We start from the raw sequence: 72,089 nt of genomic DNA on the forward strand, positions 1-72,089 counted from the left end.
GATGTAAAGTGCCTTGTATAGTTACTGTTGTGAGCCTCTTGTTGAATCACTTGTGATACAAAAGATTACTGATGTGTGTATTTGTGTGGGTGATTAAATATGCATGTGTATGTATATATGTATATGTACATGTATGCATAAGTATGTGTACATTAATAATTTTGTAACTAGCGTCAAAAGATAGTTATTTGCTTCGCTGAACGAACTAGAGGGTTCAGTTCCTGAACCGATTATGTGCCTCTGTAAACCTTTACACCACCGCCCACGGGATGGGTATTATGGGGTGCATAATAAAGAAAGAAAATGAATGGACCGAACCCCATATGCAAGGCCCAATTTGCCTAATAAGCCAAGTTTTCATGAATTAATTGTTTTTCGGCTTCCTAACCTACCTAACCTAACTTTTTTGGCAACCTAACCTAACCTAACCTATAAAGATAGGTTAAGTTAGGTTAGGTAGGGTTGGTTAGCTTCGGTCATATATCTACGTTAATTTTAACTCCAATAAAAAAAAATTGACCTCATACATAATGAAATGGGTAGCTTTATCATTTCAAAAGAAAAAAAATTGAGAAAATATATTAATTCATGAAAACTTGGCTTATTAGGCAAATCGGGCCTTGCATAGTAGGCTGAGAAGTGCGATCTGGCTTCTAGGTACGACATATATATATATATATATATATATATATATATATATATATATATATATATATATATATATATATATATATATATATATATATATATATATATATATGTCGTACCTAGTAGCCAGAACTCACTTCTCAGCCTACTATTCAAGGCCCGATTTGCCTAATAAGCCAAGTTTTCCTGAATTAATATATTTACTATAATTTTTTTCTTATGAAATGATAAAGCTACCCTTTTCACTATGTATGAGGTCAATTTTTTTTTATTGGAGTTAAAATTAACGTAGATATATGACCGAACCTAACCAACCCTACCTAACCTAACCTGACCTATATATATAGGTAAGGTTAGGTTAGGTAGCCAAAAAAAGCTAGGTTAGGTTAGGTTATGGACCGTCGTGATGGTCAAGTGGATTAAGGCGTCTTGTACATACCAGATGCGTTGCTTCTGGGAGTATGGGTTCGAGTCACTTCTGGGGTGTGAGTTTTCAGTTGCATATGTCCTGGGGACCATTCAGGCTTGTTCGCATTTGTGTTCCTCACGTGTTGCCCCAAAGAATGAGGTGATTTGGTAAAATGCTATGCCCAAGATAACTATCCGAGTGCCGGCGGTGGGGTGGTTCAAATAGCCTCGGCTATCACCTCATTTTGTCCTGTCGTGATGGTCAAGTGGATTAAGGCGTCTTGTACATACCAGATGCGTTGCTTCTGGGAGTATGGGTTCGAGTCACTTCTGGGGTGTGAGTTTTCAGTTATATATATATATATATATATATATATATATATATATATATATATATATATATATATATATATATATATATATATATATATATATATATATAGATAGATAGATAAATAAAAGTAAATATGAAACTCCTGTTGGTCAACTCTGCGCATGTAGTGCATCCAGTATGGGAGAGCTATTTCCTTCAAAAAGTACAATCGTGTGGCTTTATATTTTAAAAAATAATTTCAAGTACATTCTTTGATTGAAAAACTTGAATATAAATACAAGTGTTAATTGTAAATGATCAGTTATAAACAAAAATAAGAAGTAGGAAAAATGATATGTGGAACTAGACAAAAACATTGGAACGCTCAGGTGATGAGAGGGTAAACAAACGCCACCATTTTAGCAGCGCCACAGCCGGTGATGTTCAGCACGAGCATTAAGGGAAAACCTTGACACAAACTGCACTTATCATAAATAAAAAGCACCACCATTGACCGCCAAGTGCTCACATCAAGTCTAACTCGAAGAAACAACACTCAAGCCTTGACGCTTCTCCCAACATCCGGGGGAGAAAACCTTCACACAAACTGCACCTGTCATAAACAAGATGAAGACTCACCAGTGTCCACAGTGTCCGAAGGTATTCACCAGTCCTTCACATGTGAAGACTCACATGTTAGTGCATTCAGGTGAGAAACTTCATGAATGTCCAGAGTGTGGGAAGAGATTCAGTCAGCTTGGAAGTATGAAGACTCACATGATGGTGCATGTGGATGAGAGACCTTTTCAATGTGCCGAGTGTGGCAAAAAATTTAGAGAACGTAGAACTATAATACAGCACATGGTGGTGCATTCAGGTGACAAACCTCATGAGTGTCCAGAGTGTGGAAAGAGATTCGGTCGTCTTGGAAATATGAAGACTCACAGGATGGTGCATGCGGATCAGAGACCTTTTCAATGTGCCGAGTGTGGCAAAAAATTTAGAGAACGTGGAACTATAATAAGGCACATGTTAGTGCATTCAGGTGACAAACCTCATGAATGTCCAGAGTGTGGGAAGAGATTCAGTCATCTTGGAAGTATGAAGACTCACATGTTAGTGCATTCAGGTGACAAGCCTCACGAGTGTCCAGAGTGTGGGAAGAGATTCAATCATCTTGGTAAAATGAAGAAGCACAAAATGATACATGCAGATAATAGGCTAAACACTTAGAGTGTGGAAGGTAATTAAGAGAATGTTGAAGGATAATGAGGCACATACAGGTATATTAACTTAACTTTAATCTAACAGTGTGTGTGCTATCACAATGTCAGTTGGATGTTCTTCAAAGGTAATTCTATTTTGTTTGAGAAATACACTTCACCATGAAAGGTAAAGATCAAGATATTTTATTATATTGTTCTTTTATGAAAGTTAGATGACCAAGCAAGAACTAGAGAAGCTGTCACTATAGGAAAATTCAAAATTACTTATAAGTATAGAAATATATCTTAGTTATATATATAGTTTAGCAAAGATATATAGTTTAGCAAAGATAAATCAAAACTTTAAATGTTTTTCTTATGTAAATAATAATGTGCTTTCTGTTTTTGTTCTCTGTGAAAATTTATTTAAAATGTAATATACTCTATAGCTAAGTTATGGACATTATTGTTGTAATATTATTTAGCATTGGTGCTGGTGAAGAAGACAGTCTGAGACGTACTTCAGATGAGACCATTTGATTGATAGGGAAATGTAGGTTAATCAAGGAATTTTCTCATCAGATTCATATGCAAACTGATGTCTATTTTATATTTTTTGTTTAGGCATATTTATGAATAATACTCTTGATTATAAATATTTCACCAAAGAGTTTATTGAAGGCTGACTGGCATTTATAACTTTCAGTCAAGTTAATATGAAATTTAAATTTATATTACTCTAGAAATTTACATCACTCTAAATTTACCAGAAATTTATATTACTCTAGCCTAACTTTATCAGTTATGCTGTAATTGTCTTGGAATAATATTTTACCCGATTTACCTGAGGGCCACTAACCCTAGTGGCCTCGATAAAAACGGGGAGCTGGCAGCTTGTTGAAGGTTCCCTTCCCACCCCCCCCCCCCCCCCCCCCATTTTGCTTGATTTTTTTCCAGGTATATTTTGAAATTCAGCACATTTTGGCAGTTATGGCGTTGGTGGGTAGTCAGTTCCATCGATCAATAACCCTGTGGGTGAAAAAGCCTGATTTAAAGTTATATTAGCTTGATTAGCAATAAGGGAGCCGGTCAGTCGAGCGGACAGCACGCGGGACTTGTGATCCTGTGGTCCTGGGTTCGATCCCAGGGCCGGCGAGAAACAATGGGCAGAGTTTCTTTCACCCTATGCCCCTGTTACCTAGCAGTAAATTAGGTACCTGGGTGTTAGTCAGCTGTCACAGGCTGCTTCCTGGGGGTGGAGGCCTGGTCGAGGACCGGGCCACGTGGACACTAAAAAAGCCCAGAAATCATCTCAAGAATAATATTATCCTGATTTGTATAATCCTCTGTCAATTATATTATCCAAACTGGCAATTATATTAAGATGATTGTGAATTACATAAACCTTACTGGCAATTATATTAGCATGACTGTCAATTTATATCAAACAGATATTTATTTATGTTATGGTGCTCGTGGGTTCTATTACATCTATCAATGGAGAGTTTCAGATCAGGATTAGCATTTAGGAACAAGGTTTTGTACATGTAAATAGCACAAGAGAATGTGTAGAGCGAGTGTATATTTAGCATGGTCAGGGATTTAAACAGAGAGGTTGTGTGTTGTTTGAGGACAATTTTATTGTTCTGATAGCAGATTTTTATTGGGTGGTGATGAGCATCAGGTAATTTGCAGTGGATGAATGAACCCCATGCACAGATACCATATGTTCACATACCAACCCTAATTTTCAAAGAAACCTCTAGATTTTTAGCTCCAGCCATTTCATTGCTCTACAACAAATCATTTGAACTCCAAACCTTTCCTAATATTCTAAGGGAAAAAAAAGCAAGAGTAACCTTAGTCCATTAAAGTGTCAATCCCACTGAAGTCAACAATTATAGACCAATATCAACTCTGCAGATTTTGTCTAAATCATTTTAAAGAGTTAATCTACAAGCAGCCTTAATCCTATTTAGCAAAACAAAATTTACTTGGTTCTTGCCATAATGGTTTCAGGCCCAAAAAAGGACCAGTCATGCACCGATTAGTATGATTAACTTTATATATGCAGCTCTTGGAAGAAATGAGTACCCTTGTTCATTTATTTGTTGACCTACATTAAGACTTTTTTACACTGTTAACACATTAACTTTCTTAAATTACAACATTATGGAGTAAGAGGTTAATCCCTCCAATACCTACAATCTTACCTTAGTGACAGGCTCCAGTATGTCTCTGTGAATGATTCCATTTCACCCACTCTACCTATTAACACTGGTGTTACACTGGGCAGTATTCTTCACCCTCTCGTCTTTCTCATCTCCCCCTCCCTCTCCAGCCCGTTGCCATCATGAGGGGGTTTGGTTGGCGGATGCTAGAGTGTGATGCTCCATGGGACAGTGTCCTCTGTTCTTTTGAAGCCTAATGCTCTTGCTGCCATCTTCACTAATTGTGCTGAATAATTTTTCCTATTAAGTTTAGTTTTTCCTTCCAAATTCTCCTGTTTAATTGCTATTTCCTTGTGACGTTTTGCAATTCTTGATTATTCTTTCAGATGTTTTCTTCTATTTAGACACCGGGTTTTTGGGGAGGCACACTCTCTCACCCGTAAAACTGTGGTACTTGGCATTGTCGAGCAAGAGGACACCTTTATTGTCAATCTTTTCCTTCATTGCTGAGCCCAATTATATCGTGCTGAGCTTCCATTATATCTTGACGGACTGATGATTCCTATCGTTGCGATTGTAGGGTGTATATTTACAGTGCACCCCTGGGGGGGGGGGGAGCCTTTGTCTTGTTGGTTGTCCTATCCTCTAATTGTGGCTCCATGGTGGGTATGGGGCCTTGTTTGTCGATGAAATGTTTACTCGTTCATTTACATGCTGATATCTGACCCTCTTTTTAACTTCTAAGACGAGAGGTGTGGGAGACCAGGCCCCCAAGTCAGACTGTGATGGAAAGCTGGGCTCTGTAGCCCATACTACATTGGTCCCAGATCAGGCAGCTCCTGACTCTCCCTGCTTGATGGGGTTCTGGGAGCTCTTCTACTACCTGACTTGTGAGTGCTTGGTCCACCAGGTCCCAACTACCCCTATCTGCTCCACCTCCCACCTCTGTGGCTGGGTTGAGCCCCAAGCTCCCAATGATGACCACCTCATCACATGGAGTGGCTCCATCTCTCATTGTAACAACTGGGCCTCTTTGGCCCCCCCCCTCCCTCTTACTGGGGGTGCTCGGTGCTGTTCCCTCCGCAGTCACACTCACACGATTCCTTCCAGTTCTAATACGTTCCAAGCTTTATTTGGTTCTGCTACATGGACTAAGTATTTTAATCTTAGACATGTTGATTCTACTGGTCCTGATGATTTATTCATCCATAAACACCTAGTTGATTTGGTGGATACCTTTGTCATTTTTATCCCCACACCTACTGGTACATGTTTCTTTGCAGCTCCTTCTCGGGAAGCTGCTGTCTGCTTATCCTCGTTGTCCTGCATTGGGAAACCCCGGTTCGGATCAACAAAAATGCCTTGTTAAATGCTAGGATTTACACAGTTATTCTCCCGCACCATGTAGCGACTGTTGATAGCTGTCAATGCAATCAATCAGAGCTATCGATGTGCTTTAATATACCTAGTAATCTCATTTTTTTTTTGTACAAAGTATCTATCAACTTTTTATAAATTTTGCTACAATTTACCTACTTAAAATTATCTATTAGATTAAGGACCTTCTGGAAACGCTGCATGTACTGGTAGCTTTACAAGAATGTAAACACCATGCTATGTACCCCTAACAAACCCAATGTTCCTTGTGTGTGTTTTTTATACTTTATATTTAAAGTTATACCCATTGTTTCATGTTTTGTCTTGTGCTTGTCCCAAGTTTGTTCACCTCACCTAAAACTGTTGTACCATATCACGTCACCCAAATGCGAGTATAAGTATGGATGTATATTGAGTGTTTACAGGTTACAGTTGTGTGTGTAAACTAAAGTCTTTGAAAATGTAATAAGTTATTACGAAATGTGTTCAGGCGTCGCGTCAGACTAGAAATAAAAATAAATTTTGGAGAAATGATTTTTCAATTACCATTGACAGTGAAAAGAAACATAAGAAATATTGAGAAAATTCATGTTAGAATTATTAATCTTATATTTTCGGTCATATTTAACAACATATGTTTTCAAGAAAGACTGCTACCAAAATATACAAATATATATATATATATATATATATATATATATATATATATATATATATATATATATATATATATATATATATATATATATATATATGACAATGTCAGACCACGTAGGAAAATTGAAACAGGAAATTTCCTTAAGTACTTTCGTATATTAAATACATCTTCAGAAGGTCATTTTACAGATCGAGTGATGGGTATAAATAGGCAGGAGAGAGTGGTGAAGTAAGGTGAGGTACAATACTTGGACAACGCAGAAGGCCCATTGGCCCATCAGATGCACCCAATTAGCCCATCCGATGTAGCCCAATGGCCCATCTGATACAGCAGACATACAAGCATAATACATAGGTAATTATAACATAAAGAGGTAAATATATACAATAAATTAGTGAGACAAATGTTTTTCAATGATTCTACTTAAATCGCCCTTTAGCTGATCTATTAGAAATGGATCTAAGTTATATAGACCACTGCTAATATTCAAATTACTTTCTTTGGTGATCTGTATCAAAGCGGATTCAATTATGTTTCTGTTATAGGTGCTTTTACAATATGTTATTGAAGACGCACTCTCCCAATCAATTTGGTGAGCGTTTTCTGACAAATGCACAAACAAAGCATTAGATAATTGGCCATGTCTTACAGAGTATTTATGTTGCGATATTCTACATTTTAAATCTTTAGATGTTTGCCCGACATAGAACTTATTACATTCCTTACAAGGTATTTTTACTTACACTGTTGGTAAGCTATTAGTATACTAGGGAAATTAATTCGGAGGAGGACTCACTATCACTTCAAGTTGATCTAGATAGGGTTTTGAAATGGTCAAAGGATTGGCAGATGCAGTTTAATGCTGATAAATGTAAAGTTCTGAGGTTAGGTAATGATGATAGAGTTACAAGATACGAGCTAGATGGTGTTGTGATTGCGAAGTCGGATTGCGAAAGGGATCTGGGAGTTATGATTAGTAAGAATTTAAAACAAAAGGATCAATGCATAAATGTTCGTAATAAGGCAAATCGGACACTTGGATTTATTAATCGCAGCGTTAGTAACAAGACACCTGGTGTGGTTCTCAAGCTATATCTTGCTCTAGTTAGGCCCCATTTAGATTATGCAGTTCAGTTTTGGTCGCCATATTATAGAATGGATATAAATTCACTTGAACGTGTCCAGCGTAGGATGACTAAGTTAATTCCCCAAATTAGAAATCTTTCATATGAAGAAAGATTAACAAAGCTTAAGTTGCATTCACTGGAAAGGCGAAGAGTTAGGGGTGACATGATAGAGGTTTACAAGTGGATGAATGGACATAACCGGGGGGATATTAATAGGGTATTAAAAGTATCAACACAGGACAGAACACGAAACAATGGATATAAATTGGATAAGTTTAGATTTAGGAAAGACTTGGGTAAATACTGGTTCAGTAACAGGGTTGTTGATTTGTGGAACCAATTGCCGCGTAACATTGTGGAGGTGGGGTCCCTCGATTGTTTCAAGCACGGGTTGGACAAGTATATGAGTGGGATTGGGTGGTTATAAATAGGAGCTGCCTCGTATGGGCCAATAGGCCTTCTGCAGTTACCTTTGTTCTTATGTTCTTATGTAGTAAGGAACAGCCCTCGTAGTGATAATTGCGTCATTTATAAAATACCTTGTAAGGAATGTAATAAGTTCTATGTCGGGCAAACATCTAAAGATTTAAAATGTAGAATATCGCAACATAAATACTCTGTAAGACATGGCCAATTATCTAATGCTTTGTTTGTGCATTTGTCAGAAAACGCTCACCAAATTGATTGGGAGAGTGCGTCTTCAATAACAAATTGTAAAAGCACCTATAACAGAAACATAATTGAATCCGCTTTGATACAGATCACCAAAGAAAGTAATTTGAATATTAGCAGTGGTCTATATAACTTAGATCCATTTCTAATAGATCAGCTAAAGGGCGATTTAAGTAGAATCATTGAAAAACATTTGTCTCACTAATTTATTGTATATATTTACCTCTTTATGTTATAATTACCTATGTATTATGCTTGTATGTCTGCTGTATCAGATGGGCCATTGGGCTACATCGGATGGGCTAATTGGGTGCATCTGATGGGCCAATGGGCCTTCTGCGTTGTCCAAGTATTGTACCTCACCTTACTTCACCACTCTCTCCTGCCTATTTATACCCATCACTCGATCTGTAAAATGACCTTCTGAAGATGTATTTAATATACGAAAGTACTTAAGGAAATTTCCTGTTTCAATTTTCCTACGTGGTCTGACATTGTCACATTCTTAATCACGTGTTTATTTTCGTGATATACACACACACACACATATATATATATATATATATATATATATATATATATATATATATATATATATATATATATATATATATATATATATATATATATATATTAGTATACCCAACTCAATTATTCTACCCACCTCAAGACTCCGCTCCAATATAGAAGCATCAAGAAATATGGACCAATAGGCTTTCTACAATCACTTCCATTTCAATACCTATTGTTTCGTGTTCTGTCTTGTGTTGATGAAATTAATACCCTATTAATGCCACCGCTTGTTCTGTCTTGTGTTGATGAAATTAATACCTTATTAATGCCACCTCACCCCATCCACCTCATTCAAATGTAGATATAAATAATAATAATAATAATTTTATTTAGGTAAGGTACATACATAAAGAGATTTTACAAAGTTTGTTGGCTTTATAGATAGAGCTAGTACATACAATGCCTAAAGCCACTATTACGCAAAGCGTTTCGGGCAGGAAAAACATTAATGACTAAAGCTTAAAACTAATGGGTAAAAAGAATAAGATGTGATGAGTACAAATAAAAATAGAGGTAAAAGAGGGGGGAACATTGTTGAAAAAGCAGCACAAATACAATTACAAATTATTACAGAAAATTACATTCAAACAGCGTTGATTTGAAAAACAAAAAAAACAAAAAACATACATGGGTTGACAACAGAGGGGTAAGGTGAGTTACAGGGAATTTATTAGGTATAGCTTCGTTTTTAACTTAAACTGGTTGAGAGAGGTACAGTCTTTAACATGGTTGGGAAGGTCATTCCACATTCTGGGCCCCTTGATTTGTAGAGCATTTCTGGTTTGATTAAGTCGTACTCTAGGAATATCAAAACTGTATTTATTTCTGGTGTGGTGCTCATGGGTTCTGTTACAACCTTCTATGAAGCTTTTGAGATCAGGATTGGCATTATAGTTTAGCGTTTTATATATGTATAATACACATGAGAGAATGTGCAGTGACTTAATGTCTAACATATTCAGAGATTTGAGTAGGGGTACCGAGTGATGTCTGGGGCCAGAATTGGATATTGTCCTAATAGCAGCTTTGTGTTGAGTAATTAGAGGACGTAAGTGATTTTGGGTAGTAGAGCCCCAAGCACAAATACCATAGTTGAGATATGGATAGATAAGGGAGTAATAGAGAGTCACCAGGGCAGGGCGGGGTACATAATATCTGATCTTAGAAAGAATGCCAAGAAAGAATAAACAAAATCGAAGATGTGTAAGTTCTATTCAGTTGTGTATTTGTAAACTAAAGTCTTTGAAAATGTAATAAGTTTTACGAAACGCGCTCGTGTCGCGTCAGACTAGAAATAAAAAGGAATTTTGGAGAATTGATTTTTGAATTACATCCAACAGTGAAAAGAAATGTACGAAAGATTGAGAAAATTCGTGTTAGAATTATTAATCTTAGTTTTTCGGTCATATTTAATAATATATATGTCGTACCTAGTAGCCAGAACGCACTTCTCAGCCTACTATGCAAGGCCCGATTTGCCTAATAAGCCAAGTTTTCCTGAATTAATATTTCTATATTTTTTTCTTATGAAATGATAAAGCTACCCATTTCATTATGTATGAGGTCAATTTTTATTTATTGGAGTTAAAATTAACGTAGATATATGACCGAACCTAACCAACCCTACCTAACCTAACCTATCTTTATAGGTTATTCAGAGATTTGAGTAGGGGTACCGAGTGATGTCTGGGGCCAGAATTGGATATTGTCCTAATAGCAGCTTTGTGTTGAGTAATTAGAGGACGTAAGTGATTTTGGGTAGTAGAGCCCCAAGCACAAATACCATAGTTGAGATATGGATAGATAAGGGAGTAATAGAGAGTCACCAGGGCAGGGCGGGGTACATAATATCTGATCTTAGAAAGAATGCCAAGAAAGAATAAACAAAATCGAAGATGTGTAAGTTCTATTCAGTTGTGTATTTGTAAACTAAAGTCTTTGAAAATGTAATAAGTTTTACGAAACGCGCTCGTGTCGCGTCAGACTAGAAATAAAAAGGAATTTTGGAGAATTGATTTTTGAATTACCTCCAACAGTGAAAAGAAATGTACGAAAGATTGAGAAAATTCGTGTTAGAATTATTAATCTTAGTTTTTCGGTCATATTTAATAATATATATGTCGTACCTAGTAGCCAGAACGCACTTCTCAGCCTACTATGCAAGGCCCGATTTGCCTAATAAGCCAAGTTTTCCTGAATTAATATTTCTATATTTTTTTCTTATGAAATGATAAAGCTACCCATTTCATTATGTAACCTAACCTATCCTATCTTTACCTAACTGTCTAAATAACCTAACCTATCTTTATAGGTTAGGTGAGGTTAGGTTAGGTAGCCGAAAAAGTTAGGTTAGGTCAGGTTTGTTACGGCCCTCTCGGGTCGCAACTGGGTTCTTACTCTGATGTTGTTAGAGGAAGGGTATCCGGCCCCAAGCCAGTAGTGGCTTTCAAGGGATGTGATCCGTAATGCAAGTGAAATAAAAGGGAAAGGGAAATAAAGTCAAAACTTAATATAATATAATAACCGCCACCGATAAATAATATATAAAAGGTTACACAGGGGGAGGGGTATTAACACTATTATTAACAAAATAGTCTTCTTCTGAAGACCCTGGATCTTCTCGGTGCTCTCGTGGCCTCACGACGAATCCTTCAAAAAGCTGAGTCTACCCCGGCCACAGGCCAGCCAAAACACAGTTCCACTGGGGACACCGCCGTGGAGGCCATCAACCACAAGTCCAGCAGACTGCTGGCAGGTTCCGGATCAGCAACGCTGGTCAGGCCACTCCACGAGCGATACTAGGGTAGCGCCCTAGTCAGGAGCCTCGTGTGATACCACAGATCACTCTCCTGTCCACAATACCCCAGTGGTTACTCGTCTCCACCAGTCAGTCCCGGGTATGACAATCCTCAACTGCCGCTTCACAGGCAGGGTAACACCACAGTGTTCATCCGGGAGGCGACTCACAGCTGCTGCAGCAAAACACTTGGTGTCGAGACGGTTGCCTTGGGTAGACTGACTCAACTTCCATCACAGCAGTCCCAGGTCGACTCTGTAATCAGACACGTCATCAGTAACAGGGACTCACAAAAGCACCTCACTTACAGGCTCAGACCCAAACGCCCACCTATCCACTTCATAGATGGCGTTGTTGTCTGAGCCCCACCTCACCAGAGGTCAGCGGCGGCTGTGTTGTGAGCTGAACAGGACTGGAAACTGGCCCTCGTGGCCAGTACACCTCGTCCTCACCAGGTGTCGTCATCCATTTGGAGGGGGTTTCGGGAGCTGACCCACAGATGGCGCGGTCGTCACTGCTCCGTGTTCGGACGCTGGATTCGGGTCTGTAACACCTCCCCACCAAAAAGAATTTGGTTTGGGTTTCTATAAAGAAAAACACAAACCAAATTAGTATGTGGATACAACTCCACACAGACTTACGTACACTATGAACTGGAGTGATGAGACTGTCTTGTCCACAGAACTGTTCTACTGGGCCACTCTGGCACAGCAGGAACTTGCAGATAGAAGGCAATGACCTGCCTAACGTAATTTTCCACTTCTCCACTGCGAGGGGGGGCATCATCTCACATCTCTCAAGTAAGGATCGATATCGACCCGATCTAGGGCGACTCGACACTTCCCTATGTCGTGGCACCGATGATGGCTGGTCACAGACGGCGTTTCTGGTGCCGGTCCGGTAGTCCTTCAGGGAGACGGGAACCTGGAATACAGGGTCGGATCATTTAGAGTCACAGCGACAGTTAAATCAGTACTCACAGCATACGCCTCTACTAGGCTCACACCTAGTTCCAACGGGGCTGTTCGTACATCGAAGATGGCATTCGCTCTGCCACCGTCAGGTCGACCAACGTTCCGCATAACGCTCTTCTCTTTCTCGTTTCTCTTCTCTTTCTCTTTCTTCTTTTCTTTCTTCTCTTTCTAATTCTAAACACCTCATCGCCAATCCCTTTTCTTTCATCTCCATTTCTTCATCTTTTAATTCTCGTTCTATTTCTAACTTCTTCCATTCTATCTCACGATTTATCTCTAAGGCACGCATTTTGACTGTAAGTAAACTTATATTTAGCTCACCTGCATCACTGTCAATGTCACTGCCTTTATCTTCCTTTTCAGTGGAAGCAACTTCTTCACTTTCCTTGGTACCTAGTGCCTCACTTTATTGTTTTTCTTCGGCCTTCAAATGCCGGTGAACCTTGGATAAGATCTCCACACGGGAATCACTGGCACGGATCTTTATCTCCAGGTAGGCACTAATTAGTACAAGTTCCGGTTTGCTCAGATATTTCAATATGGCAAGACAGTCCTCTCTGTTCAGAAAAGCCTGAACATCGTCCAGATCATCGATGGTAGCTTTTTCTGCCATTGTCACAGATGGAACACTTAGCACTTAACACACCGCTTTCACGTTAGCACTTAACGCACCGAGCACTGTTCTACATCAATATTGCACTTTATCGCACCTGGCGCCTCACTTGCCAATATTGCACGTAATTACTTCGGGCACCACACTACACAATATTGCACTTAATCGCTTAATCACAGCGAGCACCGCACTGCACAATATCGCACTTAGTCACTCTGAGCACCGCACAGGACGTATAACGTCCCAATCGTCACACACAGGGGAAATTATTTACAGGGATTACGCCACTTCACCACCCCTGTCAAACATACTTAACAAGGGGACGGATCCCGCTGGGGATGCCAATTATGTTACGGCCCTCTCGGGTCGCAACTGGGTTCTTACTCTGATGTTGTTAGAGGAAGGGTATCCGGCCCCAAGCCAGTAGAGGCTTTCAAGGGATGTGATCCGTAACGCAAGTGAAATAAAAGGGGAAGGGAAATAAAGTCAAAACTTAATATAATATAATAACCATCACCGATAAATAATATATAAAAGGTTACACAGGGGGAGGGGTATTAACACTATTATTAACAAAATAGTCTTCTTCTGAAGACCCTGGATCTTCTCGGTGCCAAGTTCTCGGTGCTCTCGTGGCCTCACGACGAATCCTTCAAAAAGCTGAGTCTACCCCGGCCACATTCCAGCCAAAACACAGTTCCACTGGGGGCACCGCCGTGGAGGCCGTCAACCACAAGTCCAGCAGACTGCTGGCAGATTCCGGATCAGCAACGCTGGTCAGGCCACTCCACGAGCGATACTAGGGTAGCGCCCTAGTCAGGAGCCTCGTGTGATACCCCAGATCACTCTCCTGTCCACAATACCCCAGTGGTTACTCGTCTCCACCAGTCAGTTTTGCTGCAGCAAAACACTTGGTGTCGAGACGGCTGCTTTGGGTAGACTGACTCAACTTCCATCACAGCAGTCCCAGGTCGACTCTGTAATCAGACACGTCATCAGTAACAGGGACTCACAAAAGCACCTCACTTACAGGCTCAGACCCAAACGCCCACCTATCCACTTCATAGATGGCGTTGTTGTCTGAGCCCCACCTCACCAGAGGTCAGCGGCGGCTGTGTTGTGAGCTGAACAGGACTGGAAACTGGCCCTCGTGGCCAGTACACCTCGTTCTCACCAGGTGGTGTCGTTCATCTGGAGGGGGTTTCGGGAGCTGACCCAAAGATGGCGCGGTCGTCACTGCTCCGTGCTCGGACGCTGGATTCGGGTCCGTAACAAGGTTAGGTAGGTTAGGTAGTCGAAAAAAAATTAATTAATGAAAACTTGGCTTATTAGGCAAATCAGGCCTTGCATAGTAGGCTGAGAAGTGCGTTCTGGCTACTAGGTACGACATATATATATATATATATATATATATATATATATATATATATATATATATATATATATATATATATATATATATATGTCGTACCTAGTAGCCAGAATGTCCTTCTCAGCCTACTATGCAAGGCCCAATTTGCCTAATAAGCCAAGTTTTCATGAATTAATTGTTTTTCGGCAACCTAACCTACCTAACCTAACCTAACCTAACTTTTTCGGCTACCTAACCTAACCTAACCTATAAAGATAGGTTAGGTTAGGTTCAGTCATATATCTACATTAGTTTTAACTCCAATAAAATAAAATTGACCTCATACATAATGAAATGGGTAGCTTTATCATTTCATAAGAAAAAAATTAGAGAAAATATATTAGTTCATGAAAACTTGACTTATTAGGCAAATCGGGCCTTGCATAGTACCCCAAAAAGTGCGTTCTGGCTACTAGGTACGACATATATATATATGTCGTACCTAGTAGCCAGAATGCACTTCTCAGCCTACTATGCAAGGCCTGATTTGCCTAATAAGCCAAGTTTTCATTAATTAATTTTTTTTCGACTACCTAACCTGACCTAACCTAACTTTTTCGGCTACCTAACCTAACCTAACTTATAAAGATAGGTTAGGTTAGGTTAGGTAGGGTTGGTTAGGTTCGGTCATATATCTACGTTAATTTTAACTCCAATAAAAACAAATTGACCTCATACATAATGAAATGGGTAGCTTTATCGTTTCATAAGAAAAAAATTAGAGAAAATATATTAATTCAGGAAAACTTGGCCTATTAGGCAAATCGGGCCTTGCATCGTAGGCTGAGAAGTGCGTTCTGGCTACTAGTTACGACATATATAATATATATATATATATATATATATATATATATATATATATATATATATATATATGTCGTACCTAATAGCCAGAACGCACTTCTCAGCCTACTATTCAAGGCCCGATTTGCCTAATATGCCAAGTTTTCATGAATTAATGTTTTTTCGTCTACCTAACCTAACCTAGCTTTTTTTGGCTACCTAACCTAACCTTACCTATAAATATAGGTTAGGTTAGGTTAGGTAGGGTTGGTTAGGTTCGGTCATATATCTACGTTAATTTTAACTCCAATAAAAAAAGTTGACCTCATACATAGAGAAAAGGGTTGCTTTATCATTTCATAAGAAAAAAATTATAGTAAATATATTAATTCAGGAAAACTTGGCTTATTAGGCAAATCGGGCCTTGAATAGTAGGCTGAGAAGTGAGTTCTGGCTACTAGGTACGACATATATATATATATATATATATATATATATATATATATATATATATATATATATATATATATATATATATATATATATATATATATATATATATATATGTCGTACCTTGTAGCCAGAACGCACTTGTCAGCCTACTATTCAAGGCCCGATTTGCCTAATAAGCCAAGTTTTCATGAATTAATTGTTTTTCGACTACCTAACCTACCTAACCTAACCTAACCTAACATTTTCGGCAACCTAACCTAACCTAACCTATAAAGATAGGTTAGGTTAGGTTAGGTAGGGTTGGTTAGGTTCGGTCATATATCTGCGTTAATTTTAACTCCAATAAAAAAAAATTGACCTCATACGTAATGAAATGGGTAGCTTTATCATTTCATAAGAAAAAAATTAGAGAAAATATATTAATTCAGGAAAACTTGGCTTATTAGGCAAATCGGGCCTTGAATAGTAGGCCGAGAAATGCATTCTGGCTACTAGGTACGACATATATATATATATATATATATATATATATATATATATATATATATATGCGAACAAGCCTGAATGGTCCCCAGGACTATATGCGAATGAAAACTCACACCCCTTTTTCGAGTCACTTCTGGGGTGTGAGTTTTCATTCATATATATATATATATATATATATATATATATATGTCGTACCTAGTAGCCAGAACGTACTTCCCAGCCTATTATGCAAGGCCCGATTTGCCTAATAAGCCAGGTTTCATGAATTAATTGTTTTTCGACTACCTAACCTACCTAACCTAACCTAACCTAACTTTTTCTGCTACCTAACCTAACCTAACCTATAAAGATAGGTTAGGTTAGGTTAGGTAGGGTTGGTTAGGTTCGGTCATATATCTACGTTAATTTTAACTCAAATAAAAAAAAATTGACCTCATACATAATGAAATAAGTAGCTTTATCATTTCATAAGAAAAAAATTAGAGAAAATATATTACTTCAAGAAAACTTGGCTTATTAGGCAAATCGGGCCATGCATAGTAGGCTGAGTAGTGCGTTCTGGCTACTAGGTACGACATATATATATATATATATATATATATATATATATATATATATATATATATATATATATATATATGTCGTACCTAGTAGCCAGAACGCACTTCTCAGCCTATTATGCAAGGCCTGATTTGCCTAATAGGCCAAGTTTTCCTGAAATAATATATTTTCTCTAATTCTTTTCTTATGAAATGATAAAAGCTACCCATTTCATTATGTATGAGGTCAATTTTTATTTATTGGAGTTAAAATTAACGTAGATATATGACCGAACCTAACCAACCATACCTAACCTAACCTAACTTATCTTTATAGGTTAGGTTAGGTTAGGTAGCCGAAAAAGTTAGGTTAGGTTAGGTAGGTTAGGTAGTCGAAAAAAAATTAATTCATGAAAACTTGGCTTATAAGGCAAGTCAGGTCTTGCATAGCAGGCTGAGAAGTGCGTTCTGGCTACTAGGTACGACATATATATATATATATATATATATATATATATATATATATATATATATATATATGTCGTACCTAGTAGCCAGAACTCACTTCTCAGCCTACTATTCAAGGCCCAATTTGCCTAATAAGCCAAGTTTTCCTGAATTAATATATTTACTATAATTTTTTTCTTATGAAATGATAAAGCAACCCTTTTCTCTATGTATGAGGTCAATTTTTTTTTATTGGAGTTAAAATTAACGTAGATATATGACCGAACCTAACCAACCCTACCTAACCTAACCTAACCTATATATATAGGTAAGGTTAGGTTAGGTAGCCAAAAAAAGCTAGGTTAGGTTAGGTTAGGTAGGTTAGGTAGACGAAAAAACATTAATTCATGAAAACTTGGCTTATTAGGCAAATCGGGCCTTGAATAGTAGGCTGAGAAGTGCGTTCTGGCTATTAGGTACGACATATATATATATATATATATATATGTCGTACCTAGTAGCCATAACGCACTTCTCAGCCTACTATGCAAGGCCCGATTTGCCTAATAAGCCAAGTTTTCATGAATTAATGTTTTTTTGACTACCTAACCTACCTAACCTAACCTAGCCTAACTTTTTCGGCTACCTAACCTAACCTAATCTATAAAGATAGGTTAGGTTAGGTTAGGTAGGGTTGGTTAGGTTTGGTCATATATCTACGTTAATTTTAACTCCAATAAAAAAAAATTGGCCTCATACATAATGAAATGGGGAGCTTTATCATTTCATAAGAAAAAAATTTGAGAAAATATATTAATTCAGGAAAACTTGGCTTATTAGGCAAATCGGGCCTTACATAGTAGGCTGAGAAGTGCGTTCTGGCTACTAGGTACGACATATATATATATATATATATATATATATATATATATATATATATATATATATATATATACATATAAAATAAATGTTTATTTAGGTAAGGTACATACATAAAGAGATTATACAAAGTTTGTTGGATTAATAGATAGAACTAGTACATACAATGCCTAAAGCCACTATTACGCAAAGCGTTTCGGGCAGGAAAAACATTATTGACTAAAGCTTAATACTAATGGGTAAAAAGAATAAAATGTGTTGAGAACAAATAAAAATAGAGGTAAAAGAGGTGGGAACATGGCTGAAAAAGCAGCACAAATACAATTACAAATTATTACAGACAATTTCATTCAAACGGCGTTCTTTTGAAAAAAAAAACAACAAAAAACATACATGGGTTGACAACAGAGGGGTAAGGTAGGTTACAGGGAATTTATTAGGTAGTGCTTCGTTTTTATCTTAAATTGCTTGAGAGAGGTACTGTCTTTAACATGGTTGGGAAGATCATTCCACATTCTGTGTCCCTTGATTTGAAGAGCATTTTTAGTTTGATTAAGTCGTACTCTAGGAATATCAAAACTGTATTTATTTCTGGTGTGGTGCTCATAGGTTCTGTTACAACCTTCAATGAATCTTTTGAGGTCAGGATTGGCATTACAGTTCAGCATTATATTTATGTATAATACACATGAGAGAATGTGCAGTGACTTAATATCTAACATATTCAGAGATTTGAGTAGGGGTACCGAGTGATGTCTGGGGCTAGAGTTGGATATTGTCCTAATAGCAGCTTTGTGTTGAGTAATTAGAGGACGTAAATGATTTTGGGTAGTAGAACCCCAAGCAAAAATACCATAGTTGAGATATGGATAGATGAGGGAGTAATAGAGAGTCACCAGGGCAGGGCGGGGTACATAATATCTGATCTTAGAAAGAATGCCAACAGTTTTTGAACCTTTTTTTTTTTGTATATTTAGAATGTGTCCCTGGAAATTCAGCTTGTGGTCGATGGAATTTGAACTTGATCGACAAATTTGAATTTGATCGATGAACGCCAAGGAATTTGCCATCTAATTTGTTACAAATTTGGGTATTGTTTATTTTGAGATTTATTTGATTGGAGGATTTATTGCCAAACAGAATATAGAACGTTTTGTCAATGTTAAGGGTGAGTTTGTTGGCAGTTTGCCAAAGATGGACTTTCTCTAGTTCAGTATTTACTGTGGCATTTAGAGCAAGGGGGTCAGGACTGGAGTAAATGAAGGTTGTGTCGTCAGCAAATAGAATTGGTTTGAGGTGTTGGGAGGCATTTGGAAGGTCATTAATGTAGATGAGAAAGAGGAGAGGGCCAAGTATGCTGCCCTGAGGAACACCAATGTTGAAGGGTAGGGTGGGAGAAATTGTATTATTCACAGAAACATACTGGAGCCTGTCAGTAAGATAAGATTTGAGGTATTGCAGGGAGTGTCCTCTGACTCCATAATGATGTAATTTAAGAAGAAGGTTTTGGTGGTTGACAGTGTCAAAAGCCTTACGCAGGTCCACAAATAACCCAACAGGGAACTCCTTTTTATCAAGAGCTTTGTGAATCAAGTTAATCTTACTAATAAGTGCACGTTAGTGCTTTTTTTTGGGTCTGAAGCCATATTGACAAGAGCTAAGTATATTGTGTTTGGCTAGAAAAGAGTAAAGCTGCTTGTAGATTAGTTTTTCGAATATTTTTGACAAGTTAGGAAGGATTGATATAGGTCTGTAGTTGTTAACATCTGTGAGATCACCACATTTGTGGACAGGGGTTACTCTTGCTTTTTTTAGAATGTCTGGAAAGGTTTGGAGTTCAAGTGACTTGTTGAAGAGCAATGCAATAGCAGGGGCTAAAGATCTGGAGGCTTTTTTGTAAATTAAAGTTGGTATCTCGTCGAGGGCACTAGATTTGGTTTTAAGGGAAAGGATTATCTCATTGACATCAGTGGAATTAGTAGGCTTTAGGTACAGAGACTGTGGATAGTTACCTCTAAGATAGTCCTTAACATCAGTACTGGAAGATGGAATATCATTTGCAAGGGATGACCCTATGGAAGAGAAGAACCTATTGAACTCAGTAGCAGAATCAGAGGCTAAAAGCTGACCAACGTTATTGGACAGGAGTGTTGGTTTGTTATTTAAAATCTTCTTTGATCCCAATATTTGTGAAATTGTGCTCCAAGTTTTTTTAATGTTGCTCTTTATTTGGGTAAAATTATCTTCGTAGTATTTAGTTTTGGCTCGTCTATTTATTTTAGATAGCAATAACGAGTAATTCATTGAGAATTCTTTGGAGACGGTTCCTAACCTATACTTCTTCTCAAGGTCGTGTTTTTTGTTAATGGATTTAAGTATTCCCTTTGTAAGCCAAGGATTGTTAAGACTTTTGTTTGTGACTTGTTTTGTAAGCATAGGACAGTGGGTGTTATAAAGGCTAAGAGTTGTTTGTAGAAAAGATTGCACTGCTAGGTTGATGTCCCCTATGTTACCTAACTCGGATTCCCAGTTGACATTATCAGCAGCAGTTATAAAATTGTTTATAGCAGTTTCATTGTGCAGCCTAAAGCTTAGCTCCCTTGACTCAAGAGGTGGTTTGATAATGTTAGTTAAGAGAAATGTGGGGTAATGGTCTGTAGTGCTATTGGTGATTATACCTGAAGTAAGCGGAGAGGTTATGTTGGTCCAAATGTGATCTAGAGTCGTAGCAGTACTATCAGTGATTCTAGTTGGTCTAGTGATTAAGGGTATGAGGAAGCAGGAATTCATATAGTTGAGGAAGCTAACAGCAGTAGGGTGTTCAAGCTCGCAGAGGTCAATATTAAAGTCCCCTGTGATAATTAGATGGTTTTTGTTCAGTCTGTTATCTAGTATTAGGTTTCTAAGGTTTGAATTGAATTCGGACACATCAGTGTTAGGAATTCTATAGACTGCACCCACAGACAGGACAGATTCGGCACCCTTGACTCTGAAACTGGCAAAGATATACTCCCCACAGCAATCTCTAGTTCTAATTATTTTTGAACATGTTAGTTCTTGGCGGTAGTAAAGAGCAGTACCACCACCTCTCTGCATTTGACGACAGTTGTGAATTGCTGAGTAGTTAGGCATGTTAAAGAGTTGAGTAGTATCCTCTTTCAACCACGTTTCAGTAAGTATAATAAAAGAGAATTTGTTGTCAATAGTTTCAACCAAGGCACTAACATCATTGAAGTGTTTAGCTAGGGATCTAATGTTCAAGTTGATTACAGAGATATTTATTGTGATTATCTGTTAATACATTGTTTACATCATGTGCTGTAATAAATATATATATATATATATATATATATATATATATATATATATATATATATATATATATATATATATATATATATATATATATATATATATATTTGCCTAATATATATATATATATATATATGTCGTACCTAGTAGCCAGAACTCACTTCTCAGCCTACTATTCAAGGCCCGATTTGCCTAATAAGCCAAGTTTTCCTGAATTAATATATTTACTATAATTTTTTTCTTATGAAATGATAAAGCAACCCTTTTCTCTATGTATGAGGTCAATTTTTTTTTATTGGAGTTAAAATTAACGTAGATATATGACCGAACCTAACCAACCCTACCTAACCTAACCTAACCTATATTTATAGGTAAGGTTAGGTTAGGTAGCCCAAAAAAGCTAGGTTAGGTTAGGTTAGGTAGGTTAGGTAGACGAAAAAACATTAATTCATGAAAACTTGGCTTATTAGGCAAATCGGGCCTTGAATAGTAGGCTGAGAAGTGCGTTCTGGCTATTAGGTACGACATATATATATATATATATATATATATATATATATATATATATATATATATATATATATATATATATATATATATATATATATATATATATATATATATGTCGTACCTAGTAGCCAGAACGCACTATTCAGCCTACTATGCAAGGCCCAATTTGCCTAATAAGCCAAGTTTTCATGAATTGTTTTTTGACTACCTAACCTAACCTAACCTAACTTTTTCGGCTACCTTACCTAACCTATATATATATATATATATATATATATATATATATATATATATATATATATATATAAATATATATATATATATATATATATATATATATACTAATTTATATATATATATATATGCATATGGAAATGTCAAGACACATATGCCTGGAAACCCACTTCGGCCAATCATCTTCCAGATACCTACACCCACTTACAGACTGGTGAAGCGACTCAACGGCTTGGTGACTCCTTATGTTCCTTGCGCCTTCAACCTGAAGTCTCCAAAGGAATTTGTTGACTTACTGCGGGGAACACGGGCCACAGGGATAAGAGCCTCTTTGGACGTAGAATCACTGTTTAGCAACGTACCTGTGGATTAAACAATCGGGATGATAGCAGACAGAGTGTATCGTGATCGGCCTGTACTCCTCTTGACATACCAGAAAACATTCTAAGGAAACTACTCCAAACTTGTACTAAAGAGGCACCCTTCTTGAGCCTGGATGGGCACATGTATAAGCAAGTAAATGGGGTCGCCATGGGTTCTCCTCTAGGTGTCCTGTTTGCGAACTTCTACATGGGTACCATGGAGCAAAAGGTCTTAGTCGACATGAACTTGAAACCGGCCATATACTGCAGGTATGTTGACGACATTTTTACACAGGTACCTGATGTTAGACTTCTGCAGGAGCTGAAGGAGGCATTTGAGCAGAATTCTGTGTTGCGTTTCACTTACGAGATGGAGAAGGATGGGAAGCTGCCCTTTCTAGATGTAACAGTCATGGAAAGGAGCGGAGGTTTCCACACTGCAGTCTACACTAAATATACAAACATAGGAATGTGCCTGAATGCCAACAGTGACTGCCCAGACAGGTACAAGAGGAGTGTTGTTAATGCTTATGTCGACCGTGCTCTCAGCCACAGCTCAGTATGAAAGAAAGTCGATGAAGAACACTGAAGTGTAAGGCAGGTCCTAGTCAACAACGGCTTCTCTAATGGTTTCGTTGAAGACATCATAAGAAAGAAGGTGAAACGACATGCAACCTCTGAAGAGACAACTAACACAACACCTATACCCCCTATTAGACTATTTCACTGAAACTTCTTTTCCTCAGCTCATAAGAGGCTTGATTAAGTACGACTTAATCAAACTAGAAATGCTCAACAAATCAAGGGACCCAGAATGTGGAATGACCTTCCCAACCATGTTAAAAACTGTACCTCTCTCAACCAGTTTAAGATAAAAACGAAGCATTACCTAATAAATTCCCTGTAACCTACCTTACCCCTCTGTTGTCAACCCATGTCTGTTTTTTTTTTAAATCAACGCTGTTTGAATGTAATTGTCTGTAATAATTTTTAATTGTATTTGTGCTGCTTTTTCAGCCATGTTCCCCCTCTCTTTTACCTCTATTTTTGTTTGTTCTCAACACATTTTATTCTTTATACCCATTAGTATTAAGCTTTAGTCATTAATATTTTTCCTGCCCAAAACGCTTTGTGTAATAGTGGCTATAGGCATTGTATGTACCAGTACTAGCTCTATCTATTAATCCAACAAACTTTGTAAAATCTCTTGTATGTATGTACCTTACCTAAATAAACATTTATGTATTTATTTGTTTATAAAACGGAGGAAATGGTCCAGAAAGATATTGTTAATAGAAACGTTATCCCTACAGACAAAAATCAGAAGATACAACTGACGATTTACTATAAAACAAAAAAAACGGCCAACCTACTCATGAGAAACTCTCCTGACACAAAGCAGAATGCTTTAAAAGAGACCAATGTCGTCTATGCCTTCAAATGCCCACTTGGGGACTGTAAGCCTCAAAGAACTCAGTATATAGGCAAGACAACAGCATCTCTTTCCAGGCAATTAACGATGCATAAGCAACTGGGCTCCATTAAGGAACATATAATCTCTTCCCACAACCAGACCATCACCAGAGAAATCTTAGCAAACAACACAGAAATCATCGATAGATTCAGCGATAGCAGGCAGCTTGACATCTGCAAGGCACTACACATCAAGAAGTCAACACCAGCAATCAACAGCCAATTAATACACAACTATATTTTACCCACTTCAAGACTCCACTCCAATATAGAAGCATCAGGAAATATGGGCCAATAGGCCCTTTGCACTTACTTCCATCCTTACCTTCAATTTACCCAATTAATACCCAATGTTTCGTGTTCTGTCCTGTGTTGAAAGTTTTGTTCACCTCATCTAAAACTGATTGTAACATATCACCTCACCCAAAGTGCGGGTATGAAATGAAAGATGCTTAAATCATAGCGTAGTAAGAACTCTGTTTAGTGTTTGCAGGTTATAGTTGTGTGTATGTAAACTAAAAGTCTTTGAAAATGTAATAAGTTATAACGAAACGCGTTCAAGTGTCGCATCAGACTAGAAATAAAAGTGAATTTTGGAGAATTGATTTTTCAATTACTATCAACAGTGAAAAGAAACATAACAAATATTGAGAAAATTCGTGTTAGAATTATTAATCTTACTTTTTCGGTCATATTTAATAATATATATATATATATATATATATATATATATATATATATATATATATATATATATATATATATATATATATATATATATATATATTTATATATATATATATATACACACACAACCTTAGAACACTTTCCCTCCAGGAAATTCGAACCCTAGCCAGCACAGAAGCCTTACAGCAACTGGCATAACTGGTACGCCTTTAACCCACTGCACCACAGCTCAGACCCTTAAAAGAGATGGTAATTTCGGAGTATTTACTCCAGAGTATTTATTTAATTTATTTATTTATTGTATTTAATTTATTTATTTTTGTATTTATTTATTTATGTATTTATTTATTTATTTACTTTGGAGAATTTATTTATTTAAATACTCCGAAATTACCATCTCTTTTAAGGGTCTGAGCTGTGGTGCAGTATGTTAAAGGCGTACCAGTTATGCCAGTTGCTGTAAGGCTTCTGTGCTGGCTAGGGTTCGAATCTCCTGGTGGGAAAGTGTTCTAAGGTTGTATAATCTCTCTTGCATGTTTAGGCAAGTTGTGCATTTTTATATTTATATATACATATATATATATATTGGTGTATACTGGCAGCAGGTTTTCTTTCAAACATGTTTCATTGAATATGACCGCATATTCTGTATTTATTATTTTCTGGTTTAGGGCTTCTATCCCTCTAACTATTTTCTTAGCATCAGGGCTTAATTGAAATAGGAGTTCTCCAAAACTCATTTTCGTACTTTTAAGGTGAAGAAAAGAAGTGATTTACTATAGAGTGTATTACACTTATTTGTATAATTTGCACGACGTTTCGAACCTCCATGGTTCATTCTCAAGTGAACAGATCTTACAATACTAGTTGATTTTATACCCGCATTAGGTCAGGTGATAATACAATGAAGGTGAAAACATGGGGGAATACATAAGGGATAAACATAGGGGCTGCAGAAGGCTTATTGGCCCATACGAGGCATCTCCTATCTAAACACAAAGATTAATCCAGTGTAATTGGCCTGTTATGTTGGACATTGTCTTCTGTGTTGGCATCGATATGTTCTTGTCTTGTCCTTACTCTCATGGTGGGTAGAGTAAATAGTTCCGTGATTTGGGTGTTCATGGTAGGTCGCTCTATTCTTATGTGAATTGCCTCAAGAATTTGTAATCTTCTTGAATCTTGGGTTTTGTCTATTATGCAAGTATTCTTGTTCAACATTTCTCTTGTTAGAGTAATGTCATGGGCTTGTCTCATGTGATTCCTAGGGGCACCAGATTGAAGATGGCATGTCAAACGCCTCGTCAGCTTGGTCGACGTCATACCTATGGTATGACGTTTTGGTTTTCAAAATTCCTCATTTTTTTTATTATTTACGTTTTTTGTATGTAAGAAACATGGAACAGCTTACCTGCCGACCACCGAACAAACCTTTTGCTATAAGACAAATGAAAAATAAATATTGAACACATTTGAAGAAAGGAAAATGTCATAATGGTTTATTCAGTGTATGTAAGGTAGGCTTCTCCATTATTGAGACGTAAATGACAAATACAAAACAAATGGAACACATTTGAAACAAAGTAAGATTGTTATAATAGAGCAGCCTACCTGCCGAATACCGAACGAACCTTTTTGACATTTGTTGTATATCAGTCATTTCATTTCTTTTTTTCTACAAAAATGTCAATGCTTTTCAACATCTCAGCAGTCACCCTTTTATATCCCAGCATCATTAGCATCTTTAAACAAGAACAATATAATTTATGTGCATCGTCGGAGGCGTCTAAGAATGTGCAAGAAGCAGCGCGACCCCACCGTGTGGTGTTGACCTTACTCAAACCAGCGTTCGTCATACGGGACGATTTGACACCGATCGGGCCGTTCGTTACCCAAAATGTTCGTCTTTTGGGGCGATCGTTATGCAAGGTACCACTGTATATATATATATATATATATATATATATATATATATTATATATATATATATATATATATATATATATATATATATATATATATATATATATATAAATATATATATATGTCGTACCTAGTAGCCAGAACTCACTTCTCAGCCTACTATGCAAGGCCCGATTTGCCTAATAAGCCAAGTTTTCATGAATTGTTTTTCGACTACCTAACCTACCCAACCTAACCTAACCTAACTTTTTTGGCTACCTAACCTAACCTAACGTATAAAGATAGGTTAGGTTAGGTTAGGTAGGGTTGGTTAGGTTCGGTCATATATCTACGTTAATTTTAACTCCAATAAAAAAAATTTGACCTCATTCAAAATGAAATGGGTATTTTTATCATTTCCTAAGACAAAAATTAGAGAAAATATATTTATTCAGGAAAACTTGGCTTATTTGGCAAATCGGGCATTGCATAGTAGGCCGAGAAGTGCGTTCTGGCTACTAGGTACGACATATATATATATATATATATATATATATATATATATATATATATATATATATATATATATATATATATATATATATATATATATATATATATGTCGTACCTAATAGCCAGAACGCCCTTCTCAGCCTACTTTGCAAGGCCCAATTTGCCTAATAAGCAAAGTTTTCCTGAATTAATATATTTTCTCCAATTTTTTTCTTATGAAATGATAAAGCTTCCCATTTCATTATGTATGAGGTCAATTATTTTTAATTAAAGTTAAAATTAACGTAGATATATGACCGAACCTAACCAACCCTACCTAACCTAACCTAACCTATATTTATAGGTTAGGTTAGGTTCGGTAGCCAAAAAAGTTAGGTTAGGTTAGGTAGGTTAGGTAGTCGAAAAGCAATTAATTCATGAAAACTTGGCTTATTAGGCAAATCGGGCCTTGCAAAGTAGGCTGAGAGGTGCGTTCTGGCTACTAGGTACGACATATATATATATATATATATATATATATATATATATATATATATATATATATATATATATATATATATATATATATATATATATATATATATATATGTCGTACCTAGTAGCCAGAACGCACTTCTCAGCCTACTATGCAAGGCCCGATTTACCTAATAAGCCAAGTTTTCCTGAAATAATATATTTTCTCTATTTTTTTTCTTATGAAATGATAAAGCTACCCATTTAATTATGTATGAGGCAAATTTTTTTTTATTGGAGTTAAAATTAACGTTGATATATGACCGAACCTAACCAACCCTACCTAACCTAACCTATCTTTATAGGTTAGGTTAGGTTAGATAGCCGAAAAAGTTCGGTTAGGTTAGGTAGGTTAGGTAGTCGAAAATACATTAATTCATGAAAACTTGGCTTATTAGGCAAATTGGGCCTTGCATAGTAGGCTGAGAAGTGCGTTCTGGCTACTAGGTACGACATATATATATATATTTAAATATATATATAATGTAGGTATATAGGGATTGCCCCAATAGATTGCCAGAAAGATAGTAAACATATCCTTGAAACCCAAGGCCATTCAATGCTCCAGATTGATATGTTACTCGACCTTCCTCGTGGTCCTCCTGGCCTGTCTCTTTGCATAATGAAGATCACTTCTGATAGTAGGTCCCTTCCGTCTTCAGTAATTCTTGCTGGTGCCAGATGCTCCTGAAGGAGCATCTGTTCTCCTCCCCTCTGCAATAGGTGCTGGAAATTTGGGCATGATCGCTTCAAATGCACAAGTGCCGTGTCTCTATGCCCCTTGTGTGGATACTCAGGTCATTATAAGACAGTGCTTTTCTTCCCAAGCTCACTGCATCAATTGCAGTGATGCCCACCCTACCTTCTCTCGCACATGTGTGCAATACAAATTTGAGGAAGCCATCCTCAATTTGAAACATCAGAATCATTTATCTTTTCTTGAGGTGAGACGCCAAGTACGCCATCTTTTATCTTCCTCTGGCATGTCTAATACTCGTATATTGCGTTCCACTTGTCGCCCTCTCCCTCTCTCAGTTTTGCAACCGTTTCCAGGCCTTGGACCTGGACACCACCACCACCACCACCTCACCTGCTCTACTGAATTCTGGGCCAGAGGGTCTTCCTAATAGTTCTCTGTCTGGTGTCTCCCTTCCCTTCCTTCCTTCCCAGTGTTCCCTCCACACCGCGTGTCCATCCAGGTCGTTGTCCCTCCTCTCAGCAATCTTCATAATAAGAACATAAGAACAAAGGCAACTGCAGAAGGCCTATTGGCCCAAACGAGGCAGCTCCTATCTATAACCACCCAATCCCACTCATATACTTGTCCAACCCGTGCTTGAAACAATCGAGGGACCCCACATCCACCACATTACGCGGCAATTGGTTCCACAAATCAACAACCCTGTTACTGAACCAGTATTTACCCAAGTCTGTCCTAAATCTAAACTTAATCAAATTTATACCCATTGTTTCGTGTTCTGTCTTGTGTTGATATTTTTAATACCCTATTAATATTCCCCCCTGTTATGTCCATTCATCTACTTGATAACCTCTATCATGTCACCCCTCACTCTTTGCCTTTCCAGTGAATGCAACTTAAGCTTTGTTAATCTTTCTTCATATGAAAGATTTTTAATTTGTGGAATTAACTTAGTCATCCTACGTTGGACACATTCAAGTGAATTTATATCCATTCTATAATACGGCGACCAAAACTGATTTGCATTATCTAAATGGGGCCTAACTAGAGCAAGATATAGCTTAAGAACCACACCAGGTATCTTGTTACTAACGCTTCGATTAATAAATCCCAGTGTCCTATTCACCTTATTACGAACATTCATGCATTGATCCTTTTGTTTTAAATTCTTACTGATCATAACTCCCAGATCCCTTTCGCAATCCGACTTCGCAATCTCAACACCATCTAGCTTGTAACTCTATTATCATTACCTAGCCTCAGAACTTTACATTTATCAGCATTAAACTGCATTTGCCAATCCTTTGACCATTTCAGAACCCTATCTAGATCAACTTGAAGTGATAGTGAGTCCTCGATCCTCCGAATTAATTTCCCTACCGATTTTCGTATCATCGGCAAATTTGCAAATGTTGCTACTCAAACCTGAATCAAAATCATTTATATATATTATAAACAACAGAGGTCCCAGGACAGAGCCCTGAGGTAATCCACTAACAACATTATCCCACTCTGACTTAACCCCATTTATACTAACTCTCTGTTTCCTATGGAATAGCCATGACCTAATCCAACTTAATATAGCACCCCCAATACCATGAGCTTCTATTTTTTAATTAGTCTTTCATGTGGCACTGTATCAAAAGCTTTGCTAAAGTCAAGGTACACAACATCACAATCCTTACCACTATCAACTGCCTCAACTATGCTGGAATAGAAAGTTAGCAAATTTGTTAAACATGAACGGCCATTTGTAAAACCATGTTGCGACTCATTTATTAATTTATGTTTTTCAAGATGGAGATGAATTGTATTTGCAATTATTGATTCAAGTAACTTTCCCACAATAGACGTTAGGCTAATTGGCCGATAGTTTGACGCAAGTGATCTATCTCCTTTCTTAAAAATTAGTACCACATTAGCTACCTTCCATGACTCTGGCACTCTGCCTGACTATTGATTTATTAAATATGGTAGACAGTGGCTCAGAAAGCTCCTCTTTGCATTCTTTAAGCACCCTGGCGAGCACTTCATCCGGCCCTGGGGATTTGTTTGGTTTTAGTTTTTCTAATTGTTTAATTACATCCTCCCTGGTAACTGCTAAACTAGTCAACCTGTCCTCATCCCCACCCACATAGACTTGTTCGGCTGAAGGCATATTGTTAAATTCTTCTTTAGTAAATACAGATATAAAATATTTGTTAAAAATACTACTCATCTTGTCATTATCCGTTATTTGACCTGTCTCAGATTTTAATGGACCTATCCTTTCCCTAGTCTTAGTTCGATATAACTGAAAAAACCCTTTAGGATTTGACTTTGCTTGCTCTGCTATGCGAACTTCATAGTTTCTTTTTGCTTTCCTAATCTCTTTTTTAACATTTCTAACCAGTTGTATGAATTCCTGTTCTAAACTGACTTCCCCATTCTTAATCCTTTTGTACCAAGTTCTCTTTTTCCCTATAAGGTTCTTTAAATTATTTGTTATCCACTTTGGGTCATTGGTATTCGATCTATTCAATTTGTATGGTATACTAAGTTCCTGTGCTTTGTTTAGAATATTCTTAAATAAGTTATATATTAAATCCACATCGAAATCCCCTTTTACGTCACCTATCGCTGGGTTCATGTCTCGCTCCAAGACCGGCCCACACCCCATACCCAATACTTTCCAATCTATTTGACCCAAAAAAAATTCTTAGGCTATTAAAATCAGCTTTTCGCAAATCTGGCACTTTAACAGAATTTTTTCCTACAGGTCTATTCCATTCTATGCTAAATCTGATTACTTTGTGATCACTGTTCCCTAGCTCACTCCCTATTTCGATGTCATTAATTTGTGTTTCCCTGTTAGTTAACACTAAATCTAAAATATTATTTTCCCGCGTTGGTTCCTTAATGTTTTGCGTAAGAAAGTAATTGTCAATTAATTCTAGAAAATCTTCTGCTTCACTATTCCCTGTTTTGTTCACCCAGTTTATTCCACTAAAATTAAAGTCACCCATGACATAAATACTGTTAGATCTAGATGCTCTAGATATTTCATCCCATAGATGCTTTGCTTCCATTCTGTCTAAATTTGGTGGCCTATATATAACTCCTTTTATAATATTATTTGCTTTTTCGTTTAATTCTATCCAAATAGTTTCTGTGTGTGGCTCAGTTTTGATTCCCTCTTTGAGACTACATTTCAAATTGTCCCTAACATATATGGCTACTCCCCCTCCTCGTCTAATATATCTATCTGTGTGAAATAGTTTAAATCCATTTATTTGATATTCAGCTAATAGTTCTATATTTTCTACATTCATCCACGTTTCGGTAAGTGCAATAATATCTATTTTTTCTGTGCAGACAAGAGCATTTAATTTGTTAATTTTATTTCTTACACTTATGCTGTTAGTGTAATATACCCTAAGTGAATTGTTATTTTGAGGCCCTTTTCTTTCCCTGATCATTTTGCCAATTCTTTTCTCCCATGAACACATACTTTTATTACCTCCTTCCTCCAAATCAATTCCCATACCACTATCTACTAACAGTTTAAACCCAAACAAACACCTCTAACCACTGGTTCCAACGAGTTCGCAACAGCAACAACCCCAGCCCTCGATAGATGCACCCCATCACGAGCATACATTTCATTTCTTCCATAGAAGTGTTCCCAGTTGTCTATGAAAGATATTGCATTTGATTTGCAATATCTTTCCAGCCGGCAGTTGACACCAAGTGCCCTTGACATTCATTCATTTCCCACTCCCTTTCTTAGAAGAATGCCACATATGATCGGGATTCCTCCCTTGCTCCTAACTAATTCTATGGCTGTCCTGAATCTCTGTATTAGTTCCTCACTCCTAATTCGCCCAACATCATTACCCCCTGCACTAATACAAATAATGGGTTTGTTCCCATTTCCCGTCATAATATCATTCATGTTTCCAACAATATCGGCAATTCCTGCTCCCGGATAGCCAACCCTTAATCTGTTCCCCCTATCTCTGGCACAAAACGTTCTGTCTAAATACCTCACCTGGGAATCTCCCACAACCAAAATTCGCTTCGGTACCTCCTTAACTTTCTGAGCAGCCTGAGAGGCCTGCGCTCCGCCGCTCCTCGCTGGTTTCCATTCCGAGTGAACTGCAGGCTCACCACAGCACTCGTCCTCCAACACGACAAATGAGTTTGCTGTCCTTAGGGCGTCTGTAGGTGGCCTTGTCAAGGTCTTCTTAAGACCCCTGTCCTTTACGACTCCCCACGATGAGGTCCCGTCAACACTGGTCTCCTCCTTCATTTCCTCCCGAAGTCTCAGCCGTCGTACCTCCTCCCGCAGGGAATCTATCTCTGCTCTCAGAGCTCCAACCAGACTCACCAAAGCCTTCACTAATCCTTCCATTATTGCATTAATAATGTTACAATAATCGGAGCTCCAGCTAACACAACCTCTCACTGTGACTGCACCTGACTGACTTGTGACTGCACCTGACTGACTTTATTGACTGCTCCTTTTCTCCTTCTCCTGTTGAGACTGCAATGGCTGTCGCCCAGTACGATGCTGCTGGCACACCTGTCTATATCAGAAATATAAGCCTTGCTCCTCTACTTCCTCCCCAGCAGGTAAGAAGGCATCAATCTCTTCCTCACCTTCCGACTCCGACTCTATCCCTGAATCCCCCTCCCATTTCGGTGATTAAGTCCTCTGTCCCAAATATAGCAATTCCCTTGGCCCTCAATTCTCTCTTGGATGCTGCCCTTGATGAGGTGCGCTCCCCTGTCTCTGCCCCTCCTCTCCCTGATTGCCTTGACCGCACCTCTCCAATGCTGCTCTGGACCCAGTCAGTCCACCTCTGGTTCATCCTGCCACTACCATGACTCCATTGTTCTTGCTAGATTTACCTGTTCTTGCTAGATTTACTTGTTCTTGCTAGATTTATCTATGCCCCATAACCCCAATTTCACTGATCCTGATCCTGATCTTAGTATACTGTTTTAATTTGTCTTTGTCCCATGTTCTCTATTTCTATTCTCTCTATTTTTGACAATGTTTATTCTTCATTTGAATATTCGTGTATTTTATGCCAACTTATATGAATTCCAGCTTCGGATATCACAGTTTTCACTGCTTTGTGTCTGTCTCCAGGAGCCAGACACAACTGGTAAGCCATGAGCACTACCTTCTTCACCTTATCGTAATCACTGGAGTCATCAAGGGACAACGTGGAGTAGGTAATTTGGGCCATCCCAGTCAAGACGGACTGTATCATGATGGCCCAATTCTCCTCTGGCCAATCCAAAGAGGCAGCAACTTTCTCGAAGGGTCGAAGAACTTCGAAACTTCCTTTACGTTGAATTTAGGGACCATCTTTATATTCCTTGCCAGATCAAAACTACTTGTTAACGTTGTTTTCCTCTGACCACCTAATCGCAATACTTCTAACTCGTGTAGTCTTTCCTTCTCCCTTTCTTGCCTTTCTTTTTCCTTTTCTTCTAATTCCAACCGTTTCATTTCCATTTCCTTTTCTTTCATTTCTCGTTCTTTCTCTATTTCCTTTTCTTTCATTGCCATTTCCTTCTCTTTAATTTCCTGTTCTATTTCTAATTTCTTCCACTCTATCTCACGATTTATTTCTAAGGCTCGCATTTTGACAGAAAACTTATATTCAGTTTATCCTTGTTCAGAAAGTCCTAAACATAGTCCAGATCCTCAATGGTCACTTTCTCCGCCATTGTCACTTAAGTGGTGCACGAACACTTAACACACTGCTTCACTTGAGCACTTAACACACCGAGCACTGTACTTCGCCAATACTGCACTTAATCACACAGAGAACCGCACTTGCCAATATTGCACTTAATCACACTGCACTGAACAGGACGTATAACATCCTTATAATTACAAACAGGGGAATTATTCACAGGAGATTGCACTACGTCACCATCCCTGTCAAACATGCTTGACAAGGGGTCGGATCCCGCAGGGGATGCAAATTATGTTACGGCCCTACTGGGACGCAACCGGGTTCTTTTCTGATGGTATTAGTTTTTTGGGCATCCAGCCCCAAGTTAGTAGAGGCTTTCAAGGGGTGAGCTCCATAACGCAAGTAAAATCAATGGGGAGGTACATTAAATACACAAGTATACTTAATTATATATATATTCCTTTCCCACCAATATATGTAAATTAAAGTCACAAAAGGGAATTATTACAACACAGTATTTACATCTTAGTCTTCCTCTGAAGACACTGGATACTTGGCGATGCTCACTCTGGGTAGCCTTTCCTGGTTTTCTCTTCCATGGACCAGAACCCACCATGAATCTACCCTGGCCACAGGCCAGCCAAATTACAATCCCACTGGGTGCCTCGTCGTGATGGCCTACAACCACAGTCCAGCCTGTAGCTGGCAGGTACTAGTCATCCTCGCTGTTAGGCCACTCCATGACTAATACTAAGGTTGCGAGCCCTAGGCAGGAGCCTCGTGTGACTCGCTGGTCACTCTCCTCGGTCGGCACCGCAGTGGGTGGTCTCTTCCACCAGCCAGCCCCGGAGACGGCGAATCCTGTCACTGCCACTCCTGAGGCAGGTTATCACGCACTCAGCAGAGTTCGTCCTGGGATGGCTCACAGCTTCTACAAAGCAGACTGGTGAAGAGACCTTGGCTGCCTTGGGTAGACTGATTCAATGTACCTCACAGCCGTCCTAGGTTGACTCTGAAAGCAGACACATCATCAGTACTGGGGACACTACATGGGATCACTAGGAAACATCACTTACTAGCTTAGACACAAACGTCCACTTATTCGCTCCATAGATGGCGATCACTGCCTAAGCGCCACCTCACCAGAGGTCAGCAGCGGCTACGTCACGAGCCGACTAGGACAGGCATCCAGCACTTATTGCCGGTATCTCTCGTCATCACTAGATGGCATTGTCCATGTGGGATTTTCGGGAGCGGACTCACAGATGGCGTGGACTTTACAGCTTCTGGCTCGGGCGAGGAATTTTGGTTCGTAACACACGCGCCCAAAGTCCATGCTTTGGGCACACTATACAGTAATGTAAGTTTGCCTCGGGTAATAAATAACAGTGATCATCATTACCCAGTTTCAGGGGATGGACGGTGTTTCAGGCCATCCTCCAAAGGTTTCACAATGTCAACAAGAAAACGGTCAATTTAAAGTAGTCTCTCCTACCCTACCAGAGGCTCCAAAACAGAAAATGGGACAATACATCACTTTTTTGAGTTGCTTTCATTTTCTTGTAAATTTTTTGGCCTTGTGTGATGCATATGAGCAAAAAGTGATGCTCTTTATCGGAGGACAGGTTAGGTATTTACTCGGAGCAGAGAGAATATTATAGAGAATCTTTTTTTTCTCTCTTTGGCAGGAAAACCACTTGAATATGGCGTCGCTTGTATGGGTGTGGTGGCGAAGTGATCTGGCCGCAGTGGTGCGACCGATCGTGGCTGTACTGATTTATGTGCTGGATGATTCCGGAAGCGCCTTAGTCGGACCTTAGCGCGCATCTTAGCCTGGACACAAGTTCGAACCCTCATTACGGCTTTTGTGGATTTGTTCATTAAATGTATCATGATATTGTGATTTCTGTATCACAAGTGATGTTCTTTTTCTTAAGAATGTTTTCCATGATTTGTATACAGATAAAGGTTTGATTGATTACAGTTGTGTACCTCAACTTGTCTTGATAATAAACAATAAAATTATATTTGAGTTTAAAAACTTATTATTGCTGTCAAGTTTCATAATTTCTGGAGTACACGACGACTGGTATTGCACCTTTTAACCCCTCCGTGGTGCCTCCTTGCCATGGTGAGGGGCTCACGTACACCTCCCTGCGACCGGTGTAGGTTGCCTTTGCCCCCTCTCCTGCCCCTTTTTGGGTGGTGGACGTGCTGAAGGGCACCACGTAGGGGCCTTATGAGCCATCGGACCACCCGCTGGAGGGGTCGCCTGTGAGGGGCTGCCCTGAGTGGATGGTTGGGTGTCCAGGCTGGTGCGATAGGGGGAATGGGGTCTTAGCACCAGTGTGGGAGAATGGACGATGTAGTAGGACTCCCCTGTTGAAAAGGGGGAGCACCGCTGGGGTCAACGCACCCTTCCTGCACTGGCCCGCGCTCAGTCTCCCTGGCTGCCCTGGTAGGTGGTATCTCTTGGTTCCAGGTCCCAAACTTTTGATATTGTTTGCTGCATGGATGACGACACGACTTCTCTTACCCAGGCTCATGGGGTGGGTGACCAGGCCCCTGAGTTGGACCGTCCTGGAAGACCGGGATCTGTAGCCCCCGCTACAGAGCCCGGTTTAAGCCCAGACCAGACTCTTCCTTCCTGCTCCCCTCCCTCCTCTGTGGTTGGGTCGAGCCCCAAGCCTGCTGTGGTGACCGCCTCGTCCCCTTGCATGGCTCCATCTGTTTGTGACTACTGCGCCTTTTGACCCATCTCTCTCTAAAGGTTCTCATCGCTGTCCCCGCCATGGCTACTCTCCCTTATGCTTCCTTCCCATACTAATTCGTACCATGCTTTGTTTGGTGCTCCTACGTGGACTAATTACTTTTACCTCCATCCTTTACATTCAACTCCTGACAATTTTTCCCTTCATAGGCATCTTGTAGATTCCGTAGATGCCTCAGTTACCTTCAACCCCACCCGTCTTGGTACCCGTGTCGTTGCTGCTCCTCAGGATGCAGCCACCCGCTTAGCCGCCTTATCCTGCCTTGGCGAGACCCCTGTTTGGGTCTCAAAGAACGCTCGGGTAAATGCCAGAGTTGGCACTGTTCTCCTCCCACACCATGTTGCGACTGGTGTTAGGAATCTAAAAGACTGAAAAGACCACGAGGATATCAAGCATATCCTCAAGGCCCAGGGTCATTCTGTCCTCCAGGTGGACATGTTTACTCATCCCCCTCATGGTTATCGCCTTCTGCCCCTTCGGGTTGTGAAGATTAACTTTGATGGTAGGATCCTTCCGCCCTCTGTCATTCTTGCTGGTGCCAGATGCTCTGTTCAGGAGTATATTCCATCTCCTCGGCTCTGCAGTAAGTGCTGGAGGTTTGGGCATGGTGCCCTCAAATGCTCTAGTCCTGTCTCTCTCTGTCCCATGTGTGGGGGCGAGGGTCACTCTAAGCTGGAGTGCTCTTCTCCCTAGGTCCGCTGCCTCAATTGCGGTGAGGCCAACGCTACCTTCTCCTGCACGTGTTTACGTTACAAACTTGAGGCAGCTGTCCTCAACTTGAAGCTCCGGGACCATTTGTCTTTTCCTGAGGTTCGGCGCTAAGTTCATTGTCTCCCCTCTTTCGCTGGCGTATCCTATGGTCGCGTGGTGTGCTCTTCCCCTCCTCGTCCTTCCCACCTTACTCAGTCTCACAACCTTTTCCAAGCCTTAGACCCGGACACACCCACCACCACCTCCCCTGTTTCCCTCCGTTCTGTCCCAGAGGGTCCCGCCTTTTGGTTCTCTGTCTAGGGTATCCCTTCTTTCTACCCAGTCTGTCATGTCTCCTGTGTCTTCTTTCTCCTCTCCTTCTGGTCTTCCTTCCCGTCATTCTCCTCCGTCTCTTGGCTCACCACGCCACCTGACAGTGCGGGCCGATGTCCATCGTTCTCCTGGTGGTCATGTTGTTCGCTCGCGCTCTTCTTCTCCTTTCGAGGTGCTGGAGTCTGTTGCCCAGTACATTGCTGCTGGGAAACCAGTCTCTTTGAGTCAGAAGCGGAATCCTGGCTCCTCTCCTTCCTCCTTCCCGGTAGGTAAGAAGGCTTCACTTTCTTCTCAACTCCCTATCTCTGATTCTTTCGTTCCTTCTCCTCCTGCTAATCACCGCCTCTCCTCATCCTTCCCACCTTTGGGAAGGACGAGGACTTTGGCATTGAAGATTGCGCAGCAATTAGGGTGCGCAATCTCTGCAGCATTTTTCCCTTTGATCTTGTTCATATCCTTCCATGCTCGACTTAGTGGCGTGTGAGAATTGAGACCACTGACAAAAGTTTCCCAGTCTGTCTGCCTCAGCTCTACCATACGTTCCCTGGCCTCTGCCAGAGCCGTTTGAAAGAGCTTAAGCATTTCAGCAGTGCGGGTCCTTCTATAAGCTAGTCCAATTCTTCTGGCAGTGCGTTTTAGTGCATGCAATTTAGAATCATTATAATATGCATAGGTGCTATGACCAGTGTAATTTGGGTTACGGGCACAGCCAGCCTCTTCCGTTTGAACACTCCGCCGGGGAGGATAGAGCTGCCAATGTTTACAGCGGCCAATATGGGCAGATGATCAGACGCCATATCTGGCACTATTGACGAGGCACAGATGGTGTGGGAGATGTTGAAACCGAGACATAGATCAAGAATACCTCCGTAGATATGCGTCGGTTCAAGGTCACCTACAATCTGTGCATCATCGTGGCTACCTCATATGGTAACACCAGTTGGTTGCCGTTACGATTACTGAACTGCGAATTATCAATATTTCTATGCCTAGCGTTAAAATCACCTATAATGATGCTAGGCTCAGTCTGAATACAGATAGGAAGGTCAGTATAATTAAACTTATCACTAGGAGCATACAGGTTAAAGATATTTAGGGCAGAGTTCCCCACGTAGATCCTCACACCATGATACTGAAGCCCTTCGGTTGACTTGGCTGGGAGTAGCTGGTGAGGAAGGGACTTCTTAACATACAAAATACAAGAGTGACTGGATTTAAGGTTATAGACAACAAAGGAGGGCAACTTAGGGGGTGGAGACCTGGTTGGAAACTCTGCACTCCTGAAGGCAGACGACATCAATGGGCTCGGTCGTCACTTTGTGGTGGAGATCAGGAAGTCTTTTCCTGAGTGATGCTCTGTTCCAACTGAGGATACGAAGCACCGTTGTATTGGGGGAGTTTGTGGAGGGATCCATAGTTTATACTTAAGTATTAGTCCCCAAAAGCTTTTATGTGTGTTTGTGTAATTTACTGTCCTTTTGCTCTGCTTTGTATCACTCCTGGTATTCCTCTAAGTTCTGTGATGCAGCTGGCTGCAAGACAATACACCTGCAATAAACTGTCTCTCGTTTCTTTTTCAATGACACTGTTACTTATGAACTCTCTAACATTTGTTTTTCAGGATTTGGGGAACACTGTTTTTAATAGGTCATCAATTTCCGCGGGTTCTAGCTGCGATATATCAAGCACACTAGCAAGACGAGTGGTGGTATTTAAGTCACCAGGTGTGTGAGCCTCGCCCACTACACTGCTCTCAGTCCTGGCTGGTGCGAGTATAGTGACCTGGACAGTATCCCACAGGTGTCTTTGGTGGTGACCTTCTTTTGTGTCTCGAGGTCGAATATGTCGTCCAACAGGATCTCCAACTCCACTTTACTTTTTCGGTCATATTTAATAACATATATATATATATATATATATATATATATATATATATATATATATATATTGTGACGATAATCTCCTTCAAGAGATTGAGCCTGCTCTTCCCTCCAAAAATACGTCGTTACATCTATATAAAACTACTATGGAAGAAATGTCCAACAACGACAACAACACCAGCAAGGTTTGCCAGAGCGCAAAACGTATGCAGCCAGGAACACCTGCTTCTCCTCAAACCACCAAACTACCTGTCTTGTTGCCGGCTCCTCGCTGATTGGCCGCCGGTCTGGCTGCAACTGCACTCCGCCCACCATACTACTTGATGTCTGGGGCCGCCACGACCTCAGTCCTCAGAATATTCAGTGCTTTCATACGGTTAACACTTCTTCCTGGTAGACGTAAGCTTTGGCGTACGTGTACTGAGAGAGGTGATAGCTTAAAGCCAATATTCCCGCACCTCTCATTTTTTGTATATTGCACTTCTTGTTATTTTGCTCACTTGTCTTAACGTAACTTTTCATTGTGTCATTTAATTATTCTTATTATTTTGATTGATTGATTTTATTATACTAATTTGTATGTCCATTTTATTCATGTTTTGTTTATCTAACGTAATTAAAATTTCATTGTTAAAGTTTACTTGTGTTTTGTGTGTCTTCTCCTTACCTTACCACAGAGGAAGTTCCAGATTTTCTATTTTTTTTTTAATACTATGTGACGAGGCCATACCCCTAGCTTTGAACAGCCGAACACCAACGCGTTACCGTCACATATTATATGGGGGCCTGTCCTAGGAGCTTCACTCAGGTACTGGTGCCAAGTGGTAATTAATGGTAAGCGTGTTTAACTTTGTTAACGTAGCTTTTACTATTTTTCATATCCAATTTCATTTTTTATATGGTGCGGTGTATTGTGCATTACGAGAGTAACATATGGTGAAGGTGAGACAACTTTGGATTACGTGGTGACTGTAGGCCTCAGTCATACTCTTAATTGGTTATCTCTCCCTCCGTGTTATTACTCGTGTTCACCATCTTTGTCCCTTGGATATTTCTCATTCTGACAGATCATCATATTGGTACCCTGGTACTGTGGTCTGCCCCGGGTCAAGAGTACCCAATCTTCTGCAATCTGACTGTAGGAGGACAAAGAGGGCCATAGTTCCTCTAGCTCGAACTTTAGTTGCTGAATTGGGACCTCAGCAGCAGTTCTCGTCACCAGTTGACACCTCGCACCCCTACACGTCAGTCAGAGATGATGATACATACAACGGTAGGGAATTAGCTTACTTTTTCAGAGCACAAAAGTTCGCTAATTCTGTAAGTATCATATTAAATTCAGTAGGAAAAACTTGCTTTATGTCCTATAGAGACTTGGCAAGGTATGCCTACATCCTTGGACTACCAATTTTACTTTTGAGGCAATTAACTGTTTCATTTGTTTTCGAAACTCTGTTTCATTTGTTAGTAGGATTTTCTTGCCCTTATCCTCTTACATGAGTACTGGGTACAAGATTTCCTGCGCCCTTGATTTAAATTAATCATTTAACATCTTGTACTTAACTTTAATTGTTAAAGATCCCACAGGATAGGTACCAGTTGCCACGTTGTCCTGTTTCTGACATTCACTATTGAATATTCATGTATATTTATTTGCTACTTTCACCATGTTTCGTCTCCAAGCTTTCCGTGCAAATCCAGCAGGTAAAATAGGGACTTTAAGTCGTGCCAAGAGGACTGAATTACAAACTCTTGCACATGAGTATCAACTAGAAGTTCCCTACCAAGCCAACAAAAATGACCTATACAACCTGTTGCTGGATCACTATTTAGAGCAAGGTACGATAGACTCTGAAACTCATGAAACTTACTATATTGCAGATAAAACTGATTTGGCGACGATGAAACTCAAACTAGAGCTGGCCAAGATTGAAGAACGAACAGCTGCCATACGGAGGGAAGAACAAGAACGAGAAATCACCCTCAGAGAACGCGAAGCTGCTTTGAGGAGAGAAGAACAAGAACGTGAGATTGCCTTACTCCAGGAGCGGGAACGCGTACAGCTTGAAACACTCTAGGAGCGGGAACGCGTACGGCTTGAAACCAAACAACGCGAGTTGGAGATGCAACGCGAACATGACAAGCAACAAGCGACTCTGGCTCTAGAGTGTCGTCAACGCGAAATCGCCTTGGAAACTTCACACTTCACTCAACGCCAGCAAGCTACTGCCAATCTTCCCGTCAGTTTTAATATATCACATGCAAGTAAGTTAATGCCATCCTTTGTAGAAGCAGAAGTCGATGTGTTTTTTACCACCTTTGAAACCCTTGCTAATCAACTCAGTTGGCCTGTCGACCAATGGGCCACACTTCTCAGAGTCCATCTTACAGGTAGAGCTGCAGTCACACTCAGTACTTTGGTGTCTGAGAATGACTACCACACTCTGAAACAAGCAGTGTTGGACGCCTACCTCCTCTCTACTGAAAGTTATAGAAGGAAATTCCGTGACCACCTGAAGGCAAGTACCACTACCTTCCTTGAGTTTGCCAACACAAAACGGAGATATTTCATGAAATGGCTGGAAGCAGCACATGTCTCTACTTTTACAAAACTCGTCAACCTGATGCTTGTTGAAGAATTCTTGAGACGTGTGCCGCCTCCTGTCCGTCTCTACTTAGCAGATAAAGAAGAAACCGACTACCTGAAGTGTGCTAAGTCGGCTGATACTTACAGCCTCATCCACCGGCTGACACCCGAACCATCCTCCAGTAAGAAGTCGTGGTACAGTTACGAGAAAGTGAGCCCCGATCAAGCTGGTTCGCAACTGTACTGCAAGTATTGTAGACTCTATGGACATACCATAGACAAGTGTGGTAAGTCTCAATACAAGGGAACCACTGACTCACAGAAACCCAAACCAACTCCTCCTAAGTCCGGTAAGCCTGTGATGAATGTTGGTGTTGATGTTAATGATCTTTCTCTTTTCAGTAACCACCTGTATACTGGAACTGTCTCTGCCAACGGTTCAAATCCGGAGGGATGTTTCAAATTGAAGATCTTGAGGGACACAGCGGCTCTTCAATCGATCATCTTGAAGTCGGCTGTGCCCAACATCGTCTACACCGGAGAAACTGTCTTCATCACTGACCTCACTGCTACCACTCCATACCCTCTCGCCAGAGTCCACCTGGATTGTCCCTACGTGAACGGAGAAGTCCAAGTCGCCGTCAGGGAAAAGCCTTTTCCCATGCCTGGAGTGCAACTTCTCCTAGGCAACGACTTGGCAGAAGACCTGCAACCGACCAACCTGATCGTCATGGACAAACCCCAGGTGTGTAACTCTGTGCCAAGTAACCCTATTCTAGCGTATGTTCCAGCAGAGGTTCAAGAGAGTGATGAAGTTTCTCCTCCAGTTCTCGTGACCACCCGTGCACAAGCCGCACGTCCACAGCCAGCTGACTCTACTGCTACCGCTGTCCCTCAAGACCCTCAGAAACTAACCCCGCATCTGACCAAGTTGGAGTTCCGTAAGTTGCAGAGGGAAGATCTTACTTTAACACCATTGTTTTTTCAGGCTGAGACTCAACCCGACAGTATTCCTGGGTTCTTCCTAGAGAACGACTTGCTCTACTGCAGATATAGACCCAGTAAACTGAAGGAGGGGGACGATTGGGCCAACATCGAACAACTTGTGATTCCTACCAGCCTGCGGCCCACTATTCTACACCTGGCCCACGGAGCGCTCTCCCACTACGGCTTCAACAAGACTTACCATGGAATTCGTCAGGACTACTACTGGCCAGGTATGGTAAATAACGTCAAACAGTACGTAAAACAGTGTCATACATGTCAGATGGAAGGCAAACCGAACATCTCCATTCCCAGAGCGCCACTTATTCCCATACAGGTGCCTGCAGAACCTTTCCACAGACTCATAATAGACTGTGTTGGTCCTTTACCTCGGACCAGTTCAGGTAACGCCTACATCCTAACCATCCTGTGTCCTACCACCAGATTTCCCATAGCAGTTCCAGTGAAGAACATCACGGCTGCTACGGTAGTAAAACATCTATTGAAGATCTTCACTCAATACGGATTTCCCAGGGAGATTCAGAGCGACTGTTGTACCAACTTCACCAGTGATCTCTTCAAAAGGACACTGGAGGAGTTCAACATCAAACAGGTATTGTCCAGCCCCTATCATCCTGCTTCACAGGGTTCTCTTGAACGTAGTCATCAGACTATCAAAGCACTCTTGAAAAAGTTTTGTAGTGAAACCTCTAAGGATTGGGATAAGCAGATTGACCTTATAATGTGTATTTACAGAAGTCTCCCCAATGAGTCCCTAGGAGTATCTCCTTATGAGATGCTCTACGGCCGTAAGTGCCGTACTCCCCTTAAGGCTTTCAAAGACTCTCTCAGAGATGCCACCTTCAGTGAGCATCAGAATGTGCCCCAGTTTCTTCAAAACCTTCAACACATTCTAGAGAGAGTCCACCGTTTTGCCCATGATAATCTATTGAAAGCCCAGGAGAGGATGAAGACTCATTACGACCAGACCAGCAAAGTAAGAAAATTTAAGCCAGGAGACTTCATTCTAGCATACTTCCCTATCCCAGGTTCACCTTTACAAAACAGGTTTTCAGGACCCTACCGCGTCAAAGAGTGCAGAAATAACAACAACTACGTCATAGAGACTCCAGATAGGCGGCGGAAGACCCAGCTGTGCCACGTCAACCTCCTGAAGCAATATAATGGTACTCCTCCCACTGTCCTAATTAACTGTTCTACCTTCACAGAACCCTACATCCACAGTGAAACCTTCCCAGCTTCTCCTCCCGAAAGCACTGACAAGGAGTCAGCGCTTTCTAATTCCGAAATCCTTAATGATCTTCCCAAATACTTTCAGGATAATCATAGTGCACCTCTTGTCAAGATCTTCAGAGAACATCAGGAGTTGTTCCGAGATGACCCCCAAGAGTATAATGTTACCCAGCACGACATCCAACTGCTCCCCGACACCCGGCCGATTCGTCAACCCTTCTACCGAATCAGCCCGAGCAAGAAGGAAGTCATGCGTGCTGAGGTGCAGTACCTCTTGGATCATGGACTGGCTACACCTTGTGAGTCCCCCTGGGCCTCACCTTGTATCTTGGTGCCCAAACCCCAAGGTAAGGTGCGGTTATGTACTGACTATCGTAAACTGAACAATGTAACTGTCAAGGATGCTTACCCCTTGCCAAGGATAGATGACATCCTTGATGCCATTGGTAGTGCCCAGTACTTGTCCCAAGTGGACTTGCTTAAGGGGTACTATCAAGTGTGTCTAACGGAGTGCGCTAAAGAGATATCTGTCTTCATCACTCCTTTTGGACTTTTCAGATATGAACGCCTTCCTTTCGGACTATGTAATGCCCTGGCCACCTTTCAGAGAGCTGTCAACTGTGTCATCCAGGGCTTGGATAACACATACGCCTACCTGGACGATATCGTCGTAGCATCCAACACCTGGAGTGAACATCTGCTCCAGCTGCGACGTCTGTTCTCTAAGCTCCTGACAGCCGGCCTCACCATCAACCTGGGCAAGTCCACCTTCGCGAAAGGTAAAGTGCGTTATCTGGGTCATGTTATTGGGAGTGGCAGCATAGCTCCGTTAGACTCACACACTCAAGCCATCCAACAGTATCCACAGCCTACCACCAGGAAGCAGCTCCTGCGCTTCCTTGGTCTTGCCTCCTACTACCGTAGGTTTGTGAGGAATTTCAGTACAGTCGCCACACCTCTAATTCTATTAACCAGTCCCTAGCAACGGTATAATTGGACCATGCAGCAAACCGTTGCTTTCGAACAACTCAAATTCCTCCTCTGTTCTAATCCCATTCTCGCCTCACCAGATATCACCAAGCCTTTCGTCCTTCATGTCGACGCCAGTGGTACCGGCATTGGTGGTGTCCTGATGCAATAACGAGGCGAGGAGGTTCTACCTGTCAGCTACTACAGCTACAAATTGAAACCACACCAGAGGAACTACAGCACTATTGAAAAGGAGCTACTATCCATCGTCCTGAACCTCCAACACTTCGCTCCGTACCTACAAGGCGCCAGGTCTACAACCATCTTCTCAGACCACAACCCTCTCCGCTTCCTACATCAAGCCCAATTCACCAACCAGCGTCTTCTACGATGGGCTCTGTATTTACAAGATTTCAACCTGGAGATCCGCTATATCAAGGGTTCTGACAACACCATAGCTGATGCCCTCTCCAGAGTTTATGAAGTAGAAGCGACTCCATCTATTACTCCACCACATAATGACGTACTTCTTCCAGAACCGCAGGCTTCAGGGGAGAGTTGTGACGATAATCTCCTTCAAGAGATTGAGCCTGCTCTTCCCTCCAAAAATACGTCGTTACATCTATATAAAACTACTATGGAAGAAATGTCCAACAACGACAACAACACCAGCAAGGTTTGCCAGAGTGCAAAACGTATGCAGCCAGGAACACCTGCTTCTCCTCAAACCACCAAACTACCTGTCTTGTTGCCGGCTCCTCGCTGATTGGCCGCCGGTCTGGCTGCAACTGCACTCCGCCCACCATACTACTTGATGTCTGGAGCCGCCACGACCTCAGTCCTCAGAATATTCAGTGCTTTCATACGGTTAACACTTCTTCCTGGTAGACGTAAGCTTTGGCGTACGTGTACTGAGAGAGGTGATAGCTTAAAGCCAATATTCCCGCACCTCTCATTTTTTGTATATTGCACTTCTTGTTATTTTGCTCACTTGTCTTAACGTAACTTTTCATTGTGTCATTTAATTATTCTTATTATTTTGATTGATTGATTTTATTATACTAATTTGTATGTCCATTTTATTCATGTTTTGTTTATCTAACGTAATTAAAATTTCATTGTTAAAGTTTACTTGTGTTTTGTGTGTCTTCTCCTTACCTTACCACAGACGAAGTTCCAGATTTTCTATTTTTTTTTAATACTATGTGACGAGGCCATACCCCTAGCTTTGAACAGCCGAACACCAACGCGTTACCGTCACAATATATATATATATATATATGTCGTACCTAGTAGCCAGAACTCACTTTTCAGCCTACAATGCAAGGCCCGATTTGCCTAATAAGCCAAGTTTTCATGAATTAATATATTTTCTCTAATTTTTTTCTTATGAAATGATAAAGCAACCCATTTCATTATGTAAGAGGTCAATTTTTTTTTATTGGAGTTAAAATTAACGTAGAAATATGACCGAACCTAACCAACCCTACCTAACCTAACCTAACCTATCTTTATAGGTTAGGTTCGGTTAGGTAGCCGAAAAAGTTAGGTTAGGTTAGGTTAGGTAGGTTAGGTAGTCGAAAAGCAATTAATTCATGAAAACTTGGCTTATTAGGCAAATCGGGCCTTGCATAGTAGGCTCAGAAGTGAGTTCTGGCTACTAGGTACGACATATATATATATATATATATATATATATATATATATGTCGTACCTAGTAGCCAGAACGCACTTCTCAGCCTACTATACAAGGCCTGATTTGCCTAATAAGCCAAGTTTTCATGAATCAATTGTTTTTCGACTACCTAACCTACCTAACCTGACCTAACCTAACTTTTTCGGCTACCTAACCTAACCTAACCTATAAAGATAGGTTAGGTTAGGTTAGGTAGGGTTGGTTAGGTTCGGTCATATATCTACGTTAATTTTAACTCCAATAAAAAAAAATTGACCTCATACATAATGAAATGGGTAGCTTTATCATTTCATAAGAAAAAAAATTAGAGAAAATATATTAATTCAGGAAAACTTGGCTTATTAGGCAAATCGGGCCATGTATAGTAGGCTGAGAAGTGCGTTCTGGCTACTAGGTACGACATATATATATATATATATATATATATATATATATATATATATATATATATATATATATATATATATGTCGTACCTAGTAGCCAGAACGCACTTCTCAGCCTACTATGCAAGGCCCGATTTGCCTAATAAGCCAAGTTTCCCTGAAATAATATATTTTCTCTAATTTTTTTCTTATGAAATGATAAAGCTACCCATTTCATTATGTATGAGGTCAATTTTTTTTTATTGGAGTTAAAATTAACGTAACATTTTATTTTATTTTATTTTATTTTAGATATACGACCGAACCTAACAAACCCTACCTAACCTAACCTAACCTCTCTTTATAGGTTAGGTTATGTTTGGTAGCCAAAAAAGTTAGGTTAGGTAAGGTTAGGTAAGTTACGTAGTCGAAAAACAATTAATTCATGAAAACTTGGCTTATTAGGCAAATCAGGCCTTGCATAGTAGGCTGAGAAGTGCGTTCTGGCTACTAGGTACGACATTATATATATATATATATATATATATATATATATATATATATATATATATATATATATATATATATATATATATTTATATATGTATATATATATATATATATATATATATATATATATATATATATATATATATATATATATATATATATATATATATATATATAATGGAGGAAAGGGTCCTGAAAGATATTGTTAATAGAAACGTTATCCCTACAGACAAAAATCAGAGGATACAACTGACGATTTACTCTAAAACCAGAAAAACGGCCAGCCTACTCATGAGAAACTCTCCAGACACAAAACAGAACGCTTTAAAAGAGACTAACGTCGTCTATGCCTTCAAATGCCCTCTTGGGGACTGTAAGCTCCAAAAAACCCAGTATATAGGCAAGACAACAACATCTCTTTCTAGGCGTTTAACGATGCATAAGCAACAGGGCTCCATTAAGGAACATATAATCTCTTCCCACAACCAAACCATCGCTAGAGAAATCCTAGTAAACAACACAGAAATCATCGATAGGTACAGCGATAGCAGGCGGCTTGACGTTTGCGAGGCACTACACATCAAGAAGTCAACACCAGCAATCAACAGCCAATTATTGCACAACTATATTCTACCCACCTCAAGACTCCGCTCCAATATAGAAGTATCAAGAAATATGGACCAATAGGCTTTCTACAAACACTTCTATTCAATATCCATTGTTTCGTGTTCTGTCTTGTGTTGATGAAATTAATACCCTATTAATACTCTTGTTCTGTCTTGTGTTGATGAAATTAATACCCTATTAATGCCACATCTTGTTCTGTCTTGTGTTAATGCCACATCACCCCTTCCACCTCACTCAAATGTAGATATAAAATCGGAGATGCGTAAGTTCTATTCAGTTGTGTATTTGTGAACTAAAGTCATTGAAAATGTTATAAGTTTTACGAAACGCGCTCGTGTCGCGTCAGACTAGAAATAAAAATGAATTTTGGAGAATTGATTTTTGATTTACCTCCAACAGTGAAAAGAAATGTACGAAAGATTGAGAAAATTCGTGTTAGAATTATTAATCTTACTTTTTCGGTCATATTTAATAATATATGTCTACAGGAAAGACTGCTACCAAAATATACTAATATATATATATATATATATATATATATATATATATATATATATATATATATATATATATATATATATATATATATATATATATATATATATATATATATTCCTCCCAGTGTGTGTGTGTGTGTAAAGATCAACCGCGTATAAGACCAGCTGTGTTGCTATGCAGACTGCACAATTTGCAGAGTATTATTACCATCATTACCTGCATTGCAACATGACATGAATGTTGCACAACAACTGGAGCAACAGCGGCAAAAGAACACACACACAACGCCCGTGAATTTACCATTGACCACATTAACAGTCTTTCAGCCCTTTCTTCTAAGTCTTTATCACTCACCTATCTTCTTTCTATTGCTAATGGTCTCATTGTGTTTAATATCTCGCGCCCATTATGTCTCTTTCTTGCTCATTCATTCCCCCCCCACCCCCTCGCCCCATTACACAACCCCCCCCCATCACACAACACATCCCTCCCACTACACACTCTACACAAGGTACTGTGGTAAAGGGGAAGGTTGTGTGTTAATGGGGAAGGTTGTGTGGTAATGGGGAAGGTTGTGTGGTAATGGGGAAGGTTGTGTGGTAATGGGGAAGGTTGTGTGGTAATGGGGAAGGTTGTGTGGTAATGGGGAAGGTTGTGTGGTAATGGGGAAGGGTGTGTGGTAATGGGGAAGGTTGTGTGGTAATGGGGAAGGTTGTGTGGTAATTGGGAAGGTTGTGTGGTAATGGGGAAGGTTGTGTGGTAATGGGGAAGGTTGTGTGGTAATTGGGAAGGTTGTGTGGTAATGGGGAAGGTTGTGTGGTAATGGGGAAGGTTGTGTGGTAATAGGGAAGGTTGTGTGGTAATGGCCCATATCACTGCCTAATGCATTCCACCTGTTAACTTCTCTGACACTGAAAAAGTTCCTTCTAACGTCCCTGTGGCTCATGTGGGTACTCAGTTTCCACCTGTGTCCCCTTGTTCGTGTCCCTCCAGTGTTGAATAGTTCATCCTTGTTTACCTGGTCGATTCCCCTGGGGATTTTGTATGTAGTGATCATGTCTTCCCTTACTCTTCTATCTTCCAATATCGTAAAGTGCATCTCCCACAGCCTTTCCTCGTAACTCATGCTTCTTAGTTCTAGGACTAGTCTAGTGGCATACCTTTAAACTTTTTTGCAGCTTCGCCTTGTGCTTGACAAAGTACGGGCTCCATGCTGGGGCCGCATACTCCAGGATTGGTCTTACATATGTGGTGTACAAGATTCTGAATGATTCCTTACACAGGTTCCTGAAGGCTGTTCTGATGTTAGCCAGCCTCGCATATGCCGCAGACGTTATTCTTTTTATGTGGGCTTCAGGAGACAGGTTTGGTGTGATATCAACTCCTAGATCTTTCTCTCTGTCTGTTTCATTAAGTACTTCATGTCCTATTCTGTATCCTGTGTCAGGCCTCCTATTTCCACCGCCTAGTTTCATTACTTTGCCTTTACTCGGGTTGAACTTTTAACAGCCATTTGTTGGACCATTCACTCAGTCTGTCTAGGTCATCTTGTAGCCTCCTACTATCATCATCTGTTTCAGTCCTCCTCATAATTTTTGTATCATCAACAAACATTGAGAGAAACGAGTCTATACCCTCTGGGAGATCATTTACATATATCAGAAACAGTATAGGTCCAAGGACTGACCCCTGCGAGACTCCACTTGTAACGTATCGCCAATCTGAGACCTCACCCCTCACATTGACTCGTTGTCTCCTGTTGCTTAGGTACTCCTTTATCCATTGGAGTAAATTCCCTTTCACTCCAGCTTTTTCACTAGCCTCTTGTGTGGTACTGTACCAAAGGCTTTCTGGCAATCCAGAAATATACAGTCTGCCCACCATTTTCTTTCTTGCCTGATTTTTGTTGCCTGGTCGTAGAATTCAAGTAACCCTGTGAGGCAGGACTTGCCATCCTTGAACCCATGTTGGTGCTGTGTTACGAAGTTCTTTCACTCCAGATGTTCCACTAGCTTTCTTCGCACAATCTTCTCCATCAGCTTGCATGGTAGGCAGGTTAGGGATACTGGCCTGTAGTTCAGTGCCTCCTGTCTATCCTCTTTTTTGTATATCGGGACTACGTTAGCTGCTTTCCAAATTTCTGGCAGTTCCCCTGATGCAAGTGATTTGTTATACACTATGGAGAGTGGGAGGCACAGTTCTTCTGCTCTTTCCTTTAGTGTCCAAGGGGAGATTCCATCTGGGCCTATAGCATTTGTCACATCCAACTCTAGTAAACACTTCCTTACTTCCCCGCTGGTATTCTCAAACTCTTCCAGTGGTTCCTGGTTAACTATTCCCTCTCTTAGCTCTGGAATTTCTTCTTGCTCTTCTTGTGTGTGTGTGTGTACTCACCTATTTGTACTCACCTATTTGTGCTTGCAGGATCGAGCATTGACTCTTGGATCCCGCCTTTCTAGCTATCGGTTGTTTACAGCAATGACTCCTGTCCCATTTCCCTATCATACCTAATTTTAAAAGTATGAATAGAGTTTGCTTCCACAACCTGTTCCTGAAGTGCATCTCATTTTTCCACTACTCTCACGCTAAAAGAAAACTTCCTAACATCTCTGTGACTCATCTGAGTTTCCAGTTTCCATCCATGTCCCCTCGTTCTGTTATTATTCCGAGTGAACATTTCATATATTTCCACTTTGTCAATTCCCCTTGAGTATTTTATGTCCCTATCATTCTCCTCTCTCCCTTCTTTTCTCTAGTGTCGTAAGGTTCAGTTCCTTCAGACGCTATTCATATCCCATCCCTCGTAACTCTGGGACAAGCCTCGTCGCAAACCTCTGAACCTTCTCCAGTTTCCTTATGTGTTTCCTCAGGTGGGGGCTCCATGATGGCGCGGCATACTCTAAGACTGGTCTCACGTAGGCAGTGTAAAGCGCCCTAAAAGCCTCCTCACTTAGGTTTCTGAATGAAGTTTTAATTTTCGCCAGTGTAGAGTACGCTCCTGTCGTTATCCTATTTATATGTGCCTCAGGAGTTAGACTAGGTGTCACATCCACTCCCAGGTCTCTTTCTCGAATCGTTACAGGTAGGCAGTTCCCCTTCATTGTGTACTGACCCTTTGGTCTCCTATCACCTGATCCCATTTCCATAACTTTACATTTACTGGTGTTGAACTTCAGTAGCCATCTCCCTGACCATCTCTACAACCTGTTTAAGTCCTCTTGGAGGATCCTACAATCCTCGTCTGTCACAACTCTTCTCATTAATTTTGCGTCATCCGCAAACATTGACATGTATGATTCCACTCCTATAAACATATCATTTACGTAAATTAGAGAGAGGATTGGGCCCAGCACCGATCCTTGAGGTACTCCACTTGTTACTGTTCGCCAGTCCGACTTCTCGCCCCTTACCATTATCCTCTGGCTCCTTCCTGTTAGGTAGTTCTTCACCCATGCTAGGGCCTTTCCGCTTACTCCTGCCTGCCTCTCAAGTTTGTATAGCAGTCTCATGTGCGGTACTGTATCAAAGGCCTTTTGGCAGTCAAGAAATATGCAGTCTGCCCAGCCTTCTCTGTCCTGCCTTATCCTTGTTACTTTATCATAGAATTCTAAAAGGTTTGTTAGGCATGATTTCCCTGTCCAGAAACCATGTTGGTGCTTGTTTACAAACCCAATGCTCTCCAGGTGCTCATCCAGTCGTAGCCTAATTATTCTTTCAAGTATTTTGCAGGGGATGCTTGTCAGTGATACGGGTCTGTAGTTAAGTGCCTCCTCCTTATCACCTTTCTTGAAAATCGGTACGACATTTGCCTTCTTCCAGCAACTGGGCAATTCTCCCGACATAAGTGACTCATTAAAGATCATTGCCAGCGGCACGCTGAGAGCCTGCGCTGCCTCTTTAAGTATCCACGGTGATACTTTGTCAGGTCCAACTGCTTTATTTGCATCCAGTGTTGTCAACTGTTTCATTACCTCCTCTGCTGTCATCTCTATATCTGGTAGTCTTTCATCTAGGGTAATCTCTTCTAACAATGGGAGCCACTCAGGCTCGGTTGTGAACACTCCATGGAAACTTGCATTCAGTACCTCGCAGATTTCCTTGTCGCTTTCTGTATATGCCGCTTCTGTTTTCCTCAGTCTTGTCACTTGTTCATTTACCGACATCTTCCTTCTTATATGGCTATGTAGTAATTTAGGTTGCTTTTTCACTTTGATTGCAATATCATTCTCATAATTTCTTTCCGACACTCGTCTTATGTTAATGTAATCATTCCTAGCTCTGTTACATCTAATCCTGTTGTCCTCTGTCCTTTGTCTTCTGTACTTCCTCCACTCCCTCCTGCTTCTCACCTTTGCTTCCTGACACTGTCTATTAAACCAGGGGTTATTATATTCCCTAATGGTTTTTTCCTTTACAGTTGGAATAAATCTCTCTTCAGCCTCCTTGCATTTCCATATGACTTGGTTCATCATATCTTGCACTGTTTTTCCTCTAAGTTCTTCCTCCCACTGCACTTCTCCCAGGTAGTCCCTTATCCTTCTGTCGTCCCCTTTTCTGTACTCAAGTCTCCTTTCCCGGAACTCTTGTCCTTTGGTCACAATTTTAAGCTCCATCATGTAGTCAAAGACTAGGACACAATGGTCACTGGCTCCTAGTGGTATTTCATGTTCCAACTGCTCGATGTCTTCTACATTCTGGGTGAAAATGAGATCTAATAGGCTGGGCGTATCCCCTCCTCTTTCCCTAGTATCTTCCTTCACATGCTGTGTTAGGAAATTCCTGTCAATAACGTCTACCAGCTTCGCTCCCCAGGTCTTATCCCCGCCATGGGGATTCCTCGTTTCCCAATCTATCTCTCCGTGATTTAGGTCCCCCATGACCAGCAGCTTCGCTCTCATTCTATGCGCTATAGTTGCTGCCTTCTGCAGTTCATCTATACATGCCTTGATGTTGTCCTGTGTGTGTGTGTGTGTGTGTGTGTGTGTGTGTGTGTGTGTGTGTGTGTGTGTGTGTGTGTGTGTGTGTGTGTGTGTGTGTGTGTGTGTGTGTGTGACTTGGTCATCATGGGGTGTACATGATCACTACACATGGTCATCATGAGTGTACATGATCACTACACATGGTCATCATGGGTGTACATGATCACTACACATGGTCATCATGGGTGTACATGATCACTACACGTGGTCATCATGGGTGTACATGATCACTACACATGGTCATCATGGGTGTACATGATCACTACACATGGTCATCGTGGGGTGTACACGATCACTACACATGGTCATCATGGGTGTACATGATCACTACACATGGTCATCATGGGTGTACATGATCACTACACATGGTCATCGTGGGGTGTACACGATCACTACACATGGTCACCAACATTGCACATCACCACCGCACACAATCATTAGTGTACAACCAAAGTACACACAATCTCTTAGTGTTCATCATAACACAAAACAGTTATCAACTCATCATCCGTACACTCGATCATCATCAGTGTACCTTATGAAAGCAGGTAATACCCATGAGTGTAAATCATCATTGCATTCAATCATCTTAAGTGCACATCATCACTACACACTGCCATCATGAGTATCCATCATTACTACTCACACAACATTCGTCACTACACAGTAGTCAGACCAATCCTGGAGTATGCAGCTCCAGCTTGGAGTTCATACCTAGTTAAACACAAGACAAAGTTAGAGAAGATTCAGCGGTATGCCTCCAGACTCGTCCCGGACCTGAGAGGATGAGCTGCGAGGAAAGGCTAAAGGAGCTGAACCTCACGTCCCTGGAAAACAGAAGAGTAAGGGGAGACATGATAACCACCTACAAAATTCTCGGGGGAATTGACAGGGTGGACAAAGACAAACTCTTCAGCACGGATGGGACACGAACAAGAGGACACAGGTGGAAACTTAGTACCTAGATGAGTCAAAGAGACGTTAGAAAGAATTTTTTCAGTGTCAGAGTACTTAATAAATGGAATGTACTAGGAAGTGATGTGGTGGAGGCTGACTCCATACACAGTTTCAAATATAAATATGATAGAGCCCATGCCTACTCATGAGAAACTCTCCAGACACAAAGCAGAACGCTTTAAAAGAGACCAACGTCGTCTTTGCCTTCAAATGCCCACTTGGGGACTGTAAGCCTCAAAGAACTCAGTATATAGGCAAGACAACAACATCTCTTTCCAGGCGATTAACGATGCATAAACAACAGGGCTCCATTAAGGAACATATAATCTCTTCCCACAACCAGACCATCACCAGAGAAATCTTAGCAAACAACACAGAAATCATCGATAGATGGCGGCTTGACATCTGCGAGGCACTACACATCAAGAAGTCAACACCAGCAATCAACAGCCAATTAATGCACAACTATATTCTACCCACTTTAAGACTCCGCTCCAATATAGAAGCATCAAGAAATATGGGCCAATAGGCCCTTTGCAGTTACTTCCATTCTTACCATCAATTTACCCAATTAATACCCATTGTTTCGTGTTCTGTCTTGTGTTGAAAGTTTTGTTCACCTCATCCAAAACTGTTGTAACATATCACCTCACCCAAAATGAGGGTATAAAATAAAATGAAAGCTGTTTAAATCATAGTATAGTAAGAACTCTGTTTAGTGTTTGCAGGTTATAGTTGTGTGTATGTAAACTAAAAGTCTTTGAAAATGTAATAAGTTATTACGAAACGCGTTCAAGTGCCGCGTCAGACTAGAAATAAAAATGAATTTTGGAGAATTGATTTTTCAATTACCATCAACAGTGAAAAGAAATATAAGAAATATTGAGAAAATTCGTGTTAGAATTATTAATCTTACTTTTTCGGTCATATATATATATATATATATATATATATATATATATATATATATATATATATATATATATATATATATATATATATATATATATATATATATATATATATATATATATACATATATATATATATATATATATATATATATATATATATATATATATATATATATATATATATATATATATATATATATATATATATATATATATATATATATACAAAGCCAGTGTACAATTCACTTTCTTTCTTTATTATGCACCCCATACCCATCCCGTGGGCGGTGGTGTAAAGGATTACAGAGGCACATAATCGGTTCAGGTACTGAACCCTCTAGTTCGTTTAGCTAAGCAAATAACAATTTTGACGCTAGTTACAAAATTATTAATGTTGTATACACATGTACACGCTCTCATACATACATACATACGAGAGCACAAAGGAGAAGATTCTATCAAAGAAGAGCTCACTGAAAAGCGTGGGAAAATTAAAAAATGTATTCCTCCAGAGAGACATGACACGGGAGGAGAGAGCCGTGGCGGCAGAAGCAAGGAAGAGGCGTAGGTCGAGAGGGGAAAACCAGGAAGTCACAGCTCCCAACACAACACCCCCAGAGGCGAGGGGGATCCCACAACCAGCTACCCAGTAACACCAGAGGAAAGGACAACCCCGACACCCTCCTCTGCATAGAAAACCCCCCTACCCGAACTCTCCCTGCCCCCACTCAAATGTTCAGCCAAATCTCCCTCCCCCCACACCCAATCCCTACCTTTCTACCCCCTCCCCTCCTCCCGCCGAGTACTCCCTCCCCCCCTTTCCTTCCTGTCCTCCCTCCCCCCCTTTCTTTCCTGTCCTCCCTCCCCTCTCACCCCATACCCTCCCTGTACCTCCCCTTTCACAGGATCCCCCGCCCCTCATCCCAGTATCCTCTGAGACCCTGTTATCCACCTCACAGGACCTCACACCCATGGAACAGCTTCCCCCACCAGCAGAACACTCACCAAGGAGGCGATTTGAGAAGGGACAAAAGAAAGTGAGTCTCAAGGCAATATACACTAACATAGATGGAATTACAAATAAAGCAAACGAGGTTGGAGAACGGGTACTAGAGGAAAACCCAGACATAATAGCCCTCACAGAAACAAAGCTAACAAAAACGATAACAAATGCAATGTTCCCACAGGACTATTATGTTATGAGGAAAGAGAGGGAAGGAAGAGGTGGTGGCGGCGTAGCTCTGCTGGTAAGAAAAGGCTGGGATTTTGAGGAGATGGATATTCAGGGTTGTGAAGATTTCAGTGACTACATAGCAGGTACCGTAACAAATGGAGGGAAAAAAATTATAGTAGTAGTCATATATAATCCACCACCAAATGACAGAAGACCCAGACAGGAATATGATAGAAACAACATGGCCACCATTAACATAATAGAAAGAGCAGCTTCTGTTGCTAGCAGGAATGGATCTGGACTACTAATTATGGGAGACTTCAACCATGGGAAGATAGATTGGGAGAACAGAGACCCGCATAGATGACCAGAAACATGGAGAGCTAAGCTGCTGGACGTGGCAACAAGAAACTTTCTAAGCCAGCACATCAAGGAACCAACAAGAATGAGAGGAGAAGATGAACCAGCAATGCTTGATTTGATATTTACCCTAAATGAGTGGGATATAAGGGAAGTTAAGATGGAAGCGCCCTTGGGAATGAGTGACCACAGTGTATTGAACTTTGAGTACCTGGTAGAGCTAGGAATTATCTCCCCCAAAAAAGAACTAGGATTCAAAAGGCTGGCATACCGAAAGAGAAATTATGAACAGATGAGAAGTTTCCTAAGTGAAATACCTTAGGACACAGACCTCAGAGATAAGTCTGTACAGGGTATGATGGACTATGTTTCCCAAAAGTGTCAGGAGGCAGTAAACAGGTTCATCCCGGCCCAAAGGGAAAAATCCGTGAAGCAACAAAAGAATCCATGGTATAATAGGGCATGTATGGAAGCAAAGAAACTGAACAAAAGGGCGTGGAGGAACTTCCGGAATAACAGAACACCAGAAAGCAGAGAGAGATACCATAGAACCAGGAATGAGTATGTCAGGGTGAGAAGAGAAGCAGAGAAAAGTTTTGAAAATGATATAGCAAACAAAGCCAAGACCGAACCAAAGCTACTCCACAGTCACATCAGAAGGAAAACAACAGTGAAAGAACAGGTATTGAAACTTAGAACAGGCGAGGACAGGTATACAGAGAATGACAAAGAGGTGTGTGAAGAACTCAACAAGAGGTTCCAGGAGGTCTTCACAATAGAACAAGGTGAGGTCACTGTGCTAGGAGAAAGGGAGGTAAACCAGGCGGCCTTGGAAGAGTTCGAAATTACGAGAGAGGAGGTCAAGAGACACCTGCTGGATCTGGATGTTAGAAAGGCTGTTGGTCCAGACGGGATCTCACCATGGATACTGAAAGAGTGTGCAGAGGCACTTTGCTTGCCACTCTCCATAGTGTATAGTAAGTCACTGGAGATGGGAGACCTACCAGAAATATGGAAGACGGCGAATGTGGTATCAATATACAAAAAGGGCGACAGGCAAGAGGCACAGGCAAGAGGCACTCAGTGCAAGAGGCACTGAGGCCAGTGTCCTTGACTTGTATACCATGCAAGGTGATGGAGAAGATCGTGAGAAAAAACCTGGTAACAGATCTGGAGAGAAGGGACTTCGTGACAAATTGCCAACATGGGTTCACGGAGGGTAAATCTTGCCTTACAGGCTTGATAGAATTCTACGATCAGGTGACAAAGATTAAGCAAGAAAGAGAGGGCTGGGCAGACTGCATTTTCTTGGATTGTCGGAAAGCCTTTGATACAGTACCGCATAAGAGGCTGGCACATAAGCTGGAGAGACAGGCAGGTGTAGCTGGTAAGGTGCTCCAGTGGATAAGGGAGTACCTAAGCAATAGGAAGCAGAGAGTTACGTTGAGGGGTGAGACCTCCGATTGGCGTGAAGTCACCAGTGGAGTCCCACAGGGCTCTGTACGCGGTCCTATCTTGTTTCTGATATATGTAAATGATCTCCCGGAGGGTATCGATTCATTTCTCTCAATGTTTGCAGACGATGCCAAAATTATGAGAAGGATTAAAATAGAAGAGGACTGTTTGAGGCTTCAAGAAGACCTAGACAAGCTGAAGGAATGGTCGAACAAATGGTTGTTAGAGTTTAACCCAACCAAATGTAATGTAATGAAGATAGGTGTAGGGAGCAGGAGGCCAGATACAAGGTATCATCTGGGAGAGAAAATTCTTCAGGAGTCAGAGAAAGAAAAATACTTGGGGGTTGATATCACGTCAGACCTGTCTCCTGCAGCACATATCAAGAGGATAACATCAGTGGCATATGCCAGGCAGGCCAACATACGAACGGCATTCAGAAACTTGTGTAAAGAATCATTCAGAATTTTGTATACCACATATGTCAGGCCAATCCTGGAGTATGCAGCCCCAGCATGGAGTCCATATCTGGTCAAGGATAAGACTAAACTGGAAAAGGTTCAAAGGTTTGCCACCAGACTAGTACCCGAGCTGAGAGGTATGAGTTACGAGGAGAGACTACGGGAATTAAACCTCACTTCGCTGGAAGACAGAAGAGTTAGGGGGGACATGATCACCACATTCAAGATTCTGAAGGGAATTGATAGGGTAGATAAAGACAGGCTATTTAACACAAGGGGCACATGCACAAGGGGACACAGGTGGAAACTGAGTGCCCAAATGAGCCACAGAGATATTAGAAAGAACTTTTTTAGTGTCAGAGTGGTTGATAAATGGAATGCATTAGGAACTGATGTGGTGGAGGCTGACTCCATACACAGTTTCAAGCGTAGATATGATAGAGCCCAATAGGCTCAGGAATCTGTACACCTGTTGATTGACGGTTGAGAGGCGGGACCAAAGAGCCAGAGCTCAACCCCCACAAACACAATTAGGTGAGTACATGGAAATTCCGGGCTGTGACGGATTCAGAGACTACATAACAGGAACTATAACAATGGGTGGACCTAAGATAATAGTGGCAGTCATTTACAACCCTCCCCTAAATGACAGAAGACCTAGACAGGAGTTTGATAGGAACAACATGGCAACCATTATTATAATAGAGAGAGCAGCTTCAGTTGCCTGCAGGAATGGCTTAAGACTCTTAATCATGGGCGATTTCAACCATGGAAAGATAGACTGGGAGAATGGGGATCCACATGGTGGTGCAGATACGTGGAGAGCTAAACTCTTGAAAGTGGAAACAAGGAATTTTTTGAGCCAGCATGTCAAGGAACCCACAAGAGTGAGAGGCAATGATGAACCAGCTAGACTCGACTTGATATTCACCCTGAATGAGTCAAAAATAAGGGAAGTCAAAGTTGAAGCCCCCATAGGAATGAGTGACCACAGTGTACTGACCTTTGAGTACTTGGTGGAGGTAGAGATAACCTATCCAAGGATGAGATCGGAGGGAAAAAGACTGAATTACCGAAGAGGAAAATATGACGAGATGAGGAATTTCCTCAGGGGGAATACCATGGGAAACAGAACTTAGAACCAAGAATGTGCAGGTCATGATGGATTTTGTCACCCAAAAGTGCCAGGAAGCTGCAGACAGGTTTATCCCTGTCCAAAAGGAGAAAAACTAAAAACAACAGAAAAACCCATGGTTCAACCAGGAATGCAAGGTAGCGAAGCAACTGAGTAAAAGATCATGGAGAAAGTACAGAAATATCAGAACACCAGAGAGCAGGGAGAGATACCAGAGGGCCAGAAATGAGTATCTCAGAGTGAGGAGGAAAGCAGAGGGACAGTTTGAAAATGACATCGCGAGTAAAGCCAAGACCCAACCAAAGCTGCTCCACAGCCACATCAGGAGGAAAACAGCAGTGAAGGAACAAGTGATGAAGCTGCGAAAAGGGGATAACAGATACACAGAGAATGACAAGGAGGTGTGTGAAGAACTCAACAAGAGATTCCAGGAGGTCTTCACAATAAAACAATTACCCAACTATACCCAAGACTATACCCAAACCTCTAAAAAGCAAGAAGAGATGTTGCAAAAGTTAGAGAACCATTTTAACTCCCTACAACAGCAACACACTGCAACCCAAGACGAATCAGACCAACTTAAGCTCTTTGATTCTGTCATCATCTCATCACAGGATTTTCCCCATGAAACTGACAGAGAAGACTGTACTGCCATCGTGATCCAGGAATTGCATACTAAGTTGAATTATTCAATCGAAGCAAGTGACATCAAGTCAGCTTATAGAGTGGGTATGAAATCATCTGGTACAAATAACAGGAAGATTCGTGTGAAATTAGATAGCTGCTCCCGCAAGTCAGACCTTATCACTGCTGCAGTCGCTAGGAAATCCGATGTTTATGTGAACGAATGTCTACCCAGATTCAGACAAAATCTCTTATTTAAACTACGTGGAATCTGCAAAAGATCCCCCTGCTATTAAACATTGTTTTGTGCGCGATGGTAAAATAATAGCTAGAAAGACTGACTCTGGAAAAACTTATGTCATAACCACTGAGGCACACCTCACTTCTTTCCTGGATGACTGTGGGATAACAGCTGAATAACCAGAACATAATTTGTAGTCTCACATACAACCAAAGTGTACTTAAGCTCTGCCTTTCCTTTCCAACGATTTTTCAATTTTACTTTTTTTTTTTGTTTGTCATCTTTGTTGTTGAAATTGCTTGTAACTGGAAAACCTTTCAGGATATCCTAAAAAAAGCGAGAGTAACCCCTGTACACAAATGTGGTGATCTCACAGATGTTAACAACTACAGACCTATATCAATCCTGCCTAACTTATCAAAATTTTTTGAAAAACTAATGTACAAGCAGCTTTACTCTTATCTAGCCAAACTCAATATACTTAGCTCTTGCCAATATGGCTTCACACCCAAAAAAAGCACTAACGCTGCACTTATTAGTATGATTAACTTGATTCATGCAGCTCTTGATAAAAATGAGTTCCCTGTTGGGTTATTTGTGGACCTGCGTAAGGCTTTTGACACTGTCAACCACCAAAACCTTCTTCTTAAATTACATCATTATGGAGTCAGAGGACACTCCCTGCAATACCTCAAATCCTACCTTACTGACAGGCTCCAGTATGTTTCTGTGAATAATTCAATTTCTCCCACCCTACCCATCAACATTGGTGTTCCTCAGGGCAGCATACTTGGCCTTCTCTTTCTCATCTACATTAATGACCTTCCAAATGCCTCCCAACACCTCAAACCAATTCTATTTGCTGACGACACAACCTTCATTTACTCCAGTCCTGACCCCTTTACTCTAAATGCCACAGTAAATACTGAGCTAAATAAAGTCCATCTTTGGCTAACTGCCAACAAACTCACCCTTAACATTGACAAAACTTTCTATATTCTGTTTGGCAATAAATCCTCTAATCAAATAAATCTCAAAATAAACAATACCCAAATTTGTAACAAATTAGATGGCAAATTCCTTGGCATTCTCATTGACCACAAGCTGAATTTCCAGGGACACATTCTAAATATATCAAAAAAAGTTTCAAAAACTGTTGGCATTCTTTCTAAGACCAGATATTATGTACCCCGCCCTGCCCTCGTGACTCTCTATTACTCCCTCATCTATCCATATCTCAACTATGGTATTTGTGCTTGGGGTTCTACTACCCAAAATCATTTACGTCCTCTAATTACTCAACACAAAGCTGCTATTAGGACAATATCCAACTCTAGCCCCAGACATCACTCTGTACCCCTACTCAAATCTCTGAATATGTTAAATATTAAGTCACTGCACATTCTCTCATGTGTATTATACATATATAAAACGCTGAACTGTAATGCCAATCCTGAACTCAAAAGCTTCATTGAAGGTTGTAACAGAACCCATGAGCACCACACCAGAAATAAATACAGTTTTAATATTCCAAGAGTACGACTTGTAGCGAGTAGATTATCCCAATAATATACTCGCTCCAAATATAGTGTTAATATTCCTGTCAACCTTTGGAGATGAATGAGGTGAGGCGTTGCCCGGGCAACACGGTGAGGTGTTGCCCGAGCAATATAAGCAGCAAGAATAGCAAACATTAACTAGTCTACTTTCAAGTGTGGTCTAGAGCAGACACTTGCGAGATACTGTACCAACGCTCAGTGCGCTCAACTCACACCAACGTATCACCTGTGTACTTCTGTATATTCGACCAAATATATATATAGTATCTTAGTGTCTGTGTTTATTTGTCACCATACTTTACGTAACAATAGAACCGTTACATTGGTGACCCCAGAGAGTTTCTACGATACCCAGCCACGATGGACTACAACATGGATTCTCACTGGACCTCTACTGCTATTGCTGGCTGTGGACCGCATCCACCTGTCATGGATCGCTGCCAACACCCTCGCCACAGCTATGATTTACATCGCGATCATCTCGGCATTTTCATCAACTACAGCTTGCTGCACAGCGAGTGTTACTTACTCATCTGACAGTTTCATCAGCAACTACATCGTGTGGGATCTACAGCCTGTCCTGCCTCCTCTCCGTCGCTGCCAGGGCACTGCTTATTCTACAGGAACTCCCACGACAGCTGCTCTTTCGTCAGATTCATCTACACGTTCACTGCATTTTGATACTCGGCCGACTCAAGCCCTTTGCGCAGGACTTACAGCTTGCGTTTCCGACACTTCGTCGCCTTCAGCACAATTCAGCTCTAGATGTGATTACCTCGTTGTCCTACCTACGTGCCTACATAATTACCTCCTAATGTCCTGGTGCCCGAGCCCATCCGCCCCGGATCTAAATGCTCCACCAGCGACCCAAGGACACAACAATTATGCACATTCTTCTCTCCTGCTACACCGAGCTTGTCCACACACTGCCTACATCTTTTGGTACCAGACTACAATTTCCACAGTCAACAATGTAGTACTCGGCGTGTACAGTCCTAATCAACCCAAGACGCTACAGCTTCGACACAGAGCAGACAGCAGACTACGACCGCATCGAGCCGCCACGCTCTCGCTCCCCGAGTTTAGACACTCACAATTCTCAATCGAGCCGCCACGCTCTCCCACATAGAGCTCCACGACTCCGGCCTCACTCAGCTCTCTGCTCTGCTCCAGGCTTCGTCTCAACGTCTGCGACACTGCTAAATCCAGAGACACATCCGCCGACTACGCAGTTCACTTTTTCGACCACAGTTACCAGCAGCACCGCCACCTACGACAACGGACGATCCTGTACGACCTCCCACCCTACAACCCCAGTTACCAGCCGCACCACAACCTGATCCTACGACGACGGACGATCCTGTGCGACCTCCCACCCTACGACCCCAGTTAGATGACATCAGCGAAAAGGAGGAAGTTAACTTTGATGGTTATGTAACGCGAGCAGGGCGTAAAATTCACCGACCAGCTAAGTTCCTTGATCAAGTATTTTTCCTTTCATCCCCTGGGAGGGGGAGTTCTGTAGCGAGTAGATTATCCCAATAATATACTCGCTCCAAATATAGTGTTAATATTCCTGTCAACCTTTGGAGATGAATGAGGTGAGGCGTTGCCCGGGCAACACGGTGAGGTGTTGCCCGAGCAATATAAGCAGCAAGAATAGCAAACATTAACTAGTCTACTTTCAAGTGTGGTCTAGAGCAGACACTTGCGAGATACTGTACCAACGCTCAGTGCGCTCAACTCACACCAACGTATCACCTGTGTACTTCTGTATATTCGACCAAATATATATATAGTATCTTAGTGTCTGTGTTTATTTGTCACCATACTTTACGTAACAATAGAACCGTTACAGACTTAATCAAACTAGAAATGCTCTACAAATCAAGGGACCCAGAATGTGGAATGACCTTCCCAACCATGTTAAAGACTGTACCTCTCTCAACCAGTTTAAGATAAAAACGAAACACTACCTAATAAATTCCCTGTAACCTACCTTACCCCTCTATTGTCAACCCATGTCTGTTTTTTTTTTATCAACGCTGTTTGTCGACCTATTGTATTTGTGCTGCTTTTTCACCCATGTACCCCCCTTTTTTTATCTCTATTTTTATTTGTTCTCAGCACATTTTATCCTTTATACTCAATTAGTATTAAGCTTTAGTCATTTAAGTTTTTCATGCCCGAAACGCTTTGCGTAATAGTGGCTTTAGGCATTGTATGTACTAGCCCTATCTATAAATCAATCATTCTTTGTAATTTCTCTTGTATGTATGTACCTTACCTAAATAAACATTTATTTATTTATTTATTTATTTGTGGCTAAACCCACGCATGGGAAAGACTTCGGGAGTCAACCCTGAGGAAAAATCAGGAGTCAGAGTCCCTAAGGCAGAATGTAGCTGTTTACAGCTACATTCTGGCAACTCCTGCGACCACACTGGTGCCAAGCGTATCGGCGCCTGCCCTTCCCTTGGACCACATCGGTGGCGTGGAGAGGGTGGATCTGCTGCATGAGCAACAGCTGATCCTCCATAATTACTGCCCAGACCTGTGCCCTGGAGAGGACACTCCAGCATCTCCTTGGCGATGGCTCAACACGGGAAGCGACAGTCACCCGTGATAAGCCTTCTGGGAGAACTCATCCGATTTCATAGGACAGCTGCCGCCCACCTCAAGCTGGGCAGCCCCCATCCAATAAGGTGCTGTCCCGCCACGGTCCGCCTGCTCCACTGGGTGCGTGAGGCTTAGGGCCACAATCCAATAAGCGGATCGTCAACCCATGCACCAGGCAAAAGAAAACAAACACAGATCTACCAAGCTTTCAAACTGGGCACATGAAATATAAGGACCATGACACCGGATCACTCGGAAGATCGTCTGGAAGTGAACAATGCCCGCAAGACATCTGTGATCAACAATGAACTACGCAGGCTCCAGATGGACATAGTCGCCTTGCAGGAGACACGTCTGCCCGTGACCAGCAGAATATGGGAGAAGAATTTTACCTTCTTCTGGCAGGGCAAACCACCAAACCACCATTGTTAGGGTCCATAGTACCGGCCACGGAGGGGTCTGCAAGGATCATCAAACTTCAGCTTTATACAGCAGCAGGAATGGCCAGCCTCATCAACGCCTGTGCACCAACACTGATCTCTACCGAAGCGAAGGGCGAGTTCTATGATGACCTCGGCCTAACTCTCAGAGACATACCTCAACAAGAGCCAGTCTTCCTCCTGGGAGACTTTAATGCAAGAGTTGGTTCTGATCACAGCTCTTGGCCTTCCTACTTGGACCAGTTTGGGAAGATGCATGAGAGTGGGCAGCGCCTCCTGGAGTTCTGGTGTCGTCATGATCCCTGCATCATCATCTCCTTCTTCGACACCAAGCCCCAGCATAAGGTATCCTGGAGACACCCAGGTCTAAGTATTGGCACCAACTCTACTTGGTGCTTACGGGGCAAAGCACTCTGAGAAGCGTCAACCTGACCCGCAGCTTCCAGAGCGCAGATTGTGACACCGACCACTCTCTCTTCATTTGCAGAGTAAAGTTCCAGCCCCGGAAAATCCACAGAGCAAAGAAGGAGGGAAGGCCACGCATTAACGTAAACAAGACCCGTGACCTTCACAAGGTGGAAGAAATTACTGCGGCGCTGGTAACTGCCCTTCCTGTACCACCCTGCGATAGTGCAAGTGAGAGGTGGTCATATCTCAGGAGCACTATTTTCAACACTGTGTAACAAACTAGGTTTGTTGTAGGGAATTATTCAGTATAGTTTCTCATGGACATGAGAGTTTTGAAAGTTGGAGTCAGATGGTACTTGACCTGACTCAAGCAGAGAAACGGTCATCTCTCCCGGGATTAGCGTTAAGATTACAAAATGGCAGGCGCCTTTGTCTTAAGCAACATATAATGAATTATTTTACAGAATTCAGTAATTTAGAGAAATTCAAACCTTCATTCAAATTGTATTCAATAGTATTCCTGTTCAAGTATCAAGAGTATTCTCAATTTTCGGAATACTGAGTAAGTCACCGTCAGCGACGTCACTAGCAGAGGACTAACCTCTGATGTGGATCAATTTTGGCGACCCTGGGTCAAGGGTCACCAAAGCCGTCCATATTTAGTAATTCTCAAAGTTCAAATAGCCATACTATAATTGGAAATAGCCTTTCCCTAAGATGTCTGTACGATAACCAAGAGTTTATAAAAGTTCAACCATCTGGGTTGTTCAGTGCAACAGAGATTAGTTGTTCAATTTAAACCCCGCTTAGTAATCTTGGTAAACCTGGCGTAGGAATACCCTCCGGCTATGACTAGCTGTGAGGAAGGCAGAGCTAGGGAGGATCAGTGTGGACTAGGCAGTGACTGGGGAAGGCCACCATCTTCACCTCGCCCAAATAGATCAGTAGAACACCAGCTGGTCGCATTAAAAGGTATAGTTTGCTACAGTATTGTATAGGGAAATAGTTCATCTCATGTCTCGATAGGAAGAGTTAAGGTATAGGGAGTGATATTTCATTTAGCTGTTGGAAATAAATAAATAAATATGTTGGACTTGCATTAATAAATAATTAACTTGTGATTTGTATTTTATTATTTCCATTTTTGAATGTGTCTATGTCCTTGTCACGTGGTCGTAACGAGTCTGAAATTTTAGTTGGGCCGCATGTCTAACTAAGTTTAAGAGTTCATTTATCCCTTTGTTTGATATAATTCCCACACTTAATGTAGATTCATCCCTCCTTTTCCAAGTAATTTGAGGATCGAGCCCCAAGGTTTTAATGATCGATTAATCGGTCCAGACCCCGATTACTTGACGATTCTAGTTAATGGTCTGGTGGTGGCGGCGTAAAGGGATCCCTTGAGTTCGCTAGAAAACCTAGTACGACGTCACGTGGCTATAGAAGCTTAGCCGGTCAAACGGCTAAGACCACGTGGCGTGGGACTCGGCTATAGAGTATACTCTGGGGTCCTTTGGAATTCGGTTTAAGTTTCAGTAAGCATAGTCACGGACAGGGTAAAGGACAGAGTAGAGCCAATACCGTCCCGTGTTACAACTGCCATATCCACCTTCGGTAAGAGGCAGAACAAGTCAGCAGATTGGTTCGAGGCCATTGCAGAGGAACTCTTACCCCTTGTAGAGGAAAAGAGAGGAGCTCTCTCATCCTACAAAAACCTGCCCTCAGAAAGGAACCTACAGGCCCTCCGTACTGCCCGCAGTAGAGTTCAACAAACTGTGAGGTGCTGTGCTAACGATTACTGGCTCCGACTCTGTTCCAGCATCCAGACTGCGGCCACTGTCGGCAACATAGGAGGCATGTACGAAGGGATCAAACAGGCAACAGGCCCTACACAAAACAGGACGGCTCCTCTTAAGTCAGCCACTGGAGAGATCATTAAAGACCGTGATCAACAGATGAATCGCTGGGTAGAGCATTACTCCGAACTCTACTCCAGAAAGAACTTGGTCAGCGTAGAAGCCTTGGATGCAATCAAGTTCCTGCCCATCATGGAAGAACTTGACTATGAACCGACTGTGGAAGAAGTTGAGAAAGCATTGGATTCACTTTCCTCAGGGAAGGCCCCAGGAGACGACGGGATTCCGCCTGAATTTCTCAAGTGCGCTCGTGGAACACTTAAAACTGAGCTTCATGAACTTCTGTGCCAGTGCTGGAGGGAGGGCTCGGTGCCACAAGACATGAGAGATGCAAACATCATCACTCTCTACAAAAATAAAGGTGACAGAAGCGATGTAAACAACAATCGTAGCATCTCCCTCCTCAGCGTCGTCAGCAAACTCTTCGCCAGGGTCGTCTTGGTCAGGCTTCAGATTCTTGCTGAAAGAGTGTACCCTGAGTCACAGTGTGGTTTCCGAGCAGAGGTCGACCACTGACATGGTGTTCACCCTGAGACAGCTTCAAGAAAAGTGCAGGAAGCAGAGAAAAGCCGTGTACATCGCCTTCATTGACCTTACAATGGCCTTCGACCTCGTGAGCAGGGACGGACTCTTTAAGATCTTGGCCAAAATTGGCTGCCCACCCACCCTACTCAGCATGATACAATCGTTCCACAAGGACATGAAGGGCACGGTCGTGTACGACGGCTCAACTTCTGAACCATTCAACATCAAGAGTGGTGTTAAACAGTGGTGCGTTCTTGCTCCAACCCTGTTTGGCATCTTCCTCGCGATCCTCGTCAAGCATGCCTTTGAAACAACCACAGAGGGCATCTATCTCCGTACAAGATCTGATGGAAAGCTCTATAATCTATCCAGACTCCGAGCAAAGACAAAAGTACAGATGCGAATCCTCAGGGAGTTCCTCTTCGCCGACGACGAAGCGATCATACACACAGCACAACGCCTGCAGCAACCGCTTTGCCGCAGCCTGTTCCGCATTCAGCTTGACAATCAGCCTGAAGAAGACACAGGTGATAGGACAAGACGTCAATGAGCTACCCTGTATAAACATAGCAGACTATGTGCTGGAGGCAGTTCCCGAGTTTGTGTACCTAGGCTCCACAATCTCAGACACCCTTTCCCTGGACACTGAACTCAACAGGCGTATCAGGAAGGCCGCAACAACACTGGTCAGGCTCGCAAAGCGCGTTTGGGAAAATGCCAAACTGACAGTGCACACCAAGGCACAAGTCTTCATGGCATGTGTGGTGAGTACACTTCTCTACGGCTTGGAATCCTGGACCCTGCGCTCTCGCCAGGAGAGACGGCTTAATACCTTTCACACGCAGAACCTGAGACGCATCCTTGACATCACGTGGAAAGACCACGTCACCAAGAATACAGGACTCGAGGGAACAAGAGTCCCTTCAATGTTCACTCTCCTGAAACAGAGACACTTGCGATGACTGGCACATGTCACACATATGGAAGATGACCGCATACCAAAGGACCTCTTGTATGGAGAACTGGCATCAGGAAGGAGACCCACCGGAAGACCTCAGCTGCGTTTCAAAGACGGCTGCAAACGCGACCTCAAGCAGACGAGCATCGACATCAACAGAGGAGGTCTCGACCACTGTCAAATGCACCCGCTTCGGCGTTTACCTGCACTAGCTGTAGTTGGGACTGTCATTCTCGGGTTGACCTTCACAGCCACAGCAGGCGCTGCATCCAACTACACTATAACAACTAGACACCCAGGGCACAACTCCATAACCCGCACGGGGTTGACCTTCACAGCCACAGCAGGCGCAGCATCCAACTACACTATAACAACTAGACACCCAGGGCACAACTCCATAACCCGCACGGGGTTGACCTTCACAGCCACAGCAGGCGCAGCATCCAACTACACTATAACAACTAGACACCCAGGGCACAACTCCATAACCCGCACGGGGTTGACCTTCACAGCCACAGCAGGCGCAGCATCCAACTACACTATAACAACTAGACACCCAGGGCACAACTCCATAACCCGCACGGGGTTGACCTTCACAGACACAGCAGGCGCAGCATCCAACTACACTATAACAACTAGACACCCAGGGCACAACTCCATAACCCGCACGGGGTTGACCGATGCCTACTTCTAGTTAAGGTAATTATGGCAAAATTATAAATAAATAAATAAATATGTTTATTCAGGTAAGGTACATACATACAAGTAATGTTACATTAATGGATCGATATATAGATAGAGCTAGTACATACAATGCCTAAAGCCACTATTACGCAATGCGTTTCAGGCAGGAAAAACATTAATATCTAGAACTTAATACTAATTGAACATAAAGAATAGAATGTGTTGAGAACAAAGTACTAATAAAGACAATCATGTTAATATTATAGTAATAATTAGGTAATTTTTGTAAAATTATAGTAATAATTAAAGAAATTATGGTAATATTATAGTAATAGTTCAGGTAATTATGGTAATATTATAGTATTCTTTAGGTAATTATCTTATATTCCTTTCAATATCTTATGACATTTAAAAGGTTTTTGATAACTTAAGTTTATTTACTCAAGAGAGGAAAGACTCCTGAATGAAAACCGGACTTTAGATAAAACTTGTCAAATACATATCCAAAAATACAGACTTCACACGATTGCACACACACACACACACACACACACACACACACACACACACACACACACACACACACACACACACACACACACACACACACACACACACACACACACACACACACACACACACACACACACACACACACACACACACACACACACACACACACACACACACACACACACACACACACATGCTGCAAGTGTTGCAACGTACAAGAATAGCGTGTTTTGGGTGTGGCAACACATAGACAAGGTTTTGTGAGTGTTGAGAATTTGAATAAGGTGTTGTGAGTGTTGCAACACTGAAATGAAAAGTTATAAGTGTTTGAACACAAGAAGGAGTTTTGCGAGTGTTGCAAAATAAAACGTGTTGTGAGTGTTGCAACAAAACAATACGTAGCCAGGATGGTCACTCATAAATAACATACTGTGAGGGTTACAACATGTTATTACTGTAATGTAACGTTTCAACACATTATGTCTGCATTGTAATACAACACATTATGCCTGCATTGTAATACAACACATTATGCCGGCATTGTAATACAACACATTATGCTGGCATTG

General features: G+C 41.1%; 1 long non-coding RNA gene across 2 annotated transcripts; it reads left to right on the top strand.

Annotated features, from left to right (window-relative positions):
- Positions 1-1,777: 1,777 nt before the first annotated feature.
- On the top strand, positions 1,778-36,461 carry LOC138372430 (uncharacterized). 2 transcript variants are annotated; one of them, XR_011230866.1, is made up of 2 exons: positions 1,778-2,612; positions 36,125-36,461. It is a non-coding gene; the product is annotated as an uncharacterized lncRNA (long non-coding RNA). The 2 variants fall into 2 exon arrangements; XR_011230867.1 differs by having other exon boundaries at positions 1,778-2,078.
- The last annotated feature ends 35,628 nt before the right edge of the window (positions 36,462-72,089 follow it).

The sequence above is a fragment of the Procambarus clarkii genome, chromosome 38, assembly GCF_040958095.1.
Source record: "Procambarus clarkii isolate CNS0578487 chromosome 38, FALCON_Pclarkii_2.0, whole genome shotgun sequence".
Taxonomy (NCBI): Eukaryota; Metazoa; Arthropoda; class Malacostraca; order Decapoda; family Cambaridae; genus Procambarus; species Procambarus clarkii.